The 71,270-nt window shown below is 32.4% G+C and overlaps 1 protein-coding gene across 1 annotated transcript; it reads left to right on the top strand.

The window, feature by feature from the left end:
* Positions 1-30,847: 30,847 nt before the first annotated feature.
* On the top strand, positions 30,848-51,567 carry LOC107031177 (myosin-6). The gene is made up of 39 exons (XM_015232441.2): positions 30,848-31,239; positions 32,302-32,430; positions 32,620-32,763; positions 32,840-32,985; positions 33,062-33,221; positions 33,374-33,432; positions 33,516-33,675; positions 34,672-34,821; positions 34,912-35,048; positions 35,170-35,316; positions 35,445-35,546; positions 36,086-36,143; positions 36,224-36,325; positions 37,016-37,053; positions 37,189-37,315; positions 37,420-37,590; positions 37,695-37,826; positions 37,906-38,015; positions 38,088-38,148; positions 39,282-39,459; positions 39,552-39,757; positions 40,204-40,323; positions 41,501-41,599; positions 42,246-42,458; positions 42,563-42,702; positions 42,805-42,916; positions 43,012-43,056; positions 43,148-43,234; positions 43,326-43,496; positions 44,927-45,082; positions 45,204-45,395; positions 47,135-47,260; positions 47,384-47,454; positions 47,540-47,639; positions 47,733-47,789; positions 48,451-48,507; positions 48,695-48,775; positions 48,908-48,990; positions 51,050-51,567. Exons 1-39 carry the CDS (start codon positions 31,237-31,239, stop codon positions 51,162-51,164), a joined length of 4,545 nt encoding a protein of 1,514 aa, XP_015087927.1. The 5' UTR covers positions 30,848-31,236; the 3' UTR covers positions 51,165-51,567.
* The last annotated feature ends 19,703 nt before the right edge of the window (positions 51,568-71,270 follow it).

Raw genomic sequence — 71,270 nt, 5'->3', positions numbered from 1 at the left:
AAAAAATTCAATATATATATATATATATATATATATATATATATTACATAATTATGTATATATAATTAGTATATCTTATGATTATTCAAAAAAACCATAAAGAATATATATTTAAATGTTTTATCAAGCTAGTTTAATTTAAAATTATAATTATACTTTTGAATCACTTTTACGATTTTTATAATTATTTTACTAAATAAAGAGGCTCGTGATTAGTTGGTACAAATTCGTTGGGTAAGACTTGATCAAATTTTGTCATGTTTTCCCCTTAAACATACCAAAAGCGAATTTGGGCCTTTTCCAACCTACCAGCCCACTTCAAATTAATTTCCCCTCAACCCACTAAATTAATATCCCCACTTCCTCCCTTTCCCAACCCCAAATCACGGCCCATTTTCCCCATTTAGTTCCCAATCAACACCCAGGCCCAAATCCCCCAATCATTCCCTCAACTCCGGCCCACTTCTCCCTCTTTCAATTTCTAAACCCGGCGGCCCACTCCCTTTCTTCTACTCAGCCCAACTCCTCCTCAACCCAAACCCCTTTAATTTCCTACCCGCCCCATTACCGTCTGACCCGACCCGCGCTAAATCCCCTTCTTCTTCAGCCCCATCACGCCATTCCCAGGAAAGAGCGAACGACAGAAAAAACGCAGAAGAAACAGACCCCTCAAAAACGGAAAAAACCCTCTCTCAAGCCCGCGTCTCCCTCACGCACAACCCCCACACTCCTCTCCCTCCTCCCTCCATCTCGCGTGGGTGCGGAACGAGTGCTGTACGCGTCTGACTGTCCTCGTACGGCTCTGCAATGCCTCACCAGCCTGGAATCGTCCTTCTTCGTCCTTGATAGCACAAGATGGCGCCACGAAGCTACCAAGGACGTCAAAATCATCTCGACCCTCCACCTCGCCCTCAATCCGTTGGAGATTCGAAGCATCAAAGAGGGATATTCCTTCAGCTTGGGAGGGATTTTCGAATTTCAAATTCGAAATGGGCCTGATTTCAGAGGCCCTCCCTCCTCCGAAAACCCTAATTTTCTTCTTCTATATAAACCCCACCCCTCTTCAAAAACCGGGTTGGCAATTTCTTTGTTGAAAAATTTTCAGAGAGGGAAAAACTTGGTTTAGAGTTTTAGAAAATTGAAATTTTGGTTGGAAGATTTTGGGAGCAGATTTCTCTTTTGAAAAGTCTTCTTTTCCTTGTTTATCTCTGTTAAACGTAGCGAACCTTTAGGTGGGGAAATCTTGTCGAAGACAAGGATACATATCCAATATAGACGATTTTTTTTCCCTCTTCAAGAACACTTGACGAGCAGTTCAGTCCCTTTAGCGTTGGTGTTCATCTCGCCTGTGATTGTGGATATTTATCGGCAGTCTCTGCTCCGCTCGTCGTCCCTGTTTCGCTGCTCTCCGAAAGGTAACGTCCGGTTTATTTTTAACGCAACTCACCATTAATATTCCTTCATATACTCTTTTCTTGCGCAAGTAAACTCATGTGTGGATGTTCGAAGTGTTTTGAGTGCTGTTGATCGCTGTAGAAGTAATAGGCTATGTTATCGGAAGTACTTTGTGTTGGTTTGTTTCGCTGAAGTTTGTACGTTTCGTGTTCTTCTCCTATTTTCCGAGTCCATCGTCGCGAGGTAGCCATTGTCGTTGGTTGGCTGACCTTGCACGATGTATGCCGACTCTAAATTTTATTTCGCAAAACTGTTCTGGCGATAAGTTATCTGTTTTCCTGCAGAGTTTAGATGGCGTCTTTGCATCCGTCTTCTTGGTCTTAAGGATATTTATTCCATTCTTTTTTTATTTATTTTTTTTTTCTTTTTTTTTTCTTTTCTTCTTAACTGTATAGTCCTTTGCCCTGTATCGAACAGCTAGGGAGGGGTTGATTGGCTGCTAAGTTTGTTGTGTTAAGTTCTTGATGCACTTCGTTGGATTTGAAGCTGGTATTATGGGAGGTGTAGTGGGTTTCGCAAATAAAGAAGTTTAATGTATTCGGTGATTTGAAGGATAGAAAGGGATGTTTTCCCTTTAGGAAGAGTCTGCTATTGCTATTGCCCACGGTTGAGGGTGTCTCTCAATGACGCTTATCATCGTGGAACCACGTTGGTTGCTTGTGTTCCTTTAGCTTGTATACATTGTTTTGTATAAGCTGTCCAGTTTCTTCTCCAGTTTCGTAATTGGCATGTTCTCACGTGAATTTACAAAGCATGAGTTTTACTCTTGGGTTCTCTTATAGTGGTGTCCGTTGATTATTATTCCATAAGCTTATAGTCGCGAAGTTGGAGGTATTAATGCCTTTGTTGATCTTTGAAGACATGCCTCAATGCATAAAAAATGGAAAACGTTCTGTCTCTGCCCCCTCCCCCATTGCATCTATATCGTATTTATTTTCTTCAAAATGAACTGTTTTAATTTTGCGTGAGTAGTTTGTTCGGTGAAACGCCCGGCATGTTGTCAATATGGGTGTGGAGGATATCATTAGCCTTTGCCTCTTTTGTCTTTTGTTAGTCACTGACTTTAGCTTGTTAATTTAAAATATCATGTTGCTTTTTGACACATGTGGAGCCTTGCTTATTTTAATCATTTGTCTTTTGGTTTTGCATGAAAATTTGTTCGAGTCTTATGGATTTCGCCCCTTTGTATTTTCCTTGGGCCATGGAGGCCCAAACTACTTCCCCCTATCGAGTCAACCTATCAAGACGGAAGTGCCAGATTTGGAATCACGAAGATTGAAGAACTTGAAGAAACCATTTAGAAATTTCTTTATTTTATGTTTTGTATTTTATTTGTAATGGGCATGAGCCCTTGTGTTTATTTTCTTGTACGTTTTTATGTTTAGACTAGGACAGGAAATGGGTTAAAAAACCCAAAAGCAGGTGGGTCCGAGTTTCGGCCAAGGCAGACAGCATCCGATACTTGGACCCGAATCTCTCTCTCTCTCTCTCTCTCTCTCTCTCTTTATTATTTGCTTATGTTGTTTTGTTTTGAATGTCGTTAGCTTAGGATTAGAATTACTCCAAACCCCATCGAACGTCTTTTGTTTTATCAAACTCAAACTAAAAATTGAAACTTTAAAGCAATAGATGTTTAAATTTGAAAGTTGGTTTAGAGTTAAGGTTTTAAAAAGTTTAGTTTTAACGGAATCTTAAAACCATAAATTCGTAAATTCGTCTAGATAAAACTTTAAATAGTTCAACTTAAAAATTGCAATAGATAAAACAAAAATAGTCAAATAAGTTAATCGCCGGAAAACCGTAGTAAACGGAGCGTCTTAGGTGCTTTCGTTTGAAACCTTCCTAAGACGTTAATAGGAATCCCGAACCCCCTAAAATATTTTCCAAAAAATTTTTCTGTTTAAGTTGTTTTGGAAATAAGTTTTCTTGATTTTTCTTAAAAAATTAAGTGGCGACTCCTAAAAGTCAAAAATATCTTAAAAATAAAACAAACCCTTTTCGAAATCACTTTTTCGATAAAACACTAGTTTCTGTGTGTATTTGAATCTTGTTCTTTAAAAGGATAATCACAAGTTATGTTTTGATGGTCATTAGCACATTAGATCATAACGATGGAGAATTTCTTTAGGTCTACGAGTATCTGGAGTTTGGATGTTATTTCAGTTTCTATTGAACCCTAATTTCGTTGAGAATATGCATTTTAATAATCATTTTAATCTTACGGTCTAAGAATACACGCAAGAAGCAAAAGAAAATCAACATATCAAATAAAGTTGACAATTCCTTGTCATATTGATAGCTATAGCCTATCCGAGAAGTTATATAACATGCACTATAAAAAAAATATTTCTGGTCTCTATTGTAAATAGCTACATAAGCTGGCGTAATAAATCATATAGAGTTGAAAATGTAGTATAATTTTTAGTTTTCTGCCTTTAATTTGTTTTCTTTTCGAAAGAAAATAGTTATGAATTTATTTGACATGTTTGATATATTTGTTGAGTTTTGTAGTCACTTTCAAATTTCCTCCACATTTACCTTGTATAGTCGCTATTCCACATCTTCATCTTGCTCTGTTTTCGACACATTTCTCTACACAAATATCGGAAATGTTATTGTTGTTGATTCATGCGCCTGTAGCTTTTCATACGATCAAGGTGTTTTCTCCAATCATTTATGATCTAAAAAAGATAAAAATCAATTATGCCGCCATATCATTTGTATAGCTTTGAACATAGAAAACATGAAACACATCAAGCTTATGCATCAAGGCTTTCGTAAACTTCGGTAAAACTTAAGTAGCAAAGCATAAAACTACCATCAGAACTGATATTAAGCTCTAGTCAACTTTGTAGAGCATCTAAGGCTACTGTCTACACAACTCAAGTAGAATTTTGTGTGATCACAACCCTCCCTAAATAATTTTTATGTTAAATCTTTATAATTTCTTATTAGTGCGTATTTGAGTTCTCAATTTTATCAACCCAAGTCCTCTTGAATATTTTTAAGTCTTTCAACTCATGTCCTTTGGATATTCTAAAGTCTTTATAAATTTTTTGAATGCCTAACGCCTGCATTTATCATTTAAATTCATTTTTAAGTTGAAGTGAACTCTCATTTAAATTTTCTACCAAATGTTATTTAGTTGTGATTCATCATAAAAGATGTTTGATTCTTGGTAAATGTATCTCAAAGTTATCTAAACTTGAACTCTCAATTTAGTTAAACGAAGAAGGTTAGGCTAGGAAATGAGCTAACGGGAGGCAACATTAGATCTTTTTTAACAACTGTTCAATTTTTTTATGCAAACTCTTCTTTTTATTTTCTGCAAAGCTACATAATGGCATAAATTTTGATTTAAAATTCCTCACTGCTGTAACACTGCAACCAGCAGCTCCTTTGTTTTAGAGTTTACTTTCAGCTACTCTTATTTACTATTTATTGCAGTTGCGTTGTTAATCAAACTTGTCTTTATTGCTATTGATTCAATCCATTTATTTCTATTTTCTAACATATGTTATTTAGTTGTGAATCATCATATAAGATGTTGTATTCTATGTTAATGTATCTCAAAGTTCTCTCAATTTGAACTCTCAATTTGGTTAAACAAAGTAGGTTAGGCGAGGAGACAAACAGAGGTGAGGCGATTGTAGAAACTTTTCGCAACTGTTTAATTTTTTTTATGTTGCCTCTTTTTTTAATTATTTTCTGCAAAGTTGCATTGCATAAATTTTTATTTTAAAATTCCTCACTGCTGCAACACTGCAACCAGTAGTTGTTGTGTGTTTTATAGTTTGCTTCTAGCTGCTCTGTTTTACTGTTTGTTGTCAACTGCGTCGTTAATTCAACTTCTCTTTTATGCTATTCATTCAATCCATTTATTTCCATTTTCTACCAAATGTTAATAGCTCTGCTTCTTCAAAAAAAATGTTAGATTTTTTGTTAATGTATCTAAGTTCTCTAATATATTTTTCTTATTTCTTGCAGGCTTTGTTGATGTTTTTGGATATCACTTGAAAAAGATTAAAGTTTTAAGTTTTCTGCCAGAATTTTGTTCTTTCTTTAGTGAAGATAGAAGTTTAGAAGATGCACTAACTCACTATTAGTTTTCTATGAATGTTTTGCAATACTTTGGATGTTATCTATGTTTTTTAGTTTTGCAAATATCAAACATCATGGGATGTTAACTAATTTATTGTAACAATCGTAATCTTATCTCTATTCTTGCCCCCTCTCTAATGTGACATTTGTCGATGAATATAGAGTCATTGTGTTGCTAATGGCTCTAGGATCAACGGTGGTCCGTTAGAAACCACACTTATTGATTGTCTCTAATCATTCTAGGAGTATAATTAATGCTTGTCTCTAATGTATAAGCTACGACTAGTAATCATGCTAGCCGGTAAAGCTATTTTATGACCAGGTTATTGTTCGTCTTCAAAACTACTCTAGGACGAGTTTCTTAATGGTCTCTAAAGACCTAATTGTATTCTAGGACCAGTTGGTACACTCGTCTTTGGAAATTTTCTAAGACGAGGTTGCGGAAGGTCGCAAAAAGAGGTTTAACGACCGGAATACCAAGATATAAGTGCTTTATTTGAGACCAGATTTGCAGTCACTAAAAGGAGTTTACGACCTGAGTTTATCCCATCCTAAAACATTTAAGGGAACAGATTTTTTTACCTCGTCCTTACTGACCACTAGCGACGGAAGTATCTAGGACGAGTGGCGATCAGATTCTTCTTGTCTCAGTTGCTCAATTGAGACCAGAATTAAACTTTTAGAGACTAGATTTTTCTTCCTTAGAGACTGTTTTTCTTGTAGTGCTTTCAAACGGGTCTTGGTTGTTCCTGAAAGTTGCAACCTTTCAAAACAGACATTTTCAAGTGGTGGGAAATTCAAATAAAATCGGGAAAGACTTAAATAAAATTGGTCGCGCGGATCCGAGTAGGATCGAGTTATTCAACTAAAAAATTAAAACGTTTCGGTTAATCTCAACTAAATAATTAAAAACATTTCTGTTATCAACTAATAATTGAAAATGTTTGGTCATTTAATCAATTAAATAATTAAATAATTTAATCAAACTATTCAAAAATAATCTTTGATCGATCACTTTTCAAAACCAAAGCCAAGCAAGCGACGAAGACGGTGCAAGGGGGATCCCTCTTTCCAACCCTTTTAACAATTAATAAGAGTGTTTCTATATTTAAACTCTCCTATTTTTTTCTACCACCGATGAGGGACAAATGCCTTTTCATTAAAGCATAAGAGGATTTTTCAAGTTTTCAACTTTTAAAGTTCCTCTCTTTTCATCTTCCCTCCATTTCCCATTAATTCTTGTTACATACCCAACACTTATTCCCAAAAAGGACAATATCACTAGCAGACTGGGTGGTTACAAGCAGTATCAAAGTCACTCATGTGTCAGCCTTGTCCAAATGGGCTTGAGTTTAGACAAATCTCGATAAGGCGAGATATCCTCATTGTTGAGTCCATAGAGTGAGTATATGTAACATACCATCTTAAGATAATAATTTTCACATTGACACACATGAGAGATATTACATATATAATTAAGTACTTCTTTTTAAGTGGTGAATCGTTTTTTTTTTAATTATGCAAATCTAGACCTAAAATCAACAATATTACTATCATATTGATCGTTACAAAAAATCTACTCATAATCACATAAAAACTTCATGAATTAGTAGAGAATTATTACATTGATGCTTTGGATTAAAAAATCCTCTTCTCTCTTCTCCTTTCTCCCTTTTATTTTCTTCTCTTTTCCCCCTTCGTGTATCCCCCACCCCCCACCCACACACACATCAAACTTCTTTTTTCTGTTTCTACCAATGCCAATGTTGTTGGTTCTTCTTTGTTTATTTAATTGGGTATTTGCCTTATTAATTTTAGGAAAAATCATATAGTTAGATATACATCCATATCATATCTACTTATCTAATTTATACTTTTAAATAATTACTCCCTTTGTCCATTTGTATTTATCATATTGTGTTTTTCAAAAGTCAATTTGAGTAATTTTCAAAGTTAAATTAGATTATATTAATTTAATATTTTAAATAAAAAATTAGATATTTTAAAGCTATATGAAAAATACTATAAATTATAATTTTTTGCATATAAAATATTACATCTTAAAATATTAATTAAAATTTTTATAATTTTTTACTCTAAAAATAAAAATCATGACAAATAATAGTGAACAGGAGAATATCTGTTATTCCATTATTTAATAATTATATATCAAATTTGAAAATATATTCATAGCAAAACATCACTCCTTAAAAATACCCTAAAATAGATTCTTACCCAATTAATCTTCTTCTTAGTCTACTCTCTCTCCTAATGCTTCCCCTCCCATATTCATCACCCAAAATATTTTTGCTAAGTTTAAACTTGATCATGATTGGAGAGACAATGATCAAAATATGTGTATACACATATATCTAATTAAGAGTTAATAATTTTTTATTTTCCTTTTGAAATAGTGATACAATAGATATTCTGTAGTCGTTATATATGTAATTTGCTCCTTAATTAATGTAACACATTTTTATTTTAGTTTCCTATTCCACTTGTTTTTTTCTTCTTTTCACAATTAAACTCTAAAGCTCCTTTTCTTTTCCCTTTTTATGTTGGCTAAATACAAAATAATTTTTTAAGAAAAATTAGAGATATCACACCCTCTCATTTAAAAAATAACATTGTAACTCTAAATAATACATCTCGTATGTACTCTCAAAATAGATAATCTTCTCCAAAACTTATCAGATTATTTTGAGTATTATAACACTCATCTTTGCAAGTCATAATTACCTCTAATATAGAATAAAAATCAATAAACTTCACAAAACGACTAAGAGAATCGTTACATGTCAGTCTCAAATCCTATCCTAAAACTCCAAACACCTGCTAAAGGTATGGAATATGAAAGGTTCAAAAAATAAAAAGCTTTTTGTTGTGAATGAAAGAAGGTACAATTGAAAATATCTTTTGGAAGAAAAAGAAAAGTTAATCAGAATGTTGGCAAAATTTTGTCAGTAAAGAGGCGCGTGGTGGGACTGTTTAAATGGATTATAGTTGTTAGATGGATGGGACCATACTATATTTTTTTAAAAAAAAATTTATTTATATTTGATATTTATATTATAATTTAACAAAAATTGATTTCGTATCAGAAAATTTTACATCAGGAGTAAAATATTTTCTAACAAAAGTGTTATCATATATAAGAAGAATCAATTCCAAACTTCTTAATTAAAAATAACAAAATATTTATCATTCCATCACAACCCTCGTTGACGGATGGAAACATACTTGGAATAAGAGTCCGACAACTCTTCCTTTTAGGAGCTTTGCGTGATGTTGGAATTTGGGGGTGACAAATCCAACCCTTTTTTCCACACAATTTTTTTTATATATATGGTGGTTTATAAAATTATACTAGTATATATAAGATTATCTTAATTTTAAAACTTATTTATTTTCAATGGCGGTTTATTAATAATAGTATTTTATCTATTTAATAAAGAATGACTTTACTTAGGGAAACTTACATAAATATACTATATTAAAAAAATATTTACCATTTATAGCAATAATATTTTTATTTCACTTGATCACTTTTAATTCATTTATAATACAAGTTTAATACATATTACAAAAAATAATTTATTATTCACATATAATACAAATTTTATTGATGAATAATACATTTATCACACATTTTAATACACTTATAATACAATGTGACAATTTTTTACCAAACAAACATGATATATTTCAAAAAAACAATTATAATTCATATATATTGCATACATAATTCACTTTTAATACATATTACAGATTTAACAAAACATTGCTATAAATGGTAATAAACAAAAAGTATCGCTAAAATCAGTAATTATTTTTTAAAATGTATTAATTTATGTAATTTTTCCTTCTTTTTTTTAGACTGTTCCAAAAAGAATGATCTTTTTTTTTAGTAGTAATTTTTCATGTGGCATAATTAAAGCCACAAGATTAAAGGGTATTTTTGCATATATTTGGCCTAACTTTAATTTAGGACTACAATATTCTAAAGTCTTCTTTTTATTTTTAAACTCCGTGTCAAGTCAAACCAAGTTATTCTTTATGAAACGGAGAGAGTAATATATACTTCATCCGTCCACAATTATTTGTTAGAGTAAGGTCATGCACTCTCCTCAAAGAAAATTTAATAAAATGTGTAATTTGACTAATATAAACTTACTATACCAAGAATATCAAAAATTTATGCAACTTTTCAATTGAACAAAATGGAGTAATTATTAAAGGCAGAATCCAAAAAAATAACTAATTATTTCTTGATTGTTTAAATTAAACAATTAATTTTAGATATCTATTTTTAATATACCTGTTAAATATTTGTGGACAGAGAGAGTATATGCTTAGCAATGTTTAAAGATAAATATCTAATAATATAAGCAAAAATGTGGAAGCAATTTCACTATAACAATAGAGATTGTTTGATAGGGTGTACAAAAGTAATGTTAAATAAAATATATTTATACATTAGTCATTCATATGCTATTTTTTTATATATTGTGTAATTTGATGTATTAAAAAACATGCATTAAAATATTAAATCTCTTTATATTATTAATATCTAAAAATTTATGATATTAATAATACGCTTCTTAATACACAATATTCTAAAACAAAGATAATCTTCGAGGAGTGTTTTGAAGTGAAAAACTCCTATCTATTTATAGAAGAAGAATTCTTGGGCTCGAATTACCAAATTAGAAAAGGAAAAACTTTTCCAACAAATGCTCATCTACTAATTGCTTTGAGCAAACTTTTTAATTATAATAGGCTTGAGAATTATCCATGGAGCCCACCCAATGACAACCAAAATAATGGTCATATTACAAGAACAAAGTGACCTTTTAACTTCCATTTTATTGAAGAACTTCATAATTTTTAAATTATGAGATAAAAATTCTTAAAATTGATTTTAATTTTGATTTTTGATCTTGATTTGAGATCTAACTTTTGATCTTGATTGGAGATAAATTTAATATGCATCATGTTCTATTTAATTATCACACCTCAATACTTTTCTACCGCTTCTAACACCCATCATTGTCAACCTCTAACACCTGTTCACTAGGGTATAGATCTACATTTCTTCTCTTAATATATACAAACCATCATAATCTCGCTTTCTTCATATTTTTCACCACAAAGATCACTCTCATTCTTGATTCAGATAACATATTTCTTAATTTTATCTCGCTAGGCCGATGCATTAATCTCAAAATCTTTTTCTTTGTGACTTTCATTTTTAGAACATGAGAGATTTAATTGAGCAACATTTTGCCCCATACACACAATCAGTCTAATTACCACGTAGAACTTACATTCAAAATTTTGACACTGACTTCTAATGACACAAGATTCTGGAGGTGAGCCTTTATTTTGTTCATTCAATACCAATATAATGACATATAAAATAAATTATCAAAAATTATATTAATATCAAATAAAACTCGAGATGATAGAGATGATTTTTAATAATCTAAATCTAATTTTACATATACCAAAATTAATATAATATAATTTTTTAGAAATCGATTGAATCGTAGAATTTGACACTCCTACCATTTGCACCTATATAGGTCTGGCCCCTTATTTTAAAGTACAACTAATGTTATTTCCATTTTAAAAATTTGACAAGACTTATTAGATGTTTTGTTTATAAAAAACAAATTGCATAGATCAAGAAATTTTAAAATACTCGAAATATATATATAAAAAAAAAGGACTACTATAGACGAATCCCCAAATATATATGAGTGATATTTCTGTCATATAACTTGTTATTTTCTTATAAACATTTTTGGCAAGAAATTTTAATTTCCAAAAAATTCGAAGAAATGAAAATTGTGTCTAAGTTCTATTAATCTTTTAAAAATTTACATTTTATTTTGATTTTTTATATTTAATAAACACACTGCTCTCTATTTATTAATTCCAACTTGACAAGCTTGAAAAATACACCATAAAAACTCGCTCTGTTTATACTGTATTTTGTGTATAATGTGTTTGTTTTACTCTAAAAAGAAATTATAACAATTAAAAAGAAATAGACACCGATAGAGAGGTTGGAAGAAGAAGAAAGAACAGGAAGAGAGTTAAAAAGGAAAAAAATTTATCCGTATTGGTGTTTACACCAAATTAATGTAATTTTCATTATTATGTGATTTAATAAAATAAAATACATGTTAATTAATTATGATCAACTAAAATGAACTATAAATTTAAATACATAACATGCATGCATATATTAATTTGATACAAAACACCGATACAAATAAATTTAACCCGATTAAAGTGACTAGTCAACTATAGTCTTTTCAATTCTTCGAAAAGATAAAAGACAAGTCACACTCACCATCTAACATCTTCAAAAAAACTAAAGGTAAAGGGAGTATTTGGTTAAAAGGACAAATTTCACTCTCTCTGAAACAATTCTCTTGGGCATTGCATCCTTTTGTCACCTACTTTTTGTTATCCTTCAAACAAACTGCAATAACACATATCAAACTCAATTGTCTTTTATCTTATCTATATATCTAATAACTAACTCTCTTCGTATTAGTCGATCATTATATTAAAAATAATTATTTTATATTTTATATTCGTAATTCATCTTATTACAATTTAAAAAGCATTAATTAATTTTTTATATTATTCTTACAATTAATTTTCTTAAAAAGTATTCATAAATTAATATTTATAAAATTAGTATTTATAAAATTTTCAAAAAAAATAAGTTAGAAAAACTATCTTATTATTCATGATTACTTTAGCACCAAAGAAAAATTATCAAGTAGTGAGTAAATATGTTCAAGACTCTATCAATTAATAGAGTTAAAATGATAAACTCATTATATCGATCATTGTTTACTTAATAAGCGTATCAAATTAAAATTTGACAAGTAAAAAAGAGACGAAAGAGAAATATTACTCTATTTTATTTTATATCTTATAGTACAAATTTTTTAATAATTTCAAACCTTTTAAGTTCTAGAGTTTGTTGTTTGTGTTTTGCAAGTATTCATCTCATCACTAATATAAAGGGTGGTTTGGTGGGAGATGTTCCTCGTATGATACAATCTTTTAACCTATATTATATTTTGTTTGATGTTATCCTATATATAATTAATTAATACATAAAAAATGGAAGTGTATATGTATGCATAGCTGAATAATACACATATAATTCCCCCGGAAGTGTATATATACACAAGTACAGTAAAAGACACAAAAAAATCCCTTGAAAGTGTATAAAGCTAAATAACATGAATGATTTTTTTCTGGAAACTAACAAAAAGAAATTGTAGAAATTATGCTAAATGTTTTTAATACACCAAATCAAATACTTTCTCCGTCCCATTTTATGTGGCACTTTTTGTTTTTTTTAGAGTCAAAATAGTTTAATTTTAATCGGACATTTGCACATGGAATCTTTAAATTTTTAAAATGAAATTTATATATTTGTAAACTACGTAAAGTGTACAATAAGTCACAATAATTGATAATTCAAAATTTTAAAAAGACCTATGAAAAGATACGGTCAAAGATAGACTTGTTTGATTCTCGAAATGCGAAAAGTATCACATAAAATGGGACGGAGGGAGTATATTTTTAGAAGAACCATAAGTAAATATATGGTCCCATTAATGTTATAAATTAATAATTCTTTAAAAGTACAAAAGTATCTAAGAAAATTTAATGAAATATGATTCTATTTTATATATTTTTTGTTAAAATTTAAATCGAGTCATTTTTAATTTCTCTTATTGCATCCAAGAGTTTCAATGTTGTCTTTTCTAATTGCACCATGAAATTGTAAAGTGTTCTAGGTGCAAGTATTTCCTTGTGCGTAACTGATTCCAAAGGTTATTAATGTCAATTTTATTGTGGTAATCGAGATTATTAATTATGACCTCAAGTTCATGAATAACGTTTTCACGCATGGATTCTTTCAAGTTCTTTGAGATTTCATCCCTAAATAATTTTTTAACATCGAAATATTAATCGATTAAATAATACCTTTATAAAGTAATAATATTTTATGATCCGTAAACTATATTCACTTATGGAGGTGAAAAGAGGAAGCTGTGAACCTTCTGTAGTCTAAACACCAACTTGATACCACTAATTTAAATTATGTCATTTAGCAGGAAGTATTTATAAGCATAGTGATGAATGAAGTATATTGGTAATATTGAGATAATTAAGTAATACATGAATTAATTATTGTTACTTTATTTTTAATGTATTACTCTCTCTATCTCATTTTATGTGATACTTTTCGCATTACGAGATTCAAACAAATCTATCTTTGACCGTAAGTTTTTCATACATCCTTTTAATATTTTGAATTATCAATTATTGTGACTTATGGTACTCTTTGCGTAGTTTACAAATATATAAATTTCATTTTAAAAATTTAAAGATTCCATGCGCAAATGTCCGATTAAAATTAAACTATTTGACTCTCAAAAAACAAAAAGTGCCACATAAAAAGGGACAGAGAAAGTATTTGATTTGGTGTATTAAAAACATAGCATAATTTCTACAATTTCTTTGTGTTAGTTTCCAGAAAAAAATCATTCATGTTATTTAGCTTTATACACACTTTCAAGGGATTTTTTTGCGTCTTTTACTGTACTTATGTATATATACACTTCCGGGGGAATTATATGTGTATTATTCAGCTATGCATATATATACACTTCCATTATTTATGTATTAATTAATTATATATAGGATAATATCAAACAAAATACAGTATAGGTTAAAAGATTGTATCATACGAGGAATATCTCCCACCAAACCACCCTTTATATTAGTGAGATGAATACTTGCAAAACAAATTAGGTTATAAATTACCCTATAGAAGAAGATTGCTTAGGTTAACCTGTCTTAATGGAATAAAATATGTGTTATCACATTCGATTATTATATCAAGACAAGTTTAATATTAAAAGAACAAATTAAGAGAACTAATTTTACTCTTTTACGTCTTACGCACAAATAGAACCATATTCTCTTATTAAGAAAATTTACACGAGACACGTCTTCATTAACGTACCTGCTTCGAGAGGAGTTACTTTCATGTTCCTACCATTAGGGACTAGTCTACTATAGGACAATCTTTTAGAAGCTTTCTTGAGCATAGCCCCCAGCTAAACAAGGCATTTCTTTTGTCCTTCTTATTGGAGACATATATATATATATATCTGAGCTAAAAGTAAAAGCAGGAAGCACGCTACCTTGTTTTTACTCTTATATATCTATCTATCTTTTTTCTTTGTGATCTCACTTTTTCTAATTATGTAGATAGACCATCATCCATCTAAGTACGGGTTCACATACTCAAAAGTAATTTTTAACATGCATCCATCGATTCGATTGATCAGTTTTTGGTTTTTAAATAAATATGCTAAATTAATAAGATATTCTTTATCGATTTTTAATTTATTATTTTTGATTTATCGAATAAGAAAATGCTCATAAAATAAATATATGATGATTTCTCACTTTTCTAACAATTTCACACAATAATGAGAGAAGCAAATCCGCTATAAATTAAATGTTTTGATATAGTGAAACAAGAAATATGATGAAAAATTGCATCAATAAGGATAGATGTTGTACAAAGGCTACAATAACATGTTACAACCAAAATAATGTTAAGTAGAAGTACGATGACATGTGAAGTGTATAGACAGTAGAATAGAGTATGTTGATATTATAGTGTCTAGTTATGATAAATTATTAGTATATAGTAATATTTATGAATGATTTAGTAGTAAATTACTATCGTATTATGGGTTATCGTTTTACCCAATTACTCAATACTAAAAATCGCTACCAAATCGATAATCCAATAAAATAATTAATAAAACCATTAAAAAAATGTTGATCCAATAACATTTTTTTGATTTGATTTGTTGGCCAATTCAGTTTTGCACCTGCACGCCCAGCTTAGACTTTATATTTACACAATAAAACCCATTAATTGTGATCAAACTCATCGTCTAAGACAACTTATAAGTTCGGCCACTATAGGGTCGGGGGAAGAAATATGCGTAGGAAAAAGCCTTCAACAAAATCAATTGAATAGACTAAGAAGTCCGATAAATCTAAAAGTTTAGAATTCATAAACTTTAATTTTTAACCTTTATACATTTGAAGCTTTGACTCATCAATTACTGAATGTTTGTATTTCTCGTAAGGAGTAATAAATTTAAACAACATCATTCCTGCTATATTCTTCGTCTCAAATTATGTTGCACCATTTGATCGGGTGCAGAATTGAAAGACTTATATTTATTAAACTGTCTTCATTAAAGTTATTTTAGTGTTGACTTTTTTTTATGATAAAATGTTAACCGAAACTCATATAGGATGAAATAGAGATGGTATGTCATCAAATAGTCGTAAAATAACAAAATGTGATGACATACTTTTTATAATAAATAACGAAAAAATTATGTCATATAAATCGGGACAAAGAGACGGAGAATAGTATAACATGAAAAGGAGAAAAAGGGAGTGGTGACAAAAGAGTACGTAAACCTTTATAAGTATTCAGTTTAAACAGTGGAGAAACAAGTTTGGGTCCTCAAACAGAAAAAGGACCACAAATTAACCTTTGGGGCCATGCCCATGCGTCCTCACAATTGCTGACCCAATACAATAAATTATGATTCTCTTGTTTTAATTTAATTTATGTGATACTTTTTAGATTTTAAAATATTAATAAGTTTATTTTTTATTATAAATTTTATATATATATATATATGTATATTTTAAAATTTTTGAATTATAAATTATTGTGATTTATAATATTTTATAAAAAGTTTATAATATATAAATTTCATTTTAAAATATTTGAAAATTTCATGCATAAATTTTTTATTAAATTTAAATTGTTTGATTCGAAAAAAATAAAAGGGTTACTCTCCAATCCTCTGACCAATACGGCCTCTATACATGCGTGCAACTATATATTGTAAGACGTTTTACAATGTGTAATTTAAAAATTGGTGTTTTTTCACACACACCAGAGGGGAAGAAAATGCTAGTATATGCATGCTACTTATGTCACTTCAACCAATAAAAAGACATTTAGTGGCAATGATATCTCTATTTTAATATTATCGTAAAAATATTTAACGGTAATTGAGTTACTGACATTAGTCGCTAAAGGCTTAAGCAATTTTTAGTAATGGATTCAAGATTTCACTAGTGCACTGCAAAGTACAGTCACAAAAGAATGACTTTAGTCATCTGCGACTTCTTAAAGTTGTTCGCATAATTCACTTAAACATCTCAACTAAGGCTAATACATATTGAACACTTTTATCTATTCAAAACTTATTTCTATTAGACATTTTTTGATAATAAGTAAAAATAAATAAAGTGTATGTAATGCACTTGCTGTGATGTGACAAAATGACTAATTAAAAGATAACGTGTAGCGTAGGGTTCAACAATTATAGAAAAAAAATTATGTTAAAAAGAATGAAAATTATTTCAAATAAATTTTTCCATCTAATTTTTAAAAGAAATATGAATGAGAAGCTCAACCCTACCCACTCCTTTTCTTCTTCATCTTCTTCCTAACAAGACTTTTTCTCAAATGACAAAATTCAATATCTTTGTTAACTGCTTTAATAATTATTTTTTGTTCCTAATACGTGAGAGAAGAAGATATTCAAAGAGATTGATGAAGAAAGAGTCTTTCAACCAATACCAAAGAGAATTCGAGAGGACCTAAATTATTTTTAGTGAATCGATTTGATATTATTTTTGATAATTTTAGTGGGTTTACATTTTAATTTGAATGGTAATATTTGTACAAAGATGACCGAGATGGACATCAATCCGCTAATTTTTTCAGCCTGATGTTCTCTCTTCTTTTTTCCCTTCAAATTTAGTTAGTCGAGTCAATTTTTATTGTTTTTAATAAATATTGAAAACAATATTTATTAAAATGTTCAAACTGGGAATAGCATTCACAACTCAAGTTGTACAATCTAGTGTCATTGGGTTATCTCTCTTCTTTAATTTAGATGTTTGAAGTCAATATATATACAACGTAACGTTTTGTCGAGGAGGTTCGAATGAACTCCTAATACCCATGTAGCTTGTGATATTTATAAAGTGTTGGTTATAAATACTCATATTATTCATTATTACCATTAAATTTAATATAACTTATATTTAAGAATTGGTTTGTTGGAGAAAATTGGGGGGGGGGGGGATATTGTTAGGTTTTGTTGAGCTTGAAGAATAAATTGTTAGAAAAAGACAAAGTGAGCCTATTGATTTTTGAAGATTTGAGTTGAATATAACCACTGGAAATAGTTGGAATTGATATTAGAATATTGGATAGCAAATTTGGAGTCATTTAGACAATTTTGAATCTTTTGAAACAATATTCTAAGATTTCAGGAGAGAAATATTCAGTCCTTTATTTTGTGAGGGCTGGATACACAAATGGCTAATGATATATATCAAACGTTAGCGTTAATGGTTATGATTAAAAAATTAAATCAAATCGTAATTTGAATTAAATCGATATTTGGTTTGATTTTGAGTTTAATAAAAAAGAATCGCAAAAATAATCAAATCAAACATATATATATATATCTTTTGTAATGTTATTGTCTAGTTCTCTGACTTTGAGAAAAATCCCACTATTTCACAAGATATAATTTTGGGCCTTTGAACTAGGGGCTAGACTTATAGGCCTGTTATAATCCCACTATATCAAAATGAATAGAACAAATATTATGTATATACATTGTATAAATATGTATATATTAATTATATAGTCAATGTATATATAGTTATACATACACTGTTGGCTGGTGTATTTCACATAAAAATAAGAAAATAAAAGAAAAAGAGAGAGAGATTAAAAAAAAGGGTCAAAAATACCCTTGTACTATTCGAAAAGGTTTAAAAATATCCTTCATTCATCTATTGAGTTAAAAATATCCCTCAGTCAATGTTTTTGGTTCAATATTACCCTTTAAACTAACAGCTTTATATTTTTCAATTATTATATTAAAAAATATAATAATTAAAAAATATAAGATTGTTAGTTTAAAGGGTAATATTTAACCAAAAGCATTGACTGAGGGATATTTTTAACCTAATAGATGGATGAATGAATGATATTCTTAAACCTTTTCGAATAGTACAAAGGTATTTTAGCCCTTTTCTGATAAAAATATATCAGTGCAGAAGGAAGATCACTTAATTCTAACCAATTAAATTTCTAATAATTGTATCCATTCCCTCACACATCTTATCAATCCTTATGTCTCTACCCTTTTAATCATATCATATTATGTTCTTTTAATTCTCAAAAACCCTTCTTTTGCATGTGATGTAATTTATGTGATTATTCTTTCTCTAAATGTGACTCAAATTTAGTTATTGATATCAATTTCATCTCTCTCGAACTAAAATATAAAATTGAGATCATGATTTTGTTAAATAAAGTTCATATCTTCATTTATAACGCTCCATTTTAGAGTAACAATGTCTTTAAAATGTCTTTATTATGTTTAAGATGAAGCTTGACAGATAAAGTTCATAAATTGTGAGTAATCGTGAGGGTTGATATATTGCATCAAAATTGAATGGTGTTGTATGAAAATTAGAGCTGTCAATATGGGCTAGCCCACCCCATCTGGGCTAACCCATACAGGCTATGACATTTTACGGGTCAGGCCGGGCTAGCCCATTTTTTGTGTGGGCCAGAAAATGGTCGGCCCAGCCCATAAGTACGTGGGCTACAGGCTTACCGGGCCAGCCCACTTTTTAAAAAAATTATATTTTTTTATAATTATTAAATTAAATCATAAATTATAATTTAAAAATATTATCATAAATATCGACAAAACAATATTACATTATGTTAGGCCTCATTTGTTTTTGAATCTTAATCATTCAGATTTGCCTCATGTATTTGTTTTTAAGAACTGAATCTTAATTATTCAGATTCAATTTATTAAGTTCGTTTGTTTAATTTTTTTATAAGCCTCTTAATGGGTCTGGATATATCTGAATGAATCAGATCTGTAACACACCCTTAACACTATTCAGACTAAAAAATAAGACTCCTATCTTAATTCAACTAAATCACAACAACTCATAAAAGTTGTTTTCTTATTTAATTAATATTTAATTACATGCTTGCCATTATAATTTCCTTTATTCATATTAACTTAATATACATCTTTTACTTTCACAAATTAATCAATATATTTGAATTGATAAGCACTCCCATGATATATATTTAGCACGGTTTCAAAAAATAAGAAAGTATTAGTTATTTGATCGATAACAATAATAAATTTCTATAATAAAATAAAATAAAATATTTTTCTAAACTATATATTTACTACTCTATATAAACTATTTTAAATTGCATTATATTAGATTCTCAAAGTATTTGAGTGCAAAAAATAGTCATATTAATGATGTGACTTGATGTAGAGTTCTTAAAAGATAAATCATATTACCTTGTTACGGTAAAAAATGAATAAAATATTATTTTATATGAAAAAAAAAACTATTTTACTAACAAGATTTTGATAATATTTTATTGATATAATGTTTAATTTTATATGTGCATTCATATATTGAAAACAAACAATCCCAATAATTTAGTTTTCAGATTCAGAGACAATATTTTAATATTCAGATGTTTATTTTGATTTACACATCTAGATCTTAATGCACATCTTAATATTTAAGCGCGTATTCAAATTCAGACGTCTTAATCTTAATGGAAACAAATGAGACCTTAATGTCACTAGTTGTTAATCAATTTAACAAATAAAATTATCTTTATAATATTTAGGGAAAATGCACAAGTACCCCCAAGACTATGACCGAAATCACAAAGACACACCTTACTAAGGTCGTATTACCCCCCTGAACTTTTTTTTTTTTGTAATTTTGTGTACCTCTTTGGATTACGTGGCATCCAAATATCTCTGACGCGCCTCAATTGCGTGGAGTCACATAGAGTACCACATAAGATAAAAGGTGTATAAAATTACAAAAAAAAAAAAGTTCAGGGGGTAATAGGACCTAAGTTTAGTTAAGGTGTGTCTCTGGGATTTAGGTTATAGTCTAGGGGGTACTTGTGCATTTTCCTTGATATTTATTAATTTTTTTTTCAACTAAAAGTATAAATATGTAAATAGAAATATCAAACTAATTGTTTTGATTTTGGACTCTGTTTATTTTTAAATTTTAATATTATATTATATTTTTAATTAATTTTTATTGGCCCACGGGCCGGCCCTACCAATATTTCTCAAGCCCCCCAAATGAGCAGGCTTATTCAGGCCGGGCTAAAAAGCCCTTCTCTTAAATGGGCTCCAAAAATCTTAGCCCAGCCCTATTAAATCTCGGGTTAAGCCAGGCCGGCCCAACGGGCCTAGCCCATATTGACGGCTCTAATAAAAATTGTATGAAGCATGATGGGCAAATTGTAAACTTGCCACATGTTTGAAGATCTATCAAAAGTGTGATCTTTTTAAACAAAGACTAAAAAAAAGTGTGAAAATTGTATGATGAATTGCATGAGGATTGTGCGATATTGTATGAAAAATGATATGAAAGTTATATGTAACATGACATACAATATACAATACAAACTATAAGTGGCAATGAACTTGTGTTGGAACATGTATCAAAAAATTATGTAAATGGTATACACAGGTTTTATCATGAGTTGTATGAAAGCTATATATTGTATCCTAAAAAAAATCCCTCTCCATTGAATTTGCATGTTGCTTTTAAATTTATTTGTGTTTGAATATCTCAATATGTTTTCTTTTTGATGCTCTCGTATCCATAATCTTTTAGATTACTTTCATTAACATTTGTTTATGTAAGATAAAAATATAAATTGTTTTGAGAGTGGAAACATGTATAGTTAAAATGAAACAAGAAGTAGCTACCTAAATCTCTCATCAAAGATGTATGATTTTAATTTGTAATACGCTAATCGTTGTAGTATATATTTATGACAATCTTCAAACACTAAGAATCTTTTTAAACGTGACATATACATTTTTTTTAAAAAAGAATCTCGCTTTTTTAAAAAAAAACTCAAATTGAATTAGATTTTCGTATCTGTAAGAGGATATCCCGAAATTAAAGTCGAGATAACATGCATTTGAATGTGTGTTCCTATCCTATGAATTAAAACAAACATAACTAAACAAAATGAAAATCATCTTCAAAGAGGACATGATAGAAAAACACAAGAAATGAAATACCTTTATGGGCCACAACTTTTGAAACATTTCTTCCTTGGGCATTATATAAGTAAAGCCCAACAGAAATGAACAAATCACAACTCAATCTCAATGGCCCATGGGGGCCTCAAAGTGACATATCTTTGTACTTTATACATGTATTTACTTACTTTAGTTTCCATCTCACTTCTTTCGTTTCAAATTGTTAATCATATTTTTCTTTTATATGTGTCTTAAAAAAAATCTTGTTGATTATTTTACCTTTATTTTTATCTTCAGATATAATTTAATTTCCTTAAATGATCACTTTTATTAAGGTGTTTGTAATTTTTAACTTTTTTTTGGTTAAAATAACTCAGTGAAATTCTACTAAATAGAGTTTGGGGAGGGTAGAGTATACGCAGTATCATTACTTCAAAGAGGTAGAGAGATTATTTTTTATAGATCTTCGGCTCCAAGAAGAAGAAACAATGAAGAAGCATAACAGTTACTAAGAAAATTAAGCAGAGTAGAGTCTACAAAAAAGAACAATAATATTAACAAATAGTACACATTTGGTAGGAGGTATTAATCAAAATAGTCCATGAATTAAATTTTAGTCCAAGTAAAACATTGTTTGGTTACTCTATTTAACATAATCCATGGATTAGTTATACCTCATACAAGGTCTTATTTAATCGGAAAAATTGTATATAATAGCAAACTAATAACCTAAAATAAATGGAGTAGCTAGGGTTTGATTTAATTGTGCTCCATAGCAAACGTTTGCAAAAAATTGTCAGGCGCCTCTCTCCCAAATATCTCGCTCGCCACTCTCCTCCAATCTCTCGCTCGCTTCCTCACTTTTTATACAAGCACAAGTGTATAAAAAATGTTTCAAATTGTATAAAGAAGAGAAAATTGTATAAATACATATATTTTTGTTCCCCTCTCTCCCTCTTCCGGATCTCGCTCGCCACTCTCCCAAATCTCGCTCGCCAGCCTCGCCTTTCTCACTTATACAAACAGAAGCGAAATATATAAATTGCATTTCTGTTTGTATAAAGCGTGAGAAAATTGTATATACACATGCAAGTACATATATTTTGGTCCTATACACTTATAATTATCCAATAAAAATATTTCCCTGCCCAATTTCATTTGTCATTTTCTCTTTCTCGTTTTATACAATTTTCAAACTGTATCTAATTTCTTTCTTTCTCGTTTTATACAATTCGATTCAATTGTATATTCCTTGTCAAATCTCTTTTGTCTTTCTCTCTTTCTCATTTTATACAAATTCAAATTGTATATAATCGTTCTATACACTTATAATAAGACAATTCGTTTTACACACTTCGTTTTTATACAATTCTCTGCCCAATTGTCTTTCTCTTTCTTTTTTTATACATTTTGCTTCAACTGTATATGTATAGCGAATTATACAGTTTTTATGTTTGCTATGAAGCGCAATTATGCAAACTTTGCTATAGCATACGAATATAAATTTTTTATTTGCTCTATGTGAAAGTTGCCCTATTGAATCCCTAGAAAAGGAAGGGATAAATAATCCAAGGTTTAACAATCCTTGGATAAGACCCCTAAATTACTAAACTATCCCCAAATCCTTTTTCCTAAAATTCTTATGTAATTTAATGTTTTTTTTATATTAGGATATTTATAAATATTCTTTTAAATTCTCCAAATTCGTTCCATATAATTTGATGATTTTACAAACTAATTTTTTCCCACTTTATGTTTGATTTGCTATATTGGGTTGATTTTTTAAAATATTTTTTTAATGTTGTTGATTGACCACATGACCTATTCGTTTTTTTTTTTAAAAAAAAAAGCTTCGTCTATTTGAACAATTTAAGTAGTCTTAAAATTATGTTAAATTAAGGTATATTTGACCAATAAAAAATTAGAAATATATTGTTCTATTAAGGATGGTGGCACATCACACCTCAAAATTAATAATAATTTTTTTATATATTTTAGAATTTAACTAATTGACTAGTTAAATGAAATGAAAAATCTCACAATAAACCCAAGGGTATAAGAGGAAAGAAGTTTTTCTTGAATCTTAAACCAAACAAAAAATTAGGTGGGAAGCAATGAACCAAACACTTGATAAGAATCAATCCCTGCATTACTAAACCCTGCATTATTAATCCCTGCATTACTAATTCATGTGTTAGTAATTCCTGCGTTATGCATCTTTGTACCAAACGACCCCATAGTGTGATAATCGAAACATGATAAGCAACACATGACAACAACTACACATACTACACAACAACTTTCACAAGATAAGACAACTCTCTACTATAATACGCGACTTTCATTTCTTCTTATCTAAAGTCTCGTCTCGATAATATGAACCTGAGTCATATCAAACTTATTCACTTTCCTCAATTTTTTTTTTGGGTCATATATAAACTTTTACTATTAAAAACTAATAAATAATAATAATAATTTTATCATGAAATTTAAAATAATATATAATTTGAGATGATATTTTGAAAATAAAATATATAATGAAAGAGAGTGGAGTATTAAATTAGGCAGGCAGTCAACACGTGAAGTGTAAGGTGGGATAATTTGTTCCGTGCATTATGGCGGTGACACGCAAACATCGCTCTTCATTACTCCACATATTTAAGTGCTCTAATTTCTAACTAATCACTAATTTTCTAATCACATTTGTGTGCCCAATAATATTACTATATAGGTTTGATTGTCCATTAGAATTATGCAAATAGTAATAACATATGAATTAGTTAGGTAAATACTAATAATGTAGAAATGACTTATTTCATCATTTATTTCGCATAAAATTTTTATAAATAGTTATTATAATAAATATAATTTGCTCTATATTTAAAAATTTAAATATTTAAGTTACAGTTTGAGTTATCTTGTTTGTATAATTTGCGGGTACATTTATATAACTCATTTATTATTGTATAAACTCGAAATAACGAATTTATACAATTACAAATATCAGAAGTGTAAACAGTTATACAAATTTCATATTATGCAAAAGTTATACAAATAATATTATACAAATTCCGCATACACAAACATGCTAATTATACAAAACTAAATAGTTAAGCCGCATAATTATAACTAAAAGTAGGTCGTCAATTATAAGTAAATCAAATTATAGCTATGTTAAATAAATAACTAATATATGTCAGTCATATGCGTATTTTTCCTAAATATGTAATAATATATATATATATATATATTAATTATGTGGAAAAAATATATTAACAAGTGAATAATAATTTTTTTATTTAATTTAAAAATTATGACATTAAAATAATATTCATACAACACACGAGTACAGACAATACTTATATTTTAATAATAGAGAAAGAAAACTTAACCTAGCATTCATATGCTAGATCCATGTGAAGACTAATAGAAGGGCAAAGCTACTTAGAACCAACAAACTCCTTTGGATGGAGTATTATTATAAATATTTCATATTTGAAACTTTTTTTAAAAAAAAATTGACTTTGATCGCCACTAAAAATTATTTAAAAGTTAAATGCCAATTCTAATACATTTAAATAACTTCTTTGTAAAACATCAAATCATAGACACCTAACTAATATTTGTAGTATCTACCATGAAACATATTGGTGTTTACATTATGATAATATAAAAAAATATATTAATTAATTATAATCATAAAATAAATTATAAAATTTAAATAAATAACAGAATGTATTGTTTTAATATAAACACTCGATGGTAAGTTTTAGTCAGCAAATGAAAATTCCATTTTAGTCATTATGTTATTATTATCATTGTCATTATGGGGGTATATTATTTAAGTAATATAGTATTAGCATCTTCTTTTGCACGTCCCCCAATGCGTTGTTGTCCTTAAAAGCTCCTCCTCCAAACAACGTGCAACTAAGTTACTAACAACACCGTCAATATTCCCCCACGCGCGGAAACTTCACTCTCCAGATTTAGATGTGGATTTCTTCATACTGAAACAAAGGAGGTGTTTGTACCGCTATGTTAGCGCGTGAATAAGGAATATGCATTCCGACCAATGTTAATGATTTAGGTCGTATACGTGGCGACTTTTTAGTGGGTGGTTATATAGTAGTATGACAGAGCTGTGATTATAACATTCCACGTCAGTTATTTTTTTTTAGTACAAAAGTTTTTTTCCTTGCTTGTAGCGTTCAAAGGTAAATACGTACATAGTAAGTATCTACCTATATATATATATATATATATATATATATATACTTTATTTACCAATCTGTAAGGGTGTGCTTGATATGAGGTACCAGGTATGGTATTTTTTATTGAAAAATAATTTTTTTAGATTTTTTAAAAAAGAAATAAATATATTTTTTATTTATTTTTTTGTATTTGATAAGTAAGCAAGAAAATATTATAAAAATAAATTGAGACGGAGAGGTGGAGGTTCAAGGGTGGCGCAAGATGGGATGGCTAGGGATGGGGATTGGGGGATTAGGTAAGTTTAGAGAAGACAATAAACGCACAATGTTATTTATAGAATTTGTTTTTCTACTTTCATTAGAATAATTATTATTTTATTTTTTTAAAAAACGTGTTTTTTAGATAAAATATTTTACCACACAAACAAATCGGAAAATTGGAAAATGTTTTTCTCCATAAGCAGACAGTTTAATGACAAAATTACCACTGGGTAAAGCTCAGGGGTGATCATCGATTGATTTGGTTCAATTTTTTTTAAAAAAAATCAATTTGTTATTTTCTATTTTTTCAAAGATTTATATCAAAACAAAATGATAAGAAATGTTTTTAGCTGAGTGAGGCTTTATATGGTGCAAATTTAAATATAATAAAATGTGAATATCGAACAACTATAGATTTTTATTGTTTTAAAAAAGGAAAATATATTCAAGCAACCAATTATGTTGGTATCGTCGGTTCAAACATAAGATTAGAAATGTAGCATTTTTTGGTTCCAACTCCAAAGATGTCTTTTCTCAATTCTCATTCATATCCAATAAATTAGATTTTAGAACTAAGAATTAAAATTTGTAGTGGTGATTCGTTACAAACACTCAGATTCAAAATATCATAAAAAGTTTCATTTTTAAATCGTAGAAGTTTGTAATGACCTTGATAATTTGTATACGACCTTTTATTTCACTAATTATTATTATATTATAAATACATTATGGTACCAGATTATTTGGATTATTAAAAATCAAATCAAAGTATAGTACAAAATTTGTAACTAATAGTCAACAAATGAAGTTTATTTACTAACAGAAGAATTGTTCGTTTAAACGGATTGCATGCTTAAATCAACCAAAAATAGTAATGATGTTATCATTTAAAACAAAAGTCTCAATTCTTTGCTTAAAAAGAAAAGCAAAGAGACACAACATTGTTAATTGTGGAAGCCAAATATTAGAAACAATCAGATAAATTGAATTAGCCAAACACATTGTATTTTTGTAAAAACATTTTTTTTTTAAAAAAATATATATAAATTTTCAAAATACTTCTAAAAATAAGTTATTTTAAGTAGCAATGTCAAACTGAATCTAAGAAAATCGCATAACAATTAACATAACACACGCTTTTATAAACAATAATTTGTGTAGTATTATCTAGGTTATATACATTATTAGTCTTAATTAATGTAGAAAATGAGAGCTATAAAAAGTTACTGTGAGGTTCATTATATATTTAATGCTAGTTAGGTGTTCAATATGTATCAATGACCAATTGGTATAACTAAACTATCAACATTAAATTTGATTGCTCTCTTTTATTAGTTTGAGAATTTAAGTAATGTAAATGATTTTCTTAAAAATATATAAGGGAGTAATAAAAGTAACATATATTAGTTTCATTTATTTTTATATATAATTTATTCATCTTTTCGATTTTATCATCTTGATGATTATTTTAAACCAATTATACTTTTAGTAAAAAAATAATTACTTTAAACATCTTTGTGTGTATTTTATATTATAAAAAATAATTTTTTAAAAAAAGAATAAATCATTGTGTGTACATTATATTACTAAGTACAACTTTTTTTTTTAAAAAAAAAAATCACCTAAAATTGTAAGATAAAGAATGTACTTAAATATGAACATATTATTTCGCATTCATATGACAATTTAGGATCAAAATATAACATAGTGAATAAAATTTTACTATTAATATCAAAAGTCAAAATTATATAGAGAATTTAATCTCGAAACGAGTGATTGGTGATTTACTTCGATTTTGGAGCGTACTGGAAACTTTGGGTAGTTGTTTGGCTATTCTGTTGCATCCAAACTTCACTGTCTTTGTTGTATGCAACTATGCAATGTCCTTATCTGTCAAATTATTTGAAGTAATTTTGTATCTTGTTAAGCTATTTTAGAAGTTTTGTACTCATCATATTATCAGAATTTAGAATGTAGATTATGTTTTTTTTCACATTTTTGTTTCAGTTTATGGAATTAATTTTAAGATTTCACTTCTGATATTTGTTTATTTTTAATTAAGCGTTTTGAGGAGTATTTAGTTTAGTTAAGATTTGACTTATATATAGGTCGATTAGGATATGTGTTATTATAATTTTAAATTTTGAATTTTGAATTGAGACATATAGGGTTTAGGTAGGTACCATCACAATATGAAAAATTTGGATCGTGAAAAATTAATATAGGAATACCCATCTGAGTACAAAAGACGTGCTTAGAGATATAGATGTATCAATATGAATAAATTTTTTATATTAAGATGTCGTGTTTAGATTTGAATACTAAATAATTAAGAGTTTTTATTTTTTTAATATTTGAATGAATAAATTTGTCTTTATTTGTAACACCTCAAAAGTTTACAAGTGTAAACTAAAAAAACTAGACTTACGAATAAGATATACCAACCGTAAAAGAAACTACAAATGTAGATGCCACCCATAGATGAAATTTCATAAACAGAAAATTTGGTCTGAGTTTTATGGACTAAGTTTACGACCCACTAACCATCTTACGATTTGCGACATGACTGAAATCCTGAAGTATGGATTTTAATTGGACTTTTACGAAGGGATTCTACGACATGTAAAAAAGGGGTTACGGATCATAGATGCCTCCCATAGATGAAATTTTATAAGTTCAATTTCAGTCCAGTTCTTACAGACTATATCTACGAGTTATAATTGAAACTATGGATCATATCTCGTTCAACATGTTGAAAATCATTTTTGACCAAAATCATTTTGATCTTTTCCCACTCTTTTAATTCATATACTATATCGTTTTAACCTATTCTAAATTAATTAAATTACTGAAATTTTAATAACCTAAACCCTCTCCACTTACACACAACTCCCTAAAACAAATTCCTCTTGCACACCCTACCAATTTAGTTAGGAATAGGATAAGTGATCGTACGACCCCTTAATTTCGATTGTGCAGGTTCAAACAAATGAGGGACCGTTTGGAGGATACTTTTCAAATCCGCAATAAGAAAAAATGCGGATGAAGGAACACTTTAAAATTTACCTACACTTCGTTAATCTCTGAGGTAAGGCCACGTGAAATTGATAAAATCGTAATTTAAAATTGTAATATGAAATCAAATAAGATAAAGTTGAAGTTTTATCTAAAAATGCAATTTGATTTTGAGTTGTATTTTTTTAATCATAAGCATAAAACTCCACGAGTTGTGAAAACTATAGAATTTGCTCAAATTCTTTATACGATCTAACCAAATAAGCAAAAGATCATAACAAAACTATGATATACTATCACAATTTTTTTTTAAAAAAATACAATATGTATTGATTGAACTTTAGTTTAATAAAAAATAAAATTGAACATGAGTTAGAGCGTACCACTTTTTAGTATAATCATCCTATATAATACAAACAATCTCATCACATTGAGCATCGTCATGTTCATAATTTGTGAATACATCATCGGTCCTTTTTATATTCTCGCAAAATCTTATGTAACATTGCACAAGTTATGACAACTATGTAAAGTTATAAAATCAACTATAAACTTTGTTTTCATATAAAATAAATGGTTGGTAGATATAATACATATTTTTTTTACTAATATAAACTTGTGGGTCAACTTTTATATTTGAAAATGTGAAATAATGATATGAAATTTTCAAGTCAAGCTTTTTGGAGAGTTTGAAATTTCATCTTATATATCCATGATATGAAATCACATATCCAAACGCCTAGTAAGATGTCAATTCAAGAAGTTCTATAAAATAATAGTTCATCACTACTCCATAAATTTTCAATTTTAACCGTCGCCATGTACCATTGTCAATCCATCCATCTGCATCAACCACCATCATATTCAGCCACAACTACAACCACTACATATCACTATAGTTAATTATCATCGTCATTGACCACCATTTATAATTATCACTATCAACCACTATTATTATAACAACTACTATCATCAACTAAAACTATAAAAATTAAATTAGCTAGCAATTTAAATTCTTACATCCAATAATATCTAAAGAAAGTTATTCTAATATATATTTTTAGATATTAAAAAAATAATTAAGATTCACCCAAGGTCCTAAATGTCTATAAAGTTTAACTTCAAAAAAAAAAAGAAAAGGAAAAAACATTGTTGACAACTTGTGATTATAATAGGTCCCTAACTTGTTGGATTCTTTTTGTTTTCACCTACTTGTTGACCACTAGTCTTAATAATCTTTACTTAATTAACCCCACCCACTTTTACCCTAATTGACAAATCACAAAATGAATGACTTAAGACGACACCGTATACAAAAACAGCTAAATCCTCAGCTGTAATCTGTATTACCCGCCGCGCCGTTTTAAACGGTAGGGACCACAACAAAATCTTGTCCGCGTTAATGACCTGTTCGAGACTTTTTTTTGTAATATCGGGAATCTAGGAGGGGCAGACTCGGTATTTAATTTGTTTAACAGATATTAATCACTTTAATTACAATTAGCCATTTAATTACTTATTAATATAAACTTAGACCAAACCCCTTCAAAAACTACGTGGGGCTTTGAGTTGAACTTGAGATATTGAAGAAGAAAGAAGAAAAAGACACTATTTTTTTGCTCCATCTCCGATTTTTCTGTAATTTTTCAAGAGAAATTGGACTGGTGAATTAGTATAGGATAAAGGGTTTCTTTTTTCACTTCATTTGGTTACCAGATCTTGCTTGTTTATTAGTTTGAAAAGTTGAAAAAAATTGGAGTCAAGTTGAAGTCAGAGAGCAATTGAAGAAAAGTGAAAGTGAACTGTTGCTTTATATTTGTCATTTTTGAGGAGATTGGGTTGTGGGAAATCAGTGGTTTCTTGATCTGTTGTTAGTTTATTGTTATTGATGATTCAGGAGCTGATTTGATCTGATTGGAGTTGTTTAATTAATGGTACTATTGGATTATTTCTTACAGCATTGTTTTTGATCTGCATTTCTTGATGTATTTTGTTTGATCTGTTTGAAATTTGATTTGAAGGGTATTTATTCCTCATTGTTATCAGATTTCTGTGTAATGGAATGGACTTTTTTTTTGACCAATGAGGATAATTTATGACATTGGGTTGATTTGGGCATGGTGATTAAGATAATTTTATTTTTGCTAACTATGTGCTGTGAAAGAGAAAGAAAATATAGATTGCTATGAGTCTTTGGATGTAGAAGGGACTATGTTGTTTACTTTTTGGTTGAATAGTTGATTTCAGGTCAAGTTTGGTCATGTTGACTAGACCCTATTCCGGCCTCGTATGATATGGAATGAAATTATAATCATGGAATTGACTATACCTTTCCTATTGTTGGCTAGATGCTGTCAAAGTTTCATCTTTGGTTAGGAAATGTTAGATGTCTATGAGTTTATTAATTCTGAATGTCAACTTCTGTAGTTTATTGGCTCCTTGTTTTTAGCGGAGTGGGGGTGGGGTTATGGTATATGCTCTATTTCCTGCCTTGAGCATTATCATAAGCATCTTAAAGAAATTAATGTATAATTAATTTCTCCCACTGTCATGCTTTTTTAAGTAAAGCTGGTGAATTATATTAAGTTCTGCGAAGCATTGTCATGTATCTTCTGCAACTTTTAGTGATTGCCCAGAGTGAGTAGTAAGCAGGGCGGCGGCAGGGTAATAAAATGATAAACACATCATGACCTTTTATGTTGAGTAAGTGTTTTTTTTTTCTAATTCCATCATCCAAAACTTGCTGCATCGAAAATGCTTTTGATAACATTCAATGCAATGTGGCACTATTTCTCTGGTTTCGAAGGCATTGTTTTCTTCTCGTTGCTTGGCCTCTTAACGGCTAGACATGTTTTGATCCTTAATACGTACTGGCAGCCTCAATCTGAGTCCTATTCATTTTGCTTATACATTTAAGGGCTCAAAAGAGTACCAACTATTGGTATTGTCTCTAATAAATATTTCTGAATGGGCAACCCGCATCGTTGTATTTGCAGGCTGCTTCCATTAGCTTACCTGTTGGTTCTCTTGTTTGGGTGGAGGATCCTGATGTAGCTTGGATAGATGGGGAAGTTTTGGAGGTTAATGGTTCAGACGTGAAGGTTCTTTGCACTTCTGGTAAAACGGTAAGTGAGCACATGGGATTTTTTTGTAGGAAAGAAGTAATTAGTTTGTTCATTCAACTAACGGCAGAAACAAGCCAGGGCATTGAATTCTATCACCCTACTCTCTCAAACACATTGGTAACTACGCAGAGTTTTTGGAAATGCTGAACCTTGTTCATTTTTAATTACTCGCTGAATCTATGGTTACAGGTTGTTGTTAAGTCTTCTAATGTCTATGCCAAAGATGCTGAAGCTCCGCCGTCCGGTGTGGATGATATGACGAAGCTGGCTTATTTGCATGAACCAGGAGTCCTACATAATTTAAAGGCTAGATATGATATCAATGAAATATATGTGAGTTTCTTTGTCATTTTATGAGATCTGTTCATTTTCCTTTTAGGTCAAGTAACCTAATAGATGATGATTTCAGACATATACAGGGAACATATTAATCGCTGTCAATCCTTTTAGAAGGCTACCACACTTATATGATACTCATATGATGGCCCAATATAAAGGTGCAGCTTTTGGGGAGCTGAGTCCACACCCTTATGCTGTTGCAGATGCAGCATACAGGTTTGTGCTTCTCTGTTTATATGAATTAAAAACTCTTGTTCGAATTTTCATTTAAATATATTTACTATGGGTGCAGACTTATGATCAATGATGGAGTAAGTCAGTCAATATTGGTTAGTGGGGAGAGTGGGGCTGGTAAAACAGAAAGCACCAAGCAACTCATGCGCTATCTTGCTTACATGGGAGGGAGAGCTGCAGCTGAAGGTAGTAGATCAGTTGAGCAGCAAGTCCTGGAGGTATTAAGTCTTAAACTGTTCAATGGTATTGTAACTAGAGCGTTACAACTGGTTGCTGATAATCGTTTGTACAGATGTAAAACTAAAGATCATCTGTTGCCATTGTACCTTTATCTACTCTTACGGGGTGACTATGCTTTTGCACTTTGCAGTCTAATCCTGTTCTGGAGGCATTTGGTAACGCAAAAACTGTCAGAAACAATAATTCAAGGTTGGATAGAATTTTGTCCGTTTTCTAATTGTTCAGAAGGAAACAATTGCATGGTTGTAATATCTTTTGCATGGATATTGCAGTCGTTTTGGTAAGTTTGTGGAGATCCAGTTTGACCAAAAGGGAAGGATTTCAGGAGCTGCTGTCAGAACATATTTACTCGAAAGATCTCGTGTTTGCCAGTTGTCTGATCCTGAGAGAAATTATCATTGTTTCTACATGCTTTGTGCTGCTCCACCGGAGGTAATGCACCACTATTTACTTCATTACATGGATTTCTATGAAGAAGAAGAATTCTGAACCCACAGTATTTTATATTGTTTCGCTCCTTGAGTATTTGGTTCACTCCTCTTCTGTGTTGGAAAATTTAATTAACCATTTTTTCCATTGGTTTTGTATTCTCGCAATGTTAATCTTTTAGAGTTTGCAACTTGCGAATGCAGTTTTCTATTGGTAGACATTTTATCTTGTCCTCTCCTCTGACAGCTTATAATGTTGTCGGCTGATTTTATACTTTGTGATTAGCTTCAGAAGTTAAATGATAGTCCAGATGCAACCTGCTTAGGTTAAAGGATCTGCATGTCTTCAAGTCATCTGTGTTCTTGCTAGCTCACATGCGACTATCGGTATTCTGATGGTGACAGTGCCTAGAGATTATTGCATTGGGACGATAGGTTTTGTCCAGTATGTGCAATCCAATTTAACATCAAATCTTCTTTAGAGTGTAAATATACCATGGATGAAGGGGTAAAAGATATGTACTCGGCACGGCTTATGATTCTTTTTGATATGTATCCGAACAACTTCTATATTCGGTATTTTTTACCCTTCTGAGCATGCTTTGCCCTCAGTAGTAGGAAAGTAGTACCATAATTTTGTTTGATAGCTATAGGGAAACCATCTTTGTATTCCTACTATTCATTTGGAAAAAAGTTGATACGATAGTCCGATTTAGTTGTGTGCTGTGGGAGGTAGCAAGTATGATGGAATAGTCGAGGTGCACCCAGTGCTATAAAAAAAGAGAGAACAATACTCTGTTGCAGTAGCATATATTGGTTCAGGGATCATCCTATAACAACCTGTACACCTACCATGCTTGTCCTGCAGGAGGTGCTGCAGTGTCTTTGCCTGGGATGCTCAACTCCTTTTCCTTCTCTTTGATATCTTAATTCATATTGAGGAATAATCTGTCATATGGACTTGTTTTCCAAGCTTCTTATTTTATCTTTCCACTCTCAGGACATTCAAAGGTTCAAATTAGACAATCCCAGGACATTTCACTATCTCAATCAGACGAATTGCTATGAGTTAGATGGGCTTGATGATGCCAAAGAATACTTAGCTACAAGAAGGGCAATGGATGTTGTTGGAATAAGTTCTGAGGAGCAGGTATCTTTTGGGAAATTACTTGTGACAGTAAAACATGTTCAACTTATGATTCTCCTTATACTTTCTTGGCTACTTTGTGAATGCTCCCAGGATGCAATATTTCGAGTAGTGGCTGCAATTCTCCATCTTGGAAACATAGAATTTGCAAAGGGGAAGGAAATAGACTCATCAGTGCCCAAAGATGAGAAGTCTTGGTTTCATCTGAGAACTGCTGCAGAGCTATTCATGTAAGTGGTATACAAGGAATATTGAATCAAAGCACTATTCCTTTTTACTGGTTTGAAGCATTTCTTTTAGAGAGAGAGATAAAGAGACAGAGTAGCCATTAAACGTTTATATTGCTCATAGGTGTGACGTAAAGTCTCTAGAGGATTCCCTTTGCAAACGCGTTATTGTTACTCGTGATGAAACCATCACCAAATGGCTGGATCCAGAAGCTGCACTTACCAGTAGAGATGCTCTTGCAAAAATTGTGTACTCAAGATTGTTTGACTGGTGAGCTTTAGTTTTGTGTCTAGACAGGAATTAAATGACATGTTCAGCTATCGTCTTTGTTTGTAGTATTCTTTATTTCTACAAACAATTGACAGTTCACTCAGACCCTCCAACAATTTTTTTTGCAGGCTGGTAGATAAGATCAATAGTTCAATTGGTCAAGATCCAAATTCTAAATCTTTGATTGGCGTGCTGGATATCTATGGATTTGAGAGTTTCAAGACTAATAGGTGCTTATTTGTGGCGTTTTGGTTGGACTGGATGTGAATTTTTTCTTGGAATGAACTTTTAAAGAATTTCTTTGACTTCTTCACAAACAAGCAAATGTCATTGTACTTCACATTGTGTCAAGGGTCACATTTATGTTATTGAAAATTGGTGTGTATTTATCTGTACACTTTCACCAATCAAAAATGTGGACTTAAGATCTCATTGTTCGTTACTACCTCCGTTCCAATTTATGTGACCTTTTTTCTGGTTAGTTTGTCCCAAGAGAATGTCACCTTTCTATAATTAGAAACAACTCAACTTTAAAATTCTTCTTTTACCCTTAATGGAATGATTTATAACTACACAAATATTTAAAATTTGTTTTAGACCATAAATTTCCTGAGTCTTCCTTTCTTTCTACATCTGATATTTATGGAAGCTTAAAGAAGCACAGTTTAGAATTTTGTTACATTTTGGTAACCCTGAGTGTCAGAATTTTTTCGCATCTCAAAGCTGATTATTTTGTATAGTGTATCATTTTTGTGGGTTATATCTGCAGCTTTGAACAATTCTGCATCAATTTAACAAATGAGAAGCTTCAGCAGCACTTCAATCAGGTTCTGGCTATCCTTATCCTTTTTGTATTAACTTTTAGTCTGCTGCTCAACTTTATGACACCCTACCAATGATTTTACAGCATGTTTTCAAAATGGAACAAGAAGAGTATACAAAAGAAGAAATTAACTGGAGCTACATTGAGTTCATTGATAATCAAGATATTCTAGATCTGGTAGAAAAGGTTTGTGCTGAGATTTTGGATGCTTAAAGTCTTGCAATTGCTTACTTGCAAATGTCTTAGAATATATTTGTTGGGTGAGTCAGTAAAGGAAAAGTTGTTGCTTCCCCACTCTGATGCAATGACATCCAGTAAACCCATTTTACTGCTTTCCGCCCTTCCCTCTTTGTAAAATCTCTACATGTTTTCTTAACAATTACTTGCCTTTTGTTAGGAATATGTTATTCTCTTTGCAGTCGTTTGTCAGATTTATTGATGCAGCTCAGTTTTTCAACTTCATTTTACTAACATGTTATAATCATGGAAGAATCTGTAGGGCTAAGGATCTTTAGACTGCAGGTTTAGGGTTAAATAGCTTCAGAGATGATTTTTCCTTTGATAAACAGTAATAACAGGTAGCAAAAAGCTTATGCAGAGATAATGTTAGCAAGAATAAAAAATTCACAGAGATGTTCTAGTAGTAGACGACCACAAATCATGTTGTCTAGGTCAGATAAAATCTAATGAGCTAATGGCTAATAGCTTCTTTTTTCTTCCTCTTCAAAGATCTTCTAAATAATAGATCATGGATAATCTCGTTTGCACTCCATTTTCTCATTCAGTTGATTTCTGTTCTTGTTACCATTTGCACCAGCACTTAGTCACTTGCTCTTTCCTTATTTTAATGACATCTTAATTCTTTCCCTTGCTCAGAAACCAGGTGGTATTATAGCACTTCTTGATGAAGCTTGGTAAGTAGCATGCTGAGGTTCTTCCAGTAACCTCATCATCCACTCCCTTTTATAATTGGCGCACTTATTTGTGCTGCATATTATCATATTTTGGTTGCTTAGGATGCTTACAATGCTTTTGTTTTGTTTTTGTAGCATGTTTCCTAGATCTACTCATGAAACTTTTGCTCAAAAGCTCTATCAAACTTTCAAAAACCATAAACGATTCTGCAAGCCCAAGTTGGCTCGTTCTGATTTCACTATATGCCATTATGCTGGTGATGTAAGTTTTTATTTCTTTTCATCTATACACCATTTGTAATATCGTGTTTAGAATTTGTAGTTAACGTCAAAACGTGGGTATTCTATACCTATTATTTTCTCCAGGTCACGTATCAAACAGAATTATTTCTGGAGAAAAACAAAGATTATGTTATTGCTGAGCACCAGGCACTCCTGAATGCTTCAACGTGTTCCTTTGTATCTGGGCTGTTTCCAACATCAAATGAGGAATCCTCAAAACAATCAAAGTTCTCATCAATTGGCTCAAGGTTTAAGGCACGTAGAATGCACCTTTTTTCTGTCATATTTGCTTTTCCCTCTTATCTTTGCTATGGTTGGGAACATGTTGAAACATGATTTGTGTCATTGTATTCTTGCAGCAACAACTGCAATCTTTGCTTGAAACACTGAATGCAACAGAACCCCACTACATTCGATGTGTCAAACCTAATAATCTGCTAAAGCCAGCTATCTTTGAGAATCACAACGTTCTGCAGCAGCTGCGATGTGGAGTAAGTAAACATTTTGAATTTTTATTACTGGTAATGTACATGGGAGTTGGATTTACACTCACTCTTATTCTAATTCTAGGGAGTGATGGAAGCGATTAGAATAAGCATGGCTGGATATCCTACTCGGAGACCATTCTATGAATTTCTAGATCGTTTTGGCATCCTTTCTCCTGAAGTTTTAGATGGAAGGTATGTTGTTACCTTGTATAATTCCAATTATTAATTGATTATGTTTTTATGTGTTGACTAAATTCATGACAGTACGGACGAGGTTGCTGCATGCAAAAGGCTCCTGGAGAAAGTTGGACTTCAAGGCTACCAGGTATTCTTTTGAAAATTTTCTATTGGGATATGAAACACTTTCAAACTTTTGCATGTACTTTTCTATCTTTTGTATTATTCTAAATTATCATAAAAGATCAATTTAATGACAAAATGTGTTAGCTTTCTGAACATAGCCTTTTACTTGAACACATGGAAACGTTTCTTATTCATTAAGATATAACAAGCAAGTTTTGTCCCATTTTGTATCTATTATGCTGAGTTCAGATTTTTGATATGTTTCGAAGAGAGTAGAATACAAATGTTTGGAGGATCACAAATCTGTTGACTGCATTTACCTTTGGCTTGTCCCGCATCTCTTCTATGTCATTATCAAATTCTTTCTCTCACATGAGCATTACTAGTTGGGTAATAAGGCAAATAGTTTCATATTGGTCTTCTCTCTTGTCTCTTTTGTTGGTCGACTCCTCATGGATGTGCTTTGAACTTCTTTAGGTTTGCAAAATTCTTGTTTGACCTAATGATTGATAAGTAAATAAGCAAATAAATACAACAACAACAACAACATACCCAGTGAGATCCCACAAGTGGTCTGGGGATGGTAGAATGTACGTAGACCTTACCACCATCTCGTGGAGGTAAATAGACTCTTTATGAAAGACCCTCGGTTCAAATGCAGCAATTACAGATAGAAAGAAGAAAATATAGCGAGTCACAAGGAAACAATGCAAAGACTTGCAGAAGGGAGCAATAACAACAACAAAATAGTGCAATAATCGAAACACAATAAACAACATTAATACAACTAGTGCATTGACAAACAATAAGCAAATAAATAGTAACAACAAAATCTTTGTTTGACCTCTTTCTAGATTTGTTGATCTCAAATTGGCTCCTTGCTTTAGCCATTTTCCTCTTCTTGCCCATTAAGTGCTAAAATGCACTTTCTCATGTTTTCTTGTCCTAGTTTATACTGTTTTCTGCTCATGACGCTGCAAACTTCAGTGGCAAGTCTAATATGCTGCACTGATTGTCTTCACAGAGTTACTATTCTTGTTTATAAGCATACTTTAATATGGTCTCCCTATCAAATTTTTATCTAGCTTCATATGTGAGACTTCTCCCATGTTTAGGCTTCGAAAGCTATTCATTGGTCTTTATTTGGTCTTGCAGATTGGTAAAACAAAGGTGTTTCTGAGAGCTGGTCAAATGGCGGAACTGGATGCTCGAAGAACAGAGGTGTTAGGGAGATCTGCTAGCATCATCCAGAGAAAAGTTCGTTCTTACATGGCTCGGAGAAGTTTTACAGTGTTACGTCGGTCAACAATACAGATACAATCTCTGTGCCGTGGTAATGAATTTGCTGCATACCTTGGTTCCTATTTTAGGATGCACTTTAGGAATCATGATACTTATTTGATTGTTTCCGCTTGGTCCTTGTAGGGGAACTTGCTCGGCGTGTATATGAGAGTTTGCGGAGGGAAGCAGCTTCTCTTAGAATCCAGACAAATGTGCGCATGCATATTGCTAGGAAGGCTTACAAAGAGTTGTGGTCCTCTGCTGTTTCAATTCAGACAGGATTGCGTGGGATGGCTGCGCGCAATGAGCTTCGATTCAGAAGTCAGACAAAAGCGGCAATTATTATTCAGGTATGTATTCGATGTCTGAAGGATTAATCTGTCTTTTCTTTTTCTTGTTTCTGGAAAATAGTAAGCCTAAGGATCTGGATAACTGGGTTCAATTTCATGACCTTCAGGTTTATGGTTGAATCAACCCTTGGGGTTAAATGAAGGGTAATCATTTCAAAAATTTGAGATAGATTCCTACTTTAGTAGATGTAGAGCCTGTTTAGAGGAACTTATTACTTATCAGCATAAGCCATAAGTTAGAAATTCTAACTATTGAATTTTTTATTATTTTTATTATCTTATCCAAACTCTTTAAAAGTGCTTAATATTTTGGCTTAAAAACAGCTAAAATAAGCCATTCCAAACAGGCTTGTAGTCAATTTGCAATAGTTTTCTTCGTAGCAACTGAATAATGTATCTCAGAATCTACTGCTGAAATTTCATGGACCCTCGTACTATATGTTCAGAGCCATTGTCGCAAGTTCTTGGCATATTCAAAATTCAAGAAGCTCAAGAAAGCTGCAATTACCACTCAGTGTGCTTGGAGAGGTAAAATTGCTCGTAAGGAACTGAAGAAGCTTAAGATGGTAATTCTCATTCCACATCTCTTTTTATCATCTTTGTTGGACAAAACTTTTGCTCTCTGAGACTATCCTATTTAGTGATATACGCTGCCTAAAATTTTTCAGATATATAATATTGTTGTAGGCTTGAATCCTGTAAAAACTAACTTCAAAAGGTTCTTATGCTGATATTACATTCTTGAATTGGAAAGTTGCTTTCATAATTTTGACCAAGGAAGTGAAAGTGACTGCTTTTAAGGGAATTAGTGTTATAAGTATTTAAAAGGGCCCGAAGGGGTGGGGGTTCTACAGATTGGAGTTGCAGTAACAACATTGGGAACTGAGTTCAAAATGAATAAAGGCGACACTTAGTGAATTCTTCCTATACGCCGAAGTCTTGGTAGACGGAGTTGTTGGTACCTATGCTGGTGGGAGGTAGCAGCCTAGCAGGTACTCAGTGGATTTGTCGAGATTTACGCAAGCTACCAGATGCCATCTACCTCCATGAACTTGCTAGGCATAGTACTGAATTAAAGACTACAAATAAGGCTAGTGCTAAGAATTGAGGCCTTAGTTTAGCAATCACTTGGAGTCTTGGACTGCCAAAACTTATATGTGAAGCTACTCAAGTTGCATTTAGGCAAATTTTGCACTACTGCTGAGTTGACTGGCTTTTCTAAGTTCCTAAAATTGTTAAGCTCAATGAAAGAATAACTACATTGTTATAATCAGTATTTTTCTATTTTATACATCTGAGCGAGTTGATTTTATTCAATGTTAACACAAATAAATAAAAGGTACTCTTGTCTTATTTCAAATTAAAAGTGTACTCTGTCTAACAACTTAAGCTTTTAGATGTGGTTGTCACACACTTCAACATAGTATTAGAGCAGGCAAAGGTCTTACGTTCAAGTTTCACCGCCACCTATTCTCAAAAACTTTTTCCACATGCTTGGCTCATGAAAAAAGTAAGGCTCGCACCTGAGGGGGCGTGTTGAAGTTATGAGTAAATGAATAAAAGCCGACTCTCTTTAACAGCTTAAGTTTGTTCCATGCATTGTGCACTTCAACTGAAAAAAAACAAACATGCGAAAATGCTTGCAAATATGAGTCTTGTTCTATCGCTACATTCTATTTATCCTAGTTTGGTCTCATCAACTGCTTCTTATCTGAGTTCTACTTTGACTGGTCCTTTTTTCAGGCTGCACGGGAGACTGGGGCTCTGCAAGCTGCAAAGAATAAATTAGAGAAGCAAGTTGAAGAATTAACTTGGAGATTGCAGCTGGAGAAACGCATGAGGGTCAGTTAGATAGAATTATTGCATAATTGTTCACCCACATTTTGGTAGCTGTTCTTTCATGATGCACAATATCCTTGATCAATGCTTTCTCTAAAGCAAGTTGTAGAACCATCTTGTTCAATCTTTATCTGTGCCATTGTTGATCCATTTGAAAAACAGGGAAGGAAACACCAACAATTGCCTGTTACTCTAGGTTAAGGATTTTGAAGGTAATTTTTAGAACTAGAACAGATACATGGAGCACTATAATATTACTTGGTGAAGGGAACACTAGAGCACCAGAATAGAGGCACTCGGTCTAAGTAATGGACTGCTTCAGCCCCTTGAACTATTCGATCACTTTCTTGCAGTCTTTGTTTCATATCATTTGGAAATTTTAGTCTGTGGGTGATTAGTTTGCATCTAGCATCCCACTGGTTGTGAAAGATACTTAGAAAAGAACACATGTTTTCTACAAATGGGCCAAAACTTCAATAACTTTTTGGGCTTGCTGAATAGAAGTATGAGATAATGCTAACCTTCCCTTATAAAAGAAGTATGACATAATGCTAGTGAGAATATAAGCTTGTCCCATCTCAAGTGTTATTTCCTTACGTAATCATTTTTTTTCTTCCTTCCAGCTCATTATTCAAATTGTCTTTTGTAGGCGGATGTTGAAGAAGCAAAAACACAAGAAAATGCAAAACTACAATCTGCTTTGCAGGATATGCAAGTTCAGTTCAAGGAAACCAAGGAAATGCTTGTCAAAGAACGTGAAAATGCAATAAGGGCAGCCGAGCAGATCCCTATTGTACAGGAAGTCCCCGTTATTGACCATGAATTGATGAACAAACTTAGCATTGAAAATGAGAACTTAAAGGTAAGTTGACTGAAACTTTAAAGTCGTTTCTATTGTTGCTTTGTAAATTTATTAAATGAAGCTACTCGGCGTGCAATTTTTGATAACTATTTTTTGAATATTAGACAATGGTAAGCTCTCTAGAAAAGAAGATTGGTGAAACAGAAAAAAAATATGAAGAGACAAATAAACTTAGTGAGGAGAGGTTGAAGCAAGCGATGGAGGCAGAGTCCAAGATTATTCAGTTGAAGACTTCTATGCAAAGGTTGAATGAACTTCTAGGCATATGTAGCTTAAATTGATAAATGTGTAAAACTGTTTTTGTCATACAGACACATTACTCATCACTGTGTCTTTTGGCTATTAGGCTTGAGGAGAAAATTGTTGACATGGAATCTGAGAACAAGATTCTTCGACAGCAGGGCCTGTTAACCCCTGCCAAGCGGGTTTCAGATCATTCACCTAGCCTGGCCTCCAAGGTACCTACCACGGAAAAGTCATCATTTTCATTCTTCTCTTTCCTCTTGATCAATATTATTAACAAACTTGAGGCACTGTTTTTGTTTTTTTTCAGATTGTTGAAAATGGACACCATCTTGATGATGAAAACTATACTAATGTAAGACATGATTTTGTAGTAATTAAGCTACATCACTTGCAGGATGCTGTAAACTCTTATTTACTGCTTATGAGAGGATTAATTTTTGCAGGATGCACTAAGTTCCTCAACACCTTCTAAAAATTTTGAAACCCCCGACAGCAAGATGAGGAGACCTCCTGTTGATCGACAGCAGCACGTATGTGATTCCATAGATAGTTTGGATTATCTATTTCTTAATTCCTGATAGAAAGTTTTGTCAAATGAAATCTTTGTTGACCTTGCTACAGGAGGATGTTGATGCACTCATTGACTGTGTGATGAAGGATGTGGGGTTCAGCCAAGGAAAGCCTGTTGCAGCTTTTACCATCTACAAATGCCTTCTCCATTGGAAATCTTTTGAAGCTGAGAGGACCAGTGTGTTCGATCGTTTGATTCAGATGATTGGTTCAGCTATTGAGGTAAGTACTTGTGGATGCTGATTATTTACATTGGCTTGGGCATGTTTTATGGATTTTTAAGAACCGAAGGCTTGTATCAAGGAACCTGAAGAGGTTGGACAATAATCACCTGACTGCAGTAAAAAGTGATGACCTGCTTCTTTTTAGGCCAGGAGCTAAATGTCCATTTAAGTAAAAAAAATAAGAGATAAACATCCATCATCTTTAATATTGTTACAGAGATGCAATGTTGCAGTTTTCATCAAAAAAAGAAAGCAATTTTCACAGTTGCTATTAGCATTGATTAGGAAAGGACAAAAACTCTGCTCATAGCATTCCTATTTAAATTTTAAACCATATTTGGGGGGGGGGGGTTCAATATGATATAGATCAACATATTCACCTATATCGTTCTCTTTTGAGGATGTCAACAATGAATGTTCCCTATTAGGAATTGATGATCTTATGTATGGTGAAACAAATCATCTTTCTTAACTGAACCTGTGGAAAGTATCAATTCCTGATTTTTGAAGCTCTCAGTGGGAGAGGGATGGGTTTAAGTGTTGGTTGAATTAGTGTGTCCAAGTAAGAGTAACACAAACAGATTTGGTGGAGTTACTAGCTATATCAATATTTTCTCTTGAATAAGTTCATGAGCTCCACATATTAACGGATACCTTAGGTTTCTGATTCTTGTCTGGAAATGAGCTTTCCAATCTGAGGTTTGGAGGTGTGACCTCAGAGATAAAATCTGGACATCAGAGACCTATAGATGGCAACAAAGGTTTTAAGGTTGAAAAAGAAAGTTATAAATCCTAGTGTATTAAAGCAGATGGGGTCTGCGTCTCAGCGTGAGAATTGCAGAAAGTATTAGCTGCAGCTTTTGAATATTATATTTTCCCCTATATTTGTATAATTCACTTAGCTGCTTTATATTGTCCGTCCAATCATCATCAACAACTATAGGACGTTACATTTTAACGTGAAATACTTTCTTGGTTTAGGAAGTCCTTATGTTTTATTTTGCTGGAGAATTGCTTGCTAGTTTACACTGAAGTAGAAGCTTCCAGATTTTAAATTTATTAGACATTCGAACCCGATCAGAATTATGAATTGATGTCTTTCCATATGAAATAAACCTGATACACCACATTTAAGGTTTAACTTTATGTTAAGTTTAAGAGGCAACTTCAATCATCAATGAAACATGGAATAGGAATATCATTGTGTAGTAAACTTCAACATACTTTCCATCATTACTAAAGCCTGGAATAGGAAAAATATCTGTCAGTTTGCGCTTTTTTCTGAATTGTTTTAATCATCATCCATGAGACACTGAATACAGGGGAAGCAGGAGTGCAACCTTCTTTTGTCAAATATTTGAAGTTTGATGCCGCATTTAGAACCATTGTGATTAACATGAAGCATAACAAAGTATCTGCTGATTGCAGAATCAAGAAAGCAACGATCACATGGCGTATTGGCTGTCGAATACCTCAACTTTGTTGTTCTTAATCCAAAAAAGTCTGAAACCAGGTGGTTCAGTTGGTGCAACTCCTACCCGCAAACCACAACCTCCGACATCTCTATTTGGGAGAATGACAATGGTATTGAAGTTTTTGATTTTTTGTTCTTTGTTTAAGCTTATTTGTAGTCCTTTCAAGAGTAGTAGCTATAGTAGTTTGACTCTCATGGCTGCTCTTTCTGATTATGCTGTGTTGTTTTCAGGGCTTTCGTTCGTCGCCTTCTGCTGTCAACCTTGCTGCAGCTGCAGCTGCATTGGTCGTGCGTCAAGTTGAAGCAAAATACCCTGCTCTGCTTTTCAAGCAGCAGCTTACAGCATATGTTGAAAAGATTTATGGAATTATTAGAGATAACTTGAAGAAGGAGTTGGGATCACTCATTTCCTTGTGCATCCAGGTTTGTCGAAATATTCTCTCAGCAATCCACTACTGCAGTTGTAAGAGTTTTCTGCTATATTTATTTTTGGCTTACCACTTCCTAAGTTTAAGATGCTCTTAGAGATTGTTGCTTAATTGCTAATAAATATTCGAAATATTGTGTCTCATGGGGTATTAGGTCGGATTCTATACAGGAAATCCTCTTCATTTTTCTTTGTAGTGTTTTTTAGTAGAATGGTCAACATTCTGAAAGTTCTTTTTTCGTTTTTGTTTCCCTTGTCAAATGAATTACTTAGTAGGGGTTTTCATCCTCTTGAGAAAAAGGGAACATAATATAATGCTCATCACATCACTCATATTTCATGAGAAATGATTTCATGCGGTATACGTATATCAAGTCTTGAAGCATTTAGTTAGTATACCCTTTGAATTTGATCATGAGTAAACCAGGTCATGTGGTAAAATTCTCTTTTGACGCATACATTTTCTCCCTTTTTGTCAATATTACTCCTTAGAATTTACCAAGGGAAAAAGAAGGATAGTTCGCTCTAGCCATACAAATTGTATTTTTTCACAAATAGTGTTTGGGACATGCTTTCTGAATTTTTTGGCTATCCAGTATAGCTCTAATTCAATAAAGAATGTTATTCATCTCTCAAGTTATTATAAAAGATCAAACATATCCCTATAAACCTGTATACTTGTGCTTTTATTACTTGATGATCTAAGACTCGAGAAATAAGCTCATCTGAAATGAGATGCATGTATTTGTAACATTTTAGCTTATTTCGTATAATAATATTTATAACTCACCAAAGAAAACAATTATTAGCTGTAAGTTATAGTAATTAACATTTTGTAAAGATAAAGGAATTAATCAAGCCTGAGCAGACCTGCATTGATTTGGTGATAAGGTAATATTCTGGTGATGTTTGTCGGGTGTTAGAGCAGAGTTGCATAACGTGTTAATGTTCCTTTAAGGCTAAACCATTGTGCCTAGCAAATAGTAAACCAACAGGATGCTATCAATGAAACATTACCTTTATTAAAACAAAAAATAAAGGATGCTATCAATGAATAGGTATTGCTAGTGCCGCAAGCTGCTGAAGGTGATACGAATGTTAACATAAACAATCAGTTACCACACCTACTTATGAGATGCTTTGAACGGACTCAAATCTCACCTCCCTTAGCATTAAGTATATGAGTCACTTCAGTGTGCACAAAGACAAACACTCATGACTTCACACCTACTTATGAGATGCTTTGAACGGACTCAAATCTCACCTCCCTTAGCATTAAGTATATGAGTCACTTCAGTGCGCACAAAGACGAGCACTCATGACTTCTGAGGCACACCAACCAGGGCTATCTCCCAGGAACTCCTCGCCTAGTGAAGAGGTACTAACTGTCGGTCCTATTGTGATAAAGGAAGGCACATCCCTTCTTTCTCTCACAATCACTATAGCCGTGCAGTTGAACATTTGAGTTATGGAGAAACTGAGTATCTAAGCTTATGTACTTTAAACTTCTTTTGATTACATATTTGACTGAAGAATTGAAGTTTTGTTGCCTAGAACATAAGCTTAGATATGTATATCTATATATCTGCTTCTTCTCTTTGTGGTTGGTTCTTGAGATTGTTCAAATTTAGCACAAGATTTTCCCTTTCTCTTTCAGATTTTAGTGTAGCTTTGTGAGCTGAGTTGTTTGTCAATTGTAGCTTCTACCTAACAATAGTAATATGTTGAAATTCAGGCACCAAGGACTGCCAAAGGTAGTCTGAGAACTGGACGATCCTTTGGCAAAGATTCTTCGACAAATCATTGGCAGCGGATTATTGAATGCCTCAACTCTCTTCTCTGTACATTGAAAGAAAATTTTGTATGGATCTCGTTACATTTTTCTTTTACCAAATTTCCAAGAAAAGCTGATGCTTGCAGTTTATATATATATATCCATGGATGTGTGGAGTAACATTTTAAAACTAAATTTCATTTCTTTTAGGTGCCTCCAATTCTTGTTCAAAAGATATTTACTCAGACATTCTCTTACATTAATGTACAACTATTTAACAGGTGAGTGAATTTTGTTATTCTAAGTTGTGTTCTTATTATTTGCCAGTTGTCAAATGTTCATTCAGCTTCATATTTCAATTTACAGTCTTCTTCTCCGAAGAGAGTGTTGTACATTTAGTAATGGGGAATATGTTAAAGCTGGGTTGGCTGAGTTAGAGCTATGGTGCTGCCAAGCAAAAGAAGAGGTAAGTTCGGCATGTTTGTAATTGTACACATGCTACTCATGTTTCATTATTGAAAAAAATTGAACTCATTTCCTTTTTGTTCTTTAATTGCAGTATGCAGGTTCCTCTTGGGATGAACTCAAACATATTAGACAAGCTGTTGGGTTCTTGGTATGTTAATTGTGATGATCATTTCTTTCATCGTTGCTTGGAAATATAGCTGTATTAACTTGTGAGACACTCTGAAGGTCTTGGTAGTGTTGAAGGGTGCTGAGTTGCTTTGAATGGTTGCCCTTCCTATATGTGCCCTCATTTATTACTTTATTTGGATATCACTTTTTGACTTCTTTCTTTATCTGCACTAACTCTATGTGTGGTTTTGCCTTGATCTTTTGAATTATTGTCGAAATTAGTTTTTTCAAGTTTCACGTGAAATTCTTTTGATGATGCTAATAATTTACTAACGTGATGGGAAAGATCCCAGCATACAAGTAGTTCCGTGGAAGTTTCCAGCAAGTAGGAATGGTTAATCCTGTAACAAAAGTTCCTTGACAATTTATACACAGTTGAATGTGTTGTGCTGGACTAAGCTATTGAAAGTTTCTCAAGCCTTTTAGCTCCTTACCAGTTCTTATTTTCTTCTGTAGCATTGCAGCTGTCACTGACTTGGTTGTTGCCAGATAATTGTTGCTCTTTCTTCCTTTTAGAATTTGTTCATGTCTGCAATTTTAGATGTAAATAGCAACTAACAATTGATAATATAACTTTTTGGGTTTGTTTTCATGTGTTGCAACAACTGATGCAATTTCCCTTTCCTGTTACTTGTCCGCAGGTTATTCATCAGAAGTATAGAATATCTTATGATGAGATCACCAATGACTTGTGTCCTGTAAGTCTCTTTTCCATTTCAACGTTTGTGCTGTAAATAGCCTTCTTTTCTGTTGCCATTTAGCCATTTAGATTGAAAGAGTTCTTTGTCAAATTTTCCTCTTATTTTATTCACTTGAGTTTAACATACAACACTATATGTACTCTCTCTCTCTCTCTCTCTCTCTCTAAATTTCTTTCTTTTGCAGATTCTTAGTGTCCAGCAACTTTACAGAATCTGTACGCTCTATTGGGATGACAACTATAATACACGAAGTGTTTCCCCAGATGTAAGATATATGCACACTGATGGCTTCTCTCTTATTGAAGTCCCACATTACATTTTCTTTTGATTACCTATCCCAGTACATTTTCAACCTATATTTGAATTTCTTTTGAATTTCCCTTTTCTCTTCTTACAGGTCATATCAAGCATGAGAGTGTTAATGACAGAGGACTCAAACAATGCCGAGAGCAACTCTTTTCTACTGGATGATAATTCAAGGTGAGAAACTATCCTCCGTGTTGTGAATTTTTGTCATCCTCCTAGTCAAATATTGGACAAGAAACATGATCATCTAATTTCTGCTGTTCTTTCTTTCGCTTGCCGTACCCTGTTCTTTTACCTTGCCCTCTTTTTCCAACTACACACCTTAAGTTTGTATAGGGGTCCTATGACCCCCAAGCTTGTGTAGTGGAATTATCTTCCCCATTATTTGCTGATATGGGACAGAGAGTATTAACTCAATGCGCACGAGTGATAAAGAATGCCAGTAATACAGCTTATGGACAGAATACACCATATTTTCCTGTCAAACACCATATTTTTCAATCAAAAGTGATATTAGCCTAACAAGAGTTGGGAAAATGGCATTCTTCTTCTTACAGTTACCCCAAACCCAGTTCAACTCCAACTTCCTCACCTTGTGGTCAGAGCCACTTCCAGAAAATGCCACTTCCTTTTCTGTATAAAATATTGCGAGTCAGATCCAACTTAATGTGCAGAAATCATCAAATTCAAACAAAAACTTGATGAAATGATTTTAGGTCCTTTGATAAACAAAAATCACGTTCTTGAGAACAAGAAAAAAATGACGTGGAAAAACGGGTGGCAGTACTTGGAGTTACATTGCCCAACTTAAATCTGTTTTTTGGTCTCTTGGGATGGTCATTAGTTCAATCAAGATTTTTCCTCCTTTTTATTATCCCTGGTTGAGAACTTCTTTGGTTAGTGATATTGTTTTGAAAATTAACCTGTTTCAGTCATTCAAATTCCCTGCGTAATTAATAGCAGAGGTATATAATTATTTGCTCCCCAACAAATAGATCTCTGGAAGTCAACTACAGTGATTACTGTACGGTCATAGTCTTCTTTGTTTGTGGAAATTTAATTAACTCGCTCCACTGACTTGACTTACAAATTGTGCTTTACACAGCTTTTGTACACTTCTGTCAGTAGACATCTAGGTTTTTCTATTTTCTTCTTTAAACTTATATTCAAATTGTCAATGACAACTTTCTGTTATTGAAATTTGCCAGATCCACTTTTATGTTAGTACTTATCCTTGAGTTGAGGCATAAATAGTTCTTACCTTCTCTTTCTGCTTACATATTAGCTTTTTTAATGTTTATCTTTCAATGAGCTTATTCAACTTTTTTAAAAAAGAGGGGACATCTTTCAATGCTTCTACATTCATCTAGCTCTTTTTCTTTTTGAACAAGAATATTAGTTTCTTCTGTTTTTTTCTTTCTTTTGCATATAATCCTCTAGTTTCTGGTTTTATTTCTTGTATAATGATTATATTGACTGGAAATATGAAAAAGTGTCAAGTGTTAGTTCTTTAGACTTCATCCATTGGTTGATTAAGAACGAACAAGATTCATGGCTATTTTTCGTGAGCTATTGAGTTTGAGCAGATGGAAGTGTTTTTCGATATTGTACCAGTTTAATGTACATTAGGGGTGAGGATGAGCTTAAAATTCCTTCTGATATGGACTTAAACCTGTGACTGGAATTATTATGTTATAAAACAATACTGCCAGAAATAAGAAGTCAAAGGATGAATCCTCCCCCATATTTATAGAAGTATTAAGTAAATAAGCTAGCTTCATGTTGTTTGTGCCTATAACAAAAAGTATCAAGTTACTTTTAAGTTTCTACTGGTCTCTAAGAAAAGAATTCTCTGGTTCACGTTAAAACTCACATCTCTAAATGATGTATACTAGTTGGAAGGAATGATGTTTGAAAGTTCAGACTTTGTTAGTTAGTTGTCTTGTTTTGTTGAATTTATTTTTTTTGATCGGCTGATATTCTAGAGGTCCAATTTATTTGAATATCCTCAGCTGATATTAATTGCTCAAATAATATTTTAGTCTGTAAGGGATAAGTGGGAAGAAGGAATTATTCGTAAATTTTTTTCTTTAACCTTTATCCCAACAAGGATTCACATCACTTAAAACCTTAAGGCTAGATTTTGTACTGATATAGCTAAACATCCTCAAGTGCAATCCTCTGAACTAGGTGATAACCTTAGGTATAACCGATACATATCTTTTTAATGCAGCATCCCGTTCTCTATTGATGAAGTCTCAGAATCACTTCAAGTAAAGGATTTTGCAGATGTCAAACCTGCAACAGAACTTATCGAGCATCCAGCCTTCCCATTTTTACACGAGTGAGGCCTAGGAACCTCGAGGGTTTCTTGCATTATAGTTACAGATTTGTTGAAAATATCCTAGGTGGATATATTCAATTTGTTGTATATTCATTCTTCTTATTCCCTTTCAATTTTTTAATACCAAATATAGATTGCTGTAAAATATTTTTTTTTCCTTTTGTGTTTATAATTGTAATTCCAATAGCATAAGGTTCAGAGTCAGCAAGTAGTCAAATTTTGTATTTGTTTTGGTGCAAAGAGCAGCAGCAAACAACATTCTTTTATCAGGAATATATAGGGCAAAGTAATAGTGATGGGGTGTAAAAGTTTTGTATTCTGTCCACATTTCATTATGTAATGAAACAGAAATATTGAACTAAGCTATTGTCTAATGGAAATCATACCAAGGTTGATTTTAATTTGTACATTGATTTGTGATAGTGTTGTTCTCTAGTTATTATGACTCATTTTTTGTTTGATTTAGACAACTCCCCCTACTAGAGCTTTTTCATCGTCTTCGAAGAGTACTATAGATTGCGGGTGTTGTGTAGATTTAAGAAAATAATCTATGGAGGTTTTCTACAAAATATGAAGTCACTTGTGGAGGTTTAATTAGTTTTTGAACAAGAATTTGCAACTAGATCTTTGTAGTTAGTGACACATTATACACTTTTATACAAGAAGTATATATGCATTATATAATAGTGTATAGGGATATATACATACTGCCACAAAGAAAAAATAGTTATCTAAATACAAATTAAAGAACTGCTAATGTACAAAGTTTGGTTTTAGATACTGTATTTTTGAAAGGATGAATGTTGTTGGTTTTAGATACTGTATTTTTGAAAGGATGAATTTCCAATAATATAATTTAATGGATAAATAGACAGTATCTGAAAATGAAGAAAGTAGAAATTACATTTTGCAGAACTTGTGTTTTTGGGACCTCATGAACATGCTTTTCTTAAATACATTCAAAGAATTAACCACACACCCTCCATGCCCTCACCTCACTTGTTAAGAATTTTGGGACCTTCAATATTTATTCCTTTATTTGGACCACCAACAAAAAATAAAAATAAAAGATGTTTAAACAAGCGAATACTACATAAATTGAATCCAATAGATGACGTATTTACAAAAATTGGATTCAACACAATATATTTATCCTGGTTGAGCCCACAGTCCAAACCATTTATCTGACTGGCTCCCCTTTTTCAGCTGATACCATCAAAGTATAGATATACTTCAATTGTAAATCAAACAGTCTTTTCACTGAAACACTGCTTCTTCCTACTTGATGCCATCAGAGTATATATATACTAATGGTATCAAGGAGTAACTAAACAGTATTTCACTGAATCACTACCTCTTCCTCTTTCATACCATCATAACGTATATATACTTTGGTGATATCAAACAATAAATACAAATTAATTGTTAAAATAAGGAGGGTATGTTCTTTTCCCTATAAACAAATGTAGTACAGCCAACAAATGAAATATTTAATTGCAAAAGAGTTAATTAACATATATCACTCCACTTAAATTTAAATTTTGAATTTCGAATGAACATCACTATTGCTGCTACCCTACTATTCGTTCCGTTTCTATTTAGATGTCATCATTTTAGAATTTTTTGTCCTTTAAGAAATTAAGTAAATTTACTGTTGTAGCCTTGTTTAATGTTTTTTTGAAGTCAAATTTTTAATAAATGAATATAAATTAATTTACTTTGATTAACTAATTTGATCAATGAAAATAAATTAATTACTTAATATTTTTATGTTGATGCTTTCAAGGTTAATAACTTTTAAAGAGTAAATTCTAAAGAAAAATGTCATTAATGAAGAATACTACTTATTTTATTTTTGAGGTCATGCGGTCAGAAGATATTTATGGAGCATTAAATATTGTAAATTGACACTCTTCAAACATATATTTCCTCTGTTCATTGAAATTTGTCAAACTTTGACTTGACAAACCTATTAAGAAAATAGTAATTGATATATTATTTTATTCCTATCAATTAATAGAGTCTTAAACATATTTTACTCACTATAATTTTCGAAGACATTATAATTGAATGTTAATATATTGAGAGTATAATAGGAAGAAAAAAATTGGGTTAATTCATAAAAAATGACAAGAAAAAAGAAAAATCAGATTAGGAAATATTTAACAAGTAAATATGGACGGAAAAAATACGTGAAAGTCAAAAGAAAATTAATACATTTTTTACTTGTTCAATTTGAATTTTAATCAATTCTTAAAAAATAATGATTTATCATAAATAATATAATTAAATCCTTTTCTTGTTTCCACGAATCAAATGTAACAGTAAAAAATTTAGCAGATGTATATGGACCGTATAATTAGTATTGATATATAAGGGTGCTCCTAACACATGTTTTAATTATGACATTTTTCTTGAGTTTTATCATAATTGTAAACTCAATGAAAGAGTTTTACAAGTAAAAATTTACTTGTTCGTTCACTTGAACTTCAAGTGATGTTATTCATAACCGTTTTCCCCTTTCATTGCTTACTTTAGAAGTGCAAAATTCAATTTACATAAGATCTTTTGCTTTCTTATTTTTCTATTCATATATACCTCTATAATTTCTTTTAAAGAATATCGCTCTTTGTTTGAATATCAGGCTTTTAGTATCATTTTCGACACTTAAAAAGCTTTTTATGCATTCAAATAAGATTGATTTGGACCATACAATCAAAATAATATAACATTTTAGATTAATAGTATCATATTCCTCGTAAATATAAATGATAAAAAAAAGGTCTGAATGTGAAGAGGGGATTGTTATAATATTAATAATATAGGACTTTTAAAATACAACAACATGTTTGATTTTGGAATTTTATGCAAGTGTGAACGTAAATGTATCTAGTAGGAAAATAAGTGTTGACCACTTGTATATAGACACCTCTCCCCTCTCCTTTCTATTCAAACAACAAACAATTCAGAAACAAAAGAGAAAAAGTTCAAATCAATTTAAAAAACAGCAAAAATGACTAGTTTTTCTGATAATGCACTACAACAAAAATGATCATTAGCGGTATTTAATTCTTAATTATCGTGAAAAACGTATTTTTAGCGGCAATTGTCACTCTCTGTATATGTCCTTAAAGCCTTTAGCGACATTGATTCTAATGACACTTAACTAATGTCGGTAAGACTTTAGCACTTTTTGTTGATGTCAATATTTAATGGCGTTAAAAGTTGTTTTCGTTGTAGTGACTATAGATGTGTTTGGGTAAATGGCCCTGCTCCATCTGATTGTATTGATTCTTTATGGCAAATAAAAAGTTATGATCGATTGAAACTTCACCTTCCTAACCAATTTTTAAAATTGCCCAAATTTCCATTTCCAGAACAGTACCTTTCTAAGAGACAATTTATCGAATATCTTGCATCTATGCAATGCATTAACTACGATGAATTTTGCCGATTGTGGAGGGTCAAAATTGGTGGTGAAGTGATTCATGCTTGTGGTGAGAAATTCAGGGGAAAGAAAGTTGTTGTCTCAGCGCGGTAAGTAATTCACACTGTCTACTCAACTTTTAAATCAGATGATCACACAGTTTAAATATTGCTTCGAGAGAGATGTTTGGGGAATCCACTTTTGAGCACAATCAAGGGAAAGTCCCTATTCTTGACTCTAAATTTCCTATTAGGAATTTATCATCTTATAATGTGTGGGGGAACAAATATCTTGAAGTTTATCAGTGGGAGAGGGAAGGTTTTAATTGTTGGTTGAATTAGTGTACCCAAGCATCAATAACATAAACATATTTGGTTCATAAGCTCCGCATTTTAACAGGATACCAGAAAAAACTCAAAAAAATTCGAAAAAAGTCTTTTTTGATTGGATGGATACCTTAGGTTTCTGATTCCTGTCTGTGAATGAGCTTGCCATTTTGAGTTTGATATGGGGGTGTTAACAACCTTAGACGACAATAAAGATCTGAAGGTCGAAAAAGAAAGGAATTTTTTACCAAACTAAGCCATTATATAAAGCAATTTATCAAAATAATATGTTTTTTTTTAAAATTTTACAAAACTAGTATAAACGTATTTCACAGTAACGTTTTAGGGTATATTTCATTTTTTAAAAAGTAACAGCGCTAGGTTGATATACGTTACTCATAGTAACGTTTTACTCCTAAAACATTTTTTTGAGTAACGTTTTACTCATAAAACGTTATTGTGAGTAACATATTAAGAGTAAAACGTTACTCACAGTAACGTTTTAGGAGTAAAATGTTACTATGAGTAACGTATATCAATCTAACGCCGTCAGCTTTTAAAAAATAAAATATACCCTAAAACATTACTGTGAAATACGTTTATACTAGTTTTGTAAAGTTTTAAAAAAACAAATTATTTTGGTGAATTGCTTTATATAATGGCGTAGTTTGGTCAATACTTCAAAAAGAAAGTTATAAATCCTAGTCTGAATCTCAATGTGAGAATATTGTGTTCCGAGGGGTTTATAATTGACAAATGGTTAAGCTGGAGCGTCCAAAATACAATCTCATACAAGTATATATATGGGTCATTTAGATCATTTCACACCCCACACCGCCCCACCATATGTGGTATAATATATAAAAACTGAAGGCTAGATTTTGTATCGATACAACTAGGGTGTACATGATCGGGTTGGTTCGAATTTTTCAAATATCAAATCAAATCATTTGTCTTGGATTATTCAATTTATAAACCAAACCAAACCATTTGTCTTGGATTATTGAATTTATAAACCAAACCAAACCAATGAAACTTGGGTTTTTCAACTTCGGGTTTTTTCGGTAAAGTATTCATACAAACATATAATTTACTTCTACTTCAAAAAATATTTCTTTAGTCCTACTAAAATGCAACTATCTAAGTTATTTCTCAAAACAAAAAATATGATATGATTAATGACATTAAAATATCCAACAAAAAAATAATAATAAAATCGTGTTAAACAAATATTGCAAATTAATAAGTCATAATGGAATTGTTTATAATTTAAAATACTAAATAATGCTAAAATAAGTTTAGTAAGCATTAGTTACATGACTAAAAAGAAAGTAAAATTAGATCATGCATTTTAATTGTCTAAATCTATGTAAAACTAAAAAAAAAAATCAATATTATTGTCATTCTCAGTGTTGAATTGATTTTCTTTTTGTATTAGTATTAATTTAAATTTTATTATAATTAACAATATGTATGAACTATAATCTTTATTAGATCATTAAGAATTGTAACTTCCAAACATGAAATAAATATATTAAAAGATACTATGAAAAAGTATAAGAGATATTTAAAAATTATATCAAAGTAAGTATTGTTGGGTTTTATTTGCCCTAAATTTCTTACCATAAATATGTTTTCCTTTTAGGAAAAGGTTTTGGATTGACTAATCCTTTTCTTGTAGGAAAAGGTTTAGGACTCTATAAATAGAGGAATGTTCCTTTTAACTTAATCAGCATTCACAATGTAGTCTTTAAGGGTTTTGAGAGTTTTGGTTAGGGGGAGAATTTATGGGTCACAAGCTTGATACGTTATCACTTGTGTGAACCTCCCATGTATTCCGAGTGAATTGGTTGAGGTTGTTTCCCTCTGTATTTTGTACTCTCATAGTTATAGTGGATTGCTCATCTCCTTTGTGGACGTAGGTCGATTGACCGAACCACGTTAAATCTTTATGTCTTTTGGTATATTTCTCGTTGTCTTCTTACTCGTGGTCTTTCGAGGTTTGCTTTGCTAGCTTCCGCGTTTACACCTGCTTATTTACGATTCTAACAAGTATTTTTACGTATAACATAAAATTTTAAATTTATATATACAATGTCGGGTTGGTTTGGTCTCGGGTTGATTTTTTTCAGTTAAAACCAAACCAACCCAAATATAGTTGGGTTTTTTTCCAACACCAATTCAAGTCAAACCAAACCACTAGTCAGAATTTTTTTTCCGGTTTGACTTGTATACCCTAGATAGAACTAGTGCATCCTCGTGTCTTTCCATCCTTCACATGAAAGTTGTCATTTCTCATATCTCTTCTTCAACCTATCTGCCTCTTGATTGTTGGTTAAAAAGCTTGATTTGCTATTCCATTTGAAATTCAAAAATTGTGATTAGAGTACTCATGATAGCGATGAAAATTAAATTAGAACAATAGGATCACAATTATTGAATAAGTTTGAAGAAGTGAGTTTGAACTTCAAAATGTGCATGCCGTCTTTGTGAGAAATTTGAAGCAAGTTTTGTGAAGACTTGGGGTTTGAACAAAAATTTGCAACTAGAAATCATAGAAAATTTTTGTTCGTGTAGTTAGTGACATATTATACACGTTTATATAAGATGGATACATTTTTGTACAAGATAAATGCATTTTTCATACGAGTCAATACATGTATAAATATTACTGTTTCAAGGTAAGAAAAAATAGTTGTGCAAATATAAACCAAAAAAATGCTAATGTGCAAATTATTGTGTTGGATAATGTATTTTTAAAAGGATGAACACTGATGCAAAAAAATAGAATCAATAAACGTTGAAGATGATTTGATGTGAAGAAGCTGATAACAGTCTCTCGGCCATGCTTTAAACACATGCAAGTAAGGTTAGATCTTATGGGTCCTTCAAATAAAAAGATACATACATAATCATTGGGCGGATATGACAAAGTTTGTAGTTGAATTTCCAATAATATAATTTAATGGAAAAATAGACATGTATCTGAAAATGAAGAAAGTAGAAATTACATTTTGCAGAATTTGTGTTTTTGGGACCTCATGGACATGCTTTTCCTAAATACTTTCAAAGAATTAACCACACACCCTCCATGCCCTCATCTCGCTTATTAAGAGTTTTGGGACCTTAATATTTAGTCATTTATTTGGACCACCAACAAAAGAAAAAAAACGAAATAAGGGATACAATCAAGAGTGCTTAAAGTTAAAGCATATTTCTTGTCCCAATGCTAATTAGGTTTTGTTTAAAAAAATGATGTATTAGGTCACCTAATGAAATGTTTAGTGCAAGATATTTAATTGTTACTCCTTGTATCCATTTTTACTAGTCCACTATACTATTTTGGAATGTCTAACAATACTTGTTCAATTTATAAAACCAATGTATAGTTTATCACGTTATGTCTATTTTATCCTTACTATTAAATACTATTAATTTTTCAATGTTTAGATGACTTGTATTTAATATGGATGATTAAGTAAAATTATCATTATCATTATCATTTAATGTTTCTCAATCTCTTTATTAAGTCAACAATAGATGACTATTGTCGGACGGATGAGAGAGTATATATACATTACTCAACTTGACACCAAATATGTAATTGGTCCTGCTCCATTCCTAAAACAACATAATTCAAACCACAATTTTTTTTATTCCATGTGGATAATATCAACTCCATGATGTAAGCGTCTAAAATTTCAATCCTGAAATAGAATAAATAGAAAAGGAAAAATAGCAAGCAAACAATGATATTTGTATTTGAATTAATGTGAAGGTTACAATCTTTATGAAATCTTTAATAAAAGATGTAATCCTCTGATTTTTCTCTTCACGGATGTTTTTGATTTGACGGAATACTTGCGGCTCAACACTTGGAGCGAAGACCCCGAAGATGACCTACGTTAATTAGAGCCTAACATGTTGGTATTGATGGTCTAAGGTCCTAAATATGTCTAATATATGGTATAGAGGCAGTAGCTAAAGTATTAGGGGTGTTGAAAGTCAAACGTCAAGGGACGACTAAGACGTTCGACGACTAAGTCACCTAAATGTCTCTTATGTGGTTCTATGTGTTTATGTGTGTTTAATGATGTTTTAAGGTTCTTAATTGAGTTAATATAGCATGTATAGGCAGTGTTTAGAGTTTCCTGAAGATTGGAGGTCAAACGACCAAGAACGTCCATGACGTTCGAAAGATATGCCTTGAGTCGACCTTGTATGTCTAGGCGAGTTTCGTTGATTTTTACGTGTTCGTTTTGGATGAAATTCATGTGAGAGGTGTTAAACTTATAGACGGTCATATTTGGGTTGGAAATGTGGGAAATTATCCCCAAGGACCACCAAAGGGTCCTTGAGGAAAGAGTCAAAATCAGTGTGCAGGCTGTCCTAGGCAGACCCTAGTGATGGAGCAGTCAAAGGCCAGTCGTGGCTGTGACGCACCGTCAAAGGGTCCCGTCGTGAGGGACTTAGCCAAGGGTGAAAAGACGAACTTTTGGCAGCCACTGTAGCCAGCGACGGAGGGATGTGACGCCCCGTCGTGCCTGTGATGCCTCGTCAAGGGCAGGCGTAATGCGCAACCTGTTCCTGCGCAGGTGCTGCTGCCAATTAAGGGGTGAATTGGTAAATTCACCCCACTTCTAAATTAAGTCATTGGAGGTTTATTAAGGGTCTTTTGGGTATTTTAATTAAGTATACAAAGGGTAAACACTTTAAAGACTTCATTTTTCCAAATTGAAAACCCATAACTCAGAAATATCCCAAAACCTCCATTGAAGTCCAACTTGAAGAGGCAGCTTGGTGAGGGGTTTTTGTGTCAAAATTCTTCATCAAAGTGAAGAATTATCATCCTTGAGGTATGACTTTTGATCCTTGAAACTCGTTTCATCAAGAAGCCCAACTCTCAAGATGTTTTTCAAAGTTTTCTAAAGTGAATTGTCCAATTTCATATTCTACCATGGGTTCTTGCATAAATGATTTCTAAACGTTGAATTATGATTTAATTGATATTTTATTGATGATTTCAATCTAAATTACCTATGAACCCATGTAAATTGATGAACCCTAGTTTTGACTACTTATTGGGTTACTTGATATTAAGCTAATATTGTTGAATTGTTATGTAGTTTCTTATGGGCTTTCTAATGATATAATAATTGTATTCAATTGATATCTAATTGATCTTATATTGTTAAACCTAGATTTAATTGATGTAGATTCATTGAGTTTTATGGTTATTGCTTGAATTATTGTTCATGGCCATGGGTAAGGGACTTGTGATGTTGAATTGGTTGATTTGGCATTGAATTGAAGTATGGATGAGGGGATGAAGGTATGCTGCCCCATTTTATTTAATTTGATATTAATTATACTTCTATTCTATTGTGATTGGTATGATCCACTTATGGTGGCAGTGTTATGTGTTTTACATGCAATTGACGTGGCCTTGTCAGCGTTACTTTATGCAATATGATGAGCATGGCCTTATTGGCAACTACTTGAAGTAATGTGTTGTGTAGTTGATTATGTGAAGCATGACATTATCTATCTACATGTGAAGTCATATGTGTGTTCTTCTACTTATGTTGCCTTAAGTGATCATGTTAGACTATGACTTTGACATATGAGTATAGTGTTAGGGTTAAGTCTTGGTTATTCCTACTTGGCTTTGTGAGTCTATGTGGAGTACATTAATGATGTTATGAAGGTATATAGGATGACTTGAAGATATTAGATGTTTCTAGGTGTTTTTAGAATGACTTGCATTATGAGTTAAAAGTGAAGTATGTGGTATTTTGTCTTGGTTGACTTGTGTCACTTGCTTGATGTATATATGATTATGAATATGTGTTGTCTTGATTTAGGATGTTAGAACTCTTAGTCTTGAATATATGAATGACATATGACTTGAAATGATGATATGAGAGCCTATTATGTGAAATCATTGACTTAAGGGTAAGGTTAAGATTGTTGAAGCGTAAGCCGTAATGGTATCCTTCAAAGTAAAGGAATGATGGACTTAAAGTTAGTTGGCTGGAACGACATTATATTAATCCTTAGGAAAGTCATCATGAGATTCTTGTCGCCATTGTGAGGTACCTCTAGTGGACCTTCCTTGGTAGGGTAAATGTGATTGGGTTATGAACTTGTTATGGAACCCATTTATATGAACCTTAATGAGAATTGATCTATGAGAACTAAGGCTAGCACCGAGTGAGTATGGGAAGGGAAAGTAGTTCTAGTTAAGTATGAGACTAGATTACAAAGTATGCCCTTCGTATTCCTTAACCATGTGCCTACATGGGATGTGTTCAAGTTCTACCATTGGCAAGTAGAACAACCTCATCAGAGTAGGATAGAACTCCGGATTCCATGTCTAGCTATCATGGTCTATGTCGGTTATTGCCTATTCTCATCATATGGAATACCTATTAGCATTAGAGGAGTTTATGGAGTTTAGGTTGTGGTATGAGACGCTATCTAGACTTTGTACAACAGACTTTGAAGGTGTTTTGTGGAGTTCCTAGGTCTTTTCTAAGACCATTATTTGAATTTCCTTTATGTGATGTATGAGTCTTAATGAACTAATGACTTATGTTAAGGACTATGTAAATAAATGAGTACCTAATCTAAAGTGACTTAAGGATTTCTTAGCTAAAGTGTGAAGAGGGCATAGGGGATGATTTTGGGATTTTTTAGAGTTTGAAAACGAGAACTCCTTTCCTTATTTGGTGTATCTACTTGAGCCGGATGAAAGGATCTCTTCATGTATTATCTTTGGAAGTCTTGAGGATGAATCTAGTTAGGGAAGTTGGTTGATTTTGTGGACATGATCTAAGCCTTAGGTCGTCTTAAGGACTATTTAGGTAATCTCGAAAAGGTCACTATGGACGTTATCTTCTTGATTTACTTAAGTAGGTCTTTGATAGACTTTGGAAGGAGAATGTCATATCACCTATGTGTTGATGTATTATGTGAGCATTATTCTATCTTAGGGAGTCTATAGGATCTCTTAAGTGGTGTGTAAGGGATTTTATGGGCGGTTTCTTCACAACTCACTCAAGTGAGACTTAGAGTTCCCCTTTGGTAGAAGAATCTTACCTTGATCTTTATGATTGCTTTATAAGTATGTATGTGACTCATTACAGGTAATCTTAAGGGTCGTTTAGGCACATCTAGAGAGGGTGTATGGGCGGTCTCTCTTTGTATGACTTAAGTGAATCTTAGGATGACTTTAAGTGAGGGAATCACATGCTAGAAGTTGAGTTTTAAGAGGATTTAGCAATTCACTGAAACAGTGAATTAATTCACTGTACAGTGAATATAGTTCACTGTAAAGTGATCTTTAAATTTGATATTGTTGATTTATTATTATCTTATGAGTTTTTAAATTAATTAATGATGTTATTATGATTAAAATATGATTTTTAAATGAAAAGATGCATATTTTTAATAAAGTCCATTTTCATGATTTTTATGCATAAAGCCACTTAGTACATGTGGTTGTACTAACTCAATGCTTTTATCTATCTATATAGTTCTTGGTAGGTGAGGAGCTTTGAGAAGGACTTGGACTTAGAAGATCGTTCAAGAGAAGTTAAAGTATGTCCTTACTTGACTCGAGGGCATATATGTCTTTTATGTTTTCATTCAAAGTATTGTAATAGACTAAGTATTTCTATGTTCGTATTTTGAAGTATGGGCCGTGTCCCAAGTATTCTTATGTCTTAAGATGATGAGATTGAGACTTAGTATTTTCTATTACTTTTATATGAAAGAAATTTTGAAGACTATATTATGTTTTGTGAAAAGTTTTAATTCTGCACTACTTTTCACTATGTTTATGCGATGAATGATATGAAAGGGCTTGTCTTAGACCTCCGAGAGGTCGACGACGCTGTTTACAATCCAAGAGTGTACCCTAAATTCTAAGGTATGGTTTTGGGTTGTGACATCACCACTGAAGAGCAATTATGTATTTCTGTGTATTTTGGTCAGAAGAAGACCTCTTTATATAGGCTTGAGTTAGGGCTTTAGGGGTATTTTGTTCCGATCAATTTTGACCCCTGGGCCTGAAGAACATGAGTTGGGCTCATCTTATCAACCTAATGGATTGGCCCAAGCGATTTGGACTTGATTTAAGTCATACAATTTTGACTTAGATAGTAATCCGACTTTATCAACCAGTAATTTGACTTGGTCAACGTATGGTGATTTAAGATTTAATATAAATTTAATATGGATTTATCAATAAAACTTCACTATCTAGAAATACCCCTTACTTCGAGGCTTGTTGGGGTGCTCGATTTGTCGAACTTGTAAAGACAAGCCTTGAAGTATTTGTGAAGCTTCATGAGAAATGACCATGCCGATATGTTGAGGTCACCATTTACCAGAGTCTTCATGACAATATTCTCTAATTTGTAAGAGGTCATTTGACTTTCGGTTGTTTATCAACTCATTTCCCACTTGAAGTGTTTCAAGCTCTTGAAGACTTATCGCATGACATTTCTTCATAGTGTGGTAATTTCATTTGGGTCATCAACTACGAAATGACCACCAATTTAATGAGCAAGTATTGAGTCCACAAGCTTGACTTGGTGATAGAGACCTTGTGGTTTCGACACAAATTTTAGGCTTTCACTTGAATAGAACACAAGGAATTCAAATTCTCATGACGCGAGTCTATTCTCATTCGGCCATATTTTTTCATGTATCTCCCAAGAAAACTTAACCATAATTTAGTTTCTATGGAATTTCCATAATTTGATTTCTATGGAAAATTTCCATAATTTAATTCATATGAAAACTTACCATAATTTGATTCCTATGGAAAATTTCCATAATTTAATTCTTATGAAAATTTACCATAATTTTCATAATTTGTAGGAAATAAACTTTCCATCTTCATAATTTTCCATAATTTGTAGGAACACAATTTATGTACTTTGATTTTTATAAATACACATGCTCTTACAAGGATTGATTGTCAGTTTGAGTCATACAAAACTCAATTTTTGTCACTTTTTTTAGCACAATACGCCTGCCGTAGAATGTTCATAACTTGTTGTAGAAGTATTGAAATCATAATCCGTTTAATGTTCCAGAAACTAGACTAAGAGGGTTACGACAAATCCGAAATTCAAAACCAAAACCCTTCAGAATTGATGGTAATTAATTTTTGAAGTTTGCTATCAGATTTGTCTTTTTTTTTTGTATAGCTCTATGCAGTTCCACCAAAACGTCTATATCTTGGTGTAGGAGATTCCGAATGACCAGCGACTTATTTCTATAGAAACTAGACACCAAAGTCTACAACATATCCAAAAATCAAAGTAAAACTCTTCAAGAATTGACGAGAATTAATTGTCGACGTTGGTCTTCAATTATGTCGTTATTGTTTTGCAAATTTGTGGAGTCTCACCAAAATGTTTGTATCTTGGCGTAAAAGAGCTCGAATAGATAGAGACTTGATTCTATAAAAAATAGACTCTTAAGTCTTCATGAGTTTAATTCTCTATATCTTTACCGAAGAGTCGCATACTGATTTCCTTTTTATCATCATGCCGATTTGAAGCTTCGTGTAATTGGCACCGTGAGACATATATTTCATCATGACGAGTGCTAGAGCATATGTCATAATTTTCACATGCCGGTTTTATGCTTCGTGCAATTGGCACCGTGAGACACATCATTCATCATGACGAGCGCTGGAGCATATGCCATAATTTTCACCTGCCGATTTCAAGCTTCATGCAATTGGCACCGTGAGACACATCATTCATCATGACGAGTGCGAGAACATATGCCATAGTTTTCACCACGCCGATCGAAACTTTGTGCAATTGGCACCATGAGACACATCACTTTTTCCCTTTTTTTACATGTTTAGATGGACTGCAAAAAGTCTCAATATCATACCAAAAAAAAGTGAATTGTAATCCATAATTGGCGAGGAACCACTTCATGCATCTTCATTTGTAGTTTCAACTTTGATGACGAACCACACTTTGTGTCTCTTTTTACAATTGCGGCTTTAGCAACGAACCACTTTTCGTACATCTTCTTCTATAATTGTGGCTTTGACGAAGAACCACACTTGATATCTCTTCTTTTGTAGCTTCAACTTTGATGATGAAACACATTTGGTTCCTTTTCTTATACAATTGCGACTTTAGCGATGAGCGGCTTTATCGACGAACCACACTTGATATCTCTTCTTCTGTAGCTTCAACTTTGATGATGAACCGCTTGGTGCCTCTTCTTTGGAGGGTCATGTAGAGAATCTCTTCAAGTCGTACGTGGAGTATGATACTTTAAAATCATCAAAAATGACTAAAGAATCACATGAAAAAGCCCTCTCTAATGCGCAACGCCGTCTCAATGGTGCAAAGCTGACACATGAAAAGTTAGATGGATCCATGGAGAAACTTCAAGCAACTCTAGCAGATGTGGAGACAAATAATGTGATGTCTAAGATGAAGTTGAGAGATCATTCAAGCTAGAAGAGGCGATCAAGAAAAGCCGCCAAGAAATCATATGCTTCAAACTTTTTTCGTAGTTGGATTTTTTTTATTTGCTTAAAATTTTCTGATTCACTCATTATGGTGTAGTGGTTCACTTTTTTTTTTAATTTCTGAAGCAATAAAATAGCGACTTATATTTCAATAAGAACTTTATCCTCTTGAATTTCAAACTTTTGATTATTTCTTTCCACGATCCCCCTTTCTTTTTTAAAAAAAGACTACGTATGCTAGCGTTCATATGAGGATTGCAACGAAATTGAAGATTTTTTTCAGCTTTCTTCAGCTTTGCGTGCATGTAGAAGAAAATTCATAGCATGAAGTAGGAGAATCGGAATAATGAACTTCTTTATTTGTTGGAAAGATGACTTAGAGATCTTCAATTTGTATAAAAATCACGTCCATGAGATTTACGGTTAATTACAAATCTGTGTTCGAAGTTGGATCAGAATCTGCGTGGCTTTGCGCACATGTAGAAGAAAATTCATAATGCGGAGTAGGAGTATCGGAATAATGAGCTTCTTTTTCCGTTGGAAAGATAACTTTGATATCTTCAATCTTTACAAAATTAAATCCATGAGATTTACGGTTTAGTACATATTTGTGTTCAAAGTTGGCTCAAAATATGTGTGCTTGAATCTTCAGCTTCGAGCACATGTGGAAGAAAATTCATAATGTGGAGTAGGAGCGCCGGAATAATGAGATTCTTTTTTTTGTTGGAAATATAACTTCAACATCTTCTGTCTGTACAAAAATCATGTCCATAGAATTTACGGATTAGTGCAGATTTATCCTCAAAGTCAGCTCAAAATCTGGGTGCTTAACTCTTCATTTGAAAGAATCAACATGATGTTCATATGGCGACGTTATATTTTTTTTCTTCTTATGACTGAACCTAGAGTAAAAATACTCTAATATGCCTACGTACCTCAGTGAAGAGGATCAAGTCATAACGTAGTTCAGAAAGCGAACTTTAATTTTATTTTTTTTTGTGTCCAAACTTTTGCCTAGGCCGCCTCTTTCGAGATTTTCAACCTAGCGGACATTTTTTTTTGGAAGCCGTACACAATTTATACTCTTGCGGGCCAGGAGTATGGCACCGCTTCAAGGATAGTACTTATTCAAGAATTTTCCATTAATGGGACCAATCCGCAAGCCGTCTGCATCCACAAGTTTGTAAGCTCCGCTTGAATAGACTTCTTGGATGACGTATGGTCCATCCCATTTTGAGGTGAACTTGCTTTTCGATTTATGAGATATGATAATTAGCCTTCTAACTGCAAGAACTTGATCACCAACTTGGAAGAACCTTAGGCGAACCTTTTTATTGAATGCACGAGAAAGACGAGCTTGATAGCATTCAAGACTTTGTTAAGCTTCCAAACTTTCTCATCGAGATCTTCTAACTCTTCAAGGCACAGACGAGCATTATTTTATTCAGTAAGTCCCTCTTGGATGGAAAGCCTCAATGAGGGTATTTGTCATTCAAGTGGAAGGACTGCTTCAGTTCCAAAAACAAGAGAATAAGGAGTTGCTTGAGTCGTCGTGCGATGAGTCATCCAGTATGCCCACAAAGCTTCTTCCATTATATCATGCCAATGTCTTTTAGATTTGGAGACGACTTTCTTTAACAAGTTGCACAGGGTCTTGTTAAATGCTTCAGCTAGACCATTTGCAACAACATAATACATTGAAGAATTACGTTGCTTGAAGTCAAAAAGGTCGCAAATCTAATCCATAAATTTATTGACAAATGGATTTCCATTTTCAACTAGGAATGCCAAAACGCTAGATGATATTCACCTTCATGAAGTTTGCAACATTTTCCTTCTTTACTTCTTTGAGGGCTACCGCCTCTATTTTGAGAAGTAATCTGTCGCAACAAGGATGTATAAGTGGCCGCCAGAAGATTTCGGTAGTGGTCCAACTACGTCTAGCCACCAAGCATCAAATGGCCAAGATGCAACAATCAGATGTAATACATCAGGAGGTTGATGCTAAAGTTTTCATGAAATTTACATGCTTGACATCTTAGAGCATAATCCAAGCAATGTTTTACCATTGTTGGCCAATAATACCCCATTCTTTTTTTATGAAAATGCAACTTTGGCCCAAATTGATGTGATCCACAAAATCCAGAATGTGCTTCTTGCATAGCTTGATTTGCTTCTTCTTCTCCCAAACAACGCAAGAGGATCCCCTCGAATGATCTTCGATATAGAGTATCTTTATAGTAAAGAAACCGAGAAGAACAACGACAGATTTCAGTCTTTCGCTTTGGATCTTCTGGAAGTATACTATATAGTAGCACAAGTAATCAATCAAGGCATGTCTCCAGTCGACTATCTCAACTTGTGAAACATCTATAAGCTGTTCAAGTTTGCTTTCTTCATTCGCATTGGTGGTACTATTTTGGCAGATAGTAATTTGAGTTTGGTCGGGCAGAGCCAATGTTGAAGCCAAAGCAGCTAAGGCATCAACTTTCTTATTCCCCTTTCTTGGAACATGTTGAAGATTTACATCTCCAAGCCATCTAATCAAAATTTGTGCATAGTCATAATAGAGGTGAAATTCTGGATTTTTAACTTCATAGCTATCCAACAATTGATTGATCACGAATTCAGATTCTCCAAAAACTTGTAATTGCAATTGCTTCATATCGACCGCCATTTCAAGCCAAAGTATTAAGGCTTGATATTCTGCAACATTATTGGAGCAACATTGTTTTAAGGTGAAGGAATATGGCAATATCTCCTCTTGAAAATTGACGAATATCACTCCAGTGCCGGCTCCTTCACGATGTGAGGCCCCATCAAAATAAATCTTCTAAGGTGGTTGGTCTTCAACAACCATTGCATCTTCATCAGGTAATTCATCAGTGAGTTCCCAATCATCAGGTATCGGGTGGTCATCTAAGAAGTCTGCCAATGCTTGCCCTTTCACAACCTTTTAAGGAACATACACAATTTCAAATTTCTGAAACTGGAGGTACCATCTTGCTAATCGATCATTGAGGACGGGTTTTGACATCACAAATTTGATGGGATTTGCTTTAGAAACAATACGGACGACGTGAGCTTGAAAGTAGTGTTTCATCTTCTTAATTGAAAAGACCAAGGCCAAACATAGATTTTTTATTAGGGAGTACTTCAACTCATTTGGTGTCATAATCCAAGTCAGGTAGTAAAGGGAATTTTCTTTCCTTTCGCCATTCTCTTGGGCTAAGAGTGCTCCCACCGATCTTTCTGGAGCTGATATGTAAAGTATCAATGTTTTTCCAGGAACAGGAGCTGCTAAAACTGGTGGTTTGGTCAAGTAAGACTTGATGCTCTCAAAGGCATTACTACAAGCTTGATCCCATTCGAAAAGAGGGCCTTTTTCATAAGATGACTAAATGGTTGGCACTTTTTTGCTAGATTCCAGATGAATCTCCTAAGATATGCTAGCTTCCCTTGCAAACTCTTCAATTCATGGATATTTCTTGGCTCGACCATCTTCAGAATTACATCTATTTTTGATTGATCAATTTTGATTCCTCGATGTCGTACAATGAAGCAAAGGAATTTTCCAGAGGTACCAAACACACATTTCAAAGGATTCATTCTAAGTTGATACCTTCGTAGTAGATCAAACACCATCCTTAAGTCTTGCAAGTGGTCACACTTTTTCCTTGGTTTCACTACTAAATCATCAACATAACATTCAACATTTTTGTGAAGAATGTTATCAAAGATGTTTTACATAACTTTTTGTATGTTGCTCCTGCATTCTTCAAACCAAAAGACATTACTTTGTAGCAACAAATGCCTTTAGGAGTGCGGAATGCAGTCAACTCTTCCTCCTTTGGTGACATGCGGATCTGGTTGTAGCCGGATGAACCATCCATAAAAGACATTTCCTCATATCCAGTAGTGGCATCAATCATAAGCTCAGGGATAGGAAGTGGAATTTCATCTTTTGGACTTGCATAATTGAGATCCCTAAGGTCGACACAAACTCTAATTTGTCCATTTTTCTTCCTCACGGGGACAATATTTGAAACCCATGTGGGGTACTTAACTTCACAGATAAAACCAGCTTCAATAAGCTTGTTAACTTCAGTTTCGATCATGGGAACCAATTCAGGCCTAAAACGCCGTTGAGCTTGCTTAATGGGACATGCACCGCTTTTCACATCAAGATGATAGACTGCTACCTTCGGGTCTAATCCAGGCATTTCCTTGTAACTCCAAGCAAATACATCTTTATACTCGTTGAGTAAATTGACATAGGCCCTTTCATCATCAGTTGCTAGTGAAGCATTTACATAAGTGGGTTTTGGTTTTTCATCAGTTCAAAGGTTGATTTATTTCAATGCATCAACGGTCACCTTTACTCCTTCTTATAGTTTGGGTGGCGCATCTTTAGCATCTTCATATTCATGAGGTTCTCCATCGTTGAAAGATATATGGTAACACCATGAAACATTCTCCAACTTCCTAACGATTTTAATTGGAGAAAACGTATATCTTTCATCTTGTGCAGTGACATGATATGAAGAGCCAACACTTTCTTCATCTTCCTCCCGTTTCTTTGTGTAGACCACAACATGCGACTTTGCCTTTAGTACTTCTCCACAAGAGATCACAATGTTCGTATGTTGCCTCATTATAGAAGGGATTAGACTTTAAAAGTCTTTAGGAGCATTTTGAGATTTGGGTAAAGCGGGTGCTTGCATACCCTTGCTATTCCTCCAAACCTTGTTTTTCTTCCTCAATGGCCCTAACGTCTCAAATACAGAAATCCTTTGCGTTGAGCTTCCAAGTCGATGGAAGACATAAGTCCTCTTGTTAGAATTAACAGACTCATCTTCCGCAGTTATGTAGTTGTTGCTCACCCTTTTTATGGAGATGCGGATAGGTGGAAACTTTTTGTAGCCCACCCCTTCACGTTGTGTCCTCATAACGGGTTCTGACAGAAGCTTCCCCAATTTCGATGGTTCATTTGGATCAAATCCAGCTTTTGCTAGCAGCCTATAAGCATTAGGATCAAAACCTTCTTCTGTACGCTTCATTGGGAGTGCTTCATATTGGGTTGACTTAGGGGTCACAAATTTTCCGTGAAGTAATGACTCAGGAGCCATAGACTTTCCATGTAATTTTGTGGATGACTTCATCATATCAATTTGCCTTACAGGGAGGTTCAAACCTTCCAGCGCATTTTATCGCAACTCGAGAGGGTGTCCCTTGTCCTCCTTTGCTTTTGGGACATAAACGAAGAATGGATGTGACCTTTTTACTTGAAAAAACACCAATCATGTTATACATCTTGTTTGGATTGTCTAGCTTTGGATCTTCCTTGTTTGTGATTTTTTCCTTATCGACCGCTACCTTAGCCATCTTGTTAAGGAGTCCGACATCTCCGGATGCAATGTCATCAACTTTTATGGAATATTTCTTCAAGTAAAACTTTGCATCAGCAAAGTGAGCTTCAGCTTTAGTGAATGGATTATCATCTGCAATAATCCTTTTTGCAACTCCATTCTCATAATACTTCAAACATTGGTGGTAGGTAGATGGGATTACTTTGTTCTCATGTACCCATGGACTACTAAGCAAAATGTTATATGAAGTCTTTGCATCAATTACATGTACCACACACTTGATTGTAACTCTCTGATGGTAAGGTCTATTTTGACGGTCCCTATGGACCTTTGTCCTCCTTGATTGAATCCTTGGATCATCAAGCGACTATCAGTAAGATCTGCTGTTGATATCCCAAGTTCTTTCATTGTGCGAATTGGAAGGATGTTGATTCCACATCCTCCATTGACTAGGATTCTATTCACCCTTTTC

This window comes from Solanum pennellii, chromosome 9 (genome assembly GCF_001406875.1).
Source record: "Solanum pennellii chromosome 9, SPENNV200".
In the NCBI taxonomy this organism is placed as follows: Eukaryota; Viridiplantae; Streptophyta; class Magnoliopsida; order Solanales; family Solanaceae; genus Solanum; species Solanum pennellii.
The sequence above is the reverse complement of the archived record's forward strand: the minus strand, read 5'-3'. Positions and strand labels throughout refer to the sequence as shown.

Bases quoted from the DNA above. Each gene is read 5' to 3' on its own strand.
- LOC107031177 (XM_015232441.2), top strand. The intron at 37,827-37,905 runs GTAAGTAAACAT...TTCTAATTCTAG, and splicing joins TGCAGCAGCTGCGATGTGGA to GGAGTGATGGAAGCGATTAG. The intron at 39,758-40,203 runs GTATGTATTCGA...CTATATGTTCAG, and splicing joins AAGCGGCAATTATTATTCAG to AGCCATTGTCGCAAGTTCTT.